At 43.9% G+C, this 59,708-nt stretch overlaps 1 protein-coding gene and 1 long non-coding RNA gene across 3 annotated transcripts in view; one reads left to right on the top strand and one right to left on the bottom strand.

Annotated features, from left to right (window-relative positions):
- Positions 1 to 9,024: 9,024 nt before the first annotated feature.
- LOC138149946 (uncharacterized) lies at positions 9,025 to 17,146 on the top strand. Of its 2 annotated transcripts, none has more exons than XR_011165473.1 (3): positions 9,025 to 9,233; positions 16,016 to 16,107; positions 16,653 to 17,146. It is a non-coding gene; the product is annotated as an uncharacterized lncRNA (long non-coding RNA). The 2 variants fall into 2 exon arrangements; XR_011165474.1 differs by lacking the exon at positions 9,025 to 9,233 and adding an exon at positions 15,495 to 15,624.
- Positions 17,147 to 56,006: 38,860 nt separating this feature from the next.
- OTOG (otogelin) overlaps positions 56,007 to 59,708 on the bottom strand; it is a 100,937-nt gene continuing 97,235 nt past the window's right edge. The window contains exons 53-55 of the mRNA XM_069073475.1: positions 59,131 to 59,176; positions 56,609 to 56,688; positions 56,007 to 56,429 (exon numbers count right to left, since the gene is read on the bottom strand). Of these exons, the coding sequence (XP_068929576.1) occupies positions 56,229 to 56,429; positions 56,609 to 56,688; positions 59,131 to 59,176 (327 nt within the window). The 3' untranslated portion in view covers positions 56,007 to 56,228. The remainder of the gene's footprint in view (positions 56,430 to 56,608; positions 56,689 to 59,130; positions 59,177 to 59,708) is intronic.

Raw genomic sequence — 59,708 nt, forward strand, 5'->3', positions numbered from 1 at the left:
TCTTTCTTTCTTTCTTTCTTTCTTTCTTTCTTTCTTTCTTTCTTTCTTTCTTTCTTTCTTTCTTTCTTTCTTTCTTTCTTTCTTTCTTTCTTTCTTTCTTTCTTTCTTCAATTCTGCTCTCTTCTTTGAGCTTCATTCCCACATCACAGACTTCTTACTGGATATCTTATGCTGGGTTTCCCAAAGACATCTCAAACTCAGGATGTTCAAAACAGAACTTAGCCCCAAACCCACCATTCTTCCACATTTCCCTATTACTGAAGGTATCATACTTTTTCTAGTCTCCTGAGTTTGTTATCCTCAACTCTTCTCTCTCCTTCACCCCTTGTGTCTAATAAGTTGCCAAATCTTGCCATTTCTGCATCTACAACCTCTCTCACACCTGACCCCCTTAGACTCCTTTAGTTAAAGTTTTCACTACCCCTTTTCTAGTCTATTGCACTGTCCTCCTAATTGATCTCTATCTCAAATCTCTTCTCAGTCTAGTCCATTTTTTTCCTTACATCTGACCAAGTGATTTTCCTTTAGCCCAGGTTTAACTAAGTCACTCCCCTACTCAATCAACTCTATTGCCTCCAAGGGAAAATATGAATTCCTTTGTTTGTCTTTTAAAACCCTTTACAATGTGGTCCAATCTATCTTTGCAGCCATAGCCCCCTCCTGTCACACTCTACCAGTCCAACCACATTGGACCTTTCTGCCCTGGCTTTTCTTGTGCCTAGAATTCACTCACTCCTTGCCTCTGTTTCACAGAATTCTTTTTCTTCAAGATGCAACTCAAGCACCATCTTCTACTGGACACCCTTCCTGATTTCCTTATCCCAACTCCCTCCATAACTCCCTTGTTAACATCTTTGTATGCATTCTGTATGTACTCATAAATGTAAACTATTTGAGACAGAGGTTATTTCATTCATTGTACTTGTATCCCTAGTGCGTAATCACTGCCCAGCAAGTAGCCGGCACTAATAATGCTTCTTTATTGATTCCTGACTCCAAGCCCAATGCTCTATCCACTTCACCATCAAAGACCTCTTCTATCCATAATGCAGTAGAGCAAACATGAAAATCAACTGAGGATCATGCAAATTAGTCAATTTGGAAAAGTTTATTTAATATGACATCTTTGCTTCCTGGAAAAATCTAGGTCTTCAGGGCCTTCAGATGTTAGACAGAATGGGGTAGATCTAGACAGCCCAGGGCTCTGGGATAGACTGAGGCTGAAGGACTTTTGTCTGAGAGCTGGGACAGCCTGGTAACCACTCAGGAGACCCACCCCAAGAGAGCAAGCACTGAATTCTTCTAGGAGCAGGGGACCATTTCCAAGCGGGGCATTTAAGTTTTTCCAAAATAATCAGAATAGATACTACGTCTATTCCCCATTCCCTTACCCAGTATCTCTCTCCACACTCACAGTCAAATACACATCAGGAGCCCTGAGAGGCTATTTTTAGAGAGAACATGGGGGTAAAATGCGGGGTTGCTGGGAGCTGGGATGCCTGAGTGGGGTCACAGGGAGTAAAGTTACACTAGGGTATTTTTACTTCCTCATGGTTAGGCATCTGACACTCCCCAAAGAGGGGGACGTTAGGTTCCTCCCCAGGAGGGCAGGGTGAGTGATTGGGCCCCACGGAGCAGTTAAGCTATCTCTGAGATCCAAGTATCTAAGAAAGAAGGTACCATACATATACTTTCTCAATCACACCCCATTTCTTTTGCTGGATTGGTCCAGGATATATAAATATGAGTTGGGAAGGGGAATAATAAGGAACTTTAAATGTTGACTAATGGGGGGATAGAATGAGAGAGAGAGACAAAGAGACAGAAAGCCAAAGAACAGAGAGAAAAAGAGCTAGAGAGAGAGATAGTGATAGAGATAGAAAGACACAGAGAAAGAAGAGAAAGAGGCAGAGAGAGAAAGTGTGTGTGTGTGTGTGTGAGTGAGTGAGAGAGAGAGAGAGAGAGAGAGAGAGTTAGCCAAGGCAGACTGTGAATCCTGGGGGGCAATAAAGATATGACTAATTCAGTAATCCCAAAGCCCAAGAGTATGCCAGGAGCCAATCTAACTAAGTCTTGACCCCTGTCTGTGCAGGAATCCTGTCCACATCACTCCTGGCAAAGGGGCTGCTCTAACAGTAAAATTGCTTCTGGAATGGTGCAGAGGCACTATTTTCAACCCTTTCCCATGTCTTATAGTTAAAAAGAGCCCTAGACTCGGAATAAAGACACCTGATCTCGTATTTCAGCTTGGCCACTAGCTATATGACCTTTCAAAGACTCAGTTTACCCAACTCAGTTTGTCCAATTAGGAGAATAATATGAACACCAACTATCTTGCTGGGCTGCTTTGAAGGAAGTGTTTTTCGATCCTTAAAATACTAAGTAAATGCAAGTTGTCGTTAGGGTATACAAAGGCCTTCAGTCTACCCTGCATTACCCCAACTCTGGTAGCACAGGTTTGTCTCCCTGGCCTCCAGCAGGGTCCCCTATCTTGTTGGCAGAATCAGGGGCTTTTCCAGGCAGGTGAAAGCTTTCCTTAGCCAAACAGACGCCCCACCCCTCACCACCCCCCAGCAGTGGCGCCAAGAGGGAATGCTGACTCGTTCGGAAAACAACCTTTTTTCCAAGGATGGCTTTGGGCCTATGTAATGGGAAATAGAGTCTGTTGCCCAGTGACTCCTGAACTTCTCCCATTTCCTGAAACCCAGTGATGATGCACAGTAATTGATTTGGTGCTTGGGCGCCCGCAGCCAGGCACCAAAACCATTTTGCTTTAATTGCTGGTGAAATCTGCCTGCTGTGAAATCCTCCCCACAGATCCTGCCAGCCCTGCCTGGAGGACCCCTTTCCCCAATCATAAGCTCTGGGACCCTGGAGGACATATTTTCCCATTCCTCATTTTACAGGAAGGAAAACTGGCTCCAAACAATCCTAGGATTACAGGGTAAGAGTTGGAAGTGACCTAAGAGGTTATTGGAATTAGAGTCAACTCTAATTCCACTCCCCTCATTTTACATATGGGGAAACTGAGGTTCAGAGAAATTATGTGACTTAACCAGGGTCTCACAGTGTCTGGTGCGGGACTTACACCCAATTTTTCCTGTCTAATGCTCTACTCATTACATTATGCCATTTCCCCCCCAAGAGAAATGACTTCTTCAATGTCATACAGCTAAGTCAAATCTTGCTTCCATCCCTTACTACCTTCATTTTACCCTTCTGAGGTTTCAATTTTATTATCTACAATAGAAAAAGGCTGGACTAGGTGACCCTTTAGGTCCTTTCCAGACCTAAGTGACAATCTTATTATCTATCTAACAAAACCTGAGGTATTGAACTGTTTCTCCAATTGACTACTAGATATTTCCATCTGGACTTTTTTTTTCTTTAAGAGGCATTGTGCTATAGTGGATAAAATATTGGACTTGGAATCAGGAGGACTTGAGTTCAAATCCTACTCCAGAGAGTTAGCAGTGTGCCTCAGGAAAAGTTATTTAAGTTCTGGAGCTTCTCTTTCCTCATCTGTAAAAGGTGGGAGTTGGACTGAATGACCTCTGATGTTCCTTTCAGCTCTAAAGCCGACCACCACAATAGCCTTTTAATAAATCTTAACATCTCTGCTCTCTCAGCCACCTTTTGGTCATGACAGGCTTCTCGTGCTTCTGGGTAGATTTGTCAGAACTCTCTTCTACTTGAATCCCTTAAGTTCATAGGAAGTAGAAAAGATCTTATCTAGCCATCCCCTCATTTTCTTGGTAAGGAAATAGAGGGGCACAAAATCGTCAAGTGATTTGCCCAAGGTCCAATCCAATCCAATTACCATTTATTAAACACCTACTATGCGCCAAGCACAGTGCCAAGCTCTGGGGATACAATTATTAAAAAGAAAGATTAAAATAAATAAAATTAAAAAAAAAAGGAAAGATAGTCCATGACCTTGAGGAGCTCGCAGTCTAATGGGGGAGACAACACACAGAAGGAGGCAGGACAGGATGGGGGAGGCTTCCCAGGGGGGGGGGCATCTTTTTCTGTGGAGTTGAAACGTGGTAGAGCAGCAGGTGAAGAGCGGAATGAACCCAGGTCATCACAGATCCCTATGCCTCTCTTCCCTCTACCTCTTTCCCTCCCAGAGAAATATTTCTTACAACAATGATTTTTTTAAAAAGGAAAGAAAACCAGTCTACAGGTAGACAGGAATGAGTCCAGGTCTGCTGCCTCCCCATACAGAGCTTGAGATTTGAACCCTGATCCTCTGACTATAAATATCCTATTATTGTTATGTTGCTGTTCAGTCATGTCCAATTATTTGTGACCCCATTTGGGATTTTCTCGGCAAAGATTCTGGAGTGGTTTGTCATTTCCTTCTCCAGCTCATTTTACAGATGAGGAAACTGAGGCAAACAGGGTTAAGTGACTTGCCCAGGGTCATGCAGCTAGTAAATGTCAGAGGTCGGATTTGAGCTCAGGAAGATGAGTCTTCCTAACTCCGGGCTCAGTGCTCTATGCACTATAGTGCCACCCAGCTGGCCATATGTATCCTACTGCCTCTCACTTGACAGGATCATAGACTGAGAGCTGGAAGCTCAGACACCATCTAGGTCAATCGCTTCATTTTAAAGATGATAAAACTAAGGTCCCCAAAAAACTATGTGATTTGCTCCACATCATACAGGTAGGCAATTGTCAAAGGTAGGATTTGAACCCACATCCCCTAACCCAAAATCCAATATTCTGTCCCCCACATCACAGTGTAGCTTCAATTTGATTTAATCCAATTCAAATTAATAAAACTCAACAAATATTTATTTGGGCAAGACTTTAAGACACCAACAGATCAAAGACTGTCCCTGTCCTCAATGATCTTCCAATCTACTATTATTTCCTATTACAAAATAAAATAAGATAAAAGTCAAATGCCTTAGCCCTGTATGAAAAGCCCTTCACGATCTAGAGCCATTCTTTCTTTCCAGCTTAATTTCTTCTTGGATACTGCCAGGCTTGGCTCTTCACCGTCTCCTAAATATCTCTCTTGCTGTCTTGCCCCAATATCTTTGTTCACAAGGTTTCCCTTACCTGGAAGCTGCCCTTGCAGCAATCCTCTTGGCTGATCCAAATCCTTCTCCCAAGGTCCAGCTCAAAATCTACCTTCTTCATGAAACTTTCCCTGACCACCCCAGGATGCCAGAGTTCTTCCTCTAGTTAGGGGTTCTGAACCAGGGCCCTGTGAACTTGGCTTCACTTTATTTACTTATCCATTCATTCATTCACTTATTCATTTGTTTATCCATTCACTTTTTCATTAATTCATTTATTTATTTGATTTTTATCATTTTAAAGTATTTTATATTAATATTTTAATAATGGTATTTCAAATATAACTGGTTTTATTTATTTACTTTTTATTCATTCTTGTATTTGATTTTTAATATTCAATTTTAATAATGGCATTTTAATATAATTGGTTTCCTTTGTAATTCTTTGTATTTTATTTGATGAATTTAAAAACACAATTCTGAGGAGGGACTAGTAGGTTCCACCAGACTGCCACAGGGGTCCACAACCCAATCTTTATCACCATTTGGCACTTATGAAAGAGCCTTGTGAAAGTTCATCTGTTGGTGCTTTTATTCAAATTCTTGATATAAGAAAGATAGCTAATGATTTTTTTTAATCATGAGAACCAAAATTAATATTATCTACAAAATCCGCCTTTCCTGACTTCTCCTTACATTACCCCAGCAAAAAAACAACAACTTTCTCTTTTGAACTCCTAAAGAATCTTGTATATCTCTTCTTGCATTTATCATAGTCTATCTAAAATTTTAGATATTTCCATCCCTCCCTTTGTTCCCTTTCTACACCGTAAGCACAGGAAAGTTAAAGCCTATGTGCATCGTATTCTTCATTGTGTCCCTTACCTGGTCCTTCAGATAGTAGGCACTTAGTTAATAATAGCTGAATGAATTAGTAGAAATCTGATATCATTGATAAAAAAAAAAATCACTGATATAAGTATTGGACAGAGCAGGACCAGGGATAGATCCCTGTGGCACTCCATTAGTGACACCCTTCCAAGCTGACACTGGTCCATCATCATGGAAATTTGAGTAAGAATGTTTAGCCAGTTCCATACCCATCTTTCTATACTCTAGGATCATAACTGTCCTAAAGTACAGGATTTTAATCTCATACTGTATAAATTGAGTATATAAATAAATACCCTATAAAGGCACAATTTTCACATTTTACAAAAAAGGAAACTGAGGCCCATGAAAGCTAAGTGGCATGACTAAAGTCAGTCAGAAAGGACTAAGGTCAAGAGGCAGGACTGGGACTCAATTCAAGTTCAGCATTCTTTCCACCGAACCACTGTATCATCCAACCCACATCTCTCCATCTGACCCAGAAGTAGCCTATCCCAGAAAAGCCTTTAAAAAACCCAGATATTCACCAGAGTCATCATCATCATCATCATCATTGTAATTATTAGTCTGACTTTTGTTGATTAGATAGTTTATCTTTTTTGAATTTTTTGAGTTATTATTTGTAATATAGTGTAAACCGGTGTTTCATCAAACTGATTTCTAGTTTCCAATAGTATTTATTTAGTGAAGAATCATTTTCCAAATAATTTCTTTTTCACTAATTTATTAAAACTAGATTATTTTGTTTAATTGCTTCAAGATATAGCTTATCTAGTCCATTCTATTAACCAAGTTTTGTGTTTAAAAATCCAGTGAAATATGGTTTTGATAATTTGTTCTTTGCAGCATAATTTGAGATCTGGTAGCGCTAGTCTTTTCTTTTTCTTTTCTTTTCTTTTTTTACATTTTCCCCATATACTCATTGATACATCTCATTTTCCATTTATTCACATAAATTTTAATATTCATGTAAAATTAGAAAACAAAGAATCCTAATTGAGACTTAAAAATAAAATAAAACCCAGATATTCATCCGTCCATCCATCTATTTATCCATCCATCATTATCCCCTCCCTGACCATGGGTGTACCTCAAGATTCTGTCATAGACACTCTTCTCTTTTCTATTTATACACTCTTTCTCTGTGCTGTTATCATCTTCCATCAGTTGAATTATCATTCAAATGCAAATGAGCCCCAGATCTATGTATCCATCCCTAAGGTTTCTCCAATCTGCCATTCTCATATTATCAATTGCCTGAGGAGTATTTCCAATATATGTCCTTTAGGCATCTCAAATCAAAATGCCCCAAACAGGAGAAAGGGTTGGAAGTCACAAGGAAACAGATTTTAGCTCAACCTGAAGGAAAACTTTTTACTAGTTAGAACTACATTAAGATGGAATGATTTAAACTTGACTCCAAAGAAGATCTATGAGAAGGCACTTCACTCCCTTTGGAGTGATGGATGTGAAGATGAAACACCACATAAATAATGTTAGATTTTTTGATAAGTTGGTCAGTTTTGCTGAACTAGTTTTCTCTCCTCTTTTAAAAAAATAATTGTTATAAGAGAAAGAAGGAGAGGGAAGAGATACATAGGGAAATGTGTGTGATATAAGAACAAGAGATAGCAATAAAAATTCATGTATCTTTTAAAAGATGGAACATTCTGTCTTGTGAGATAATGAGTTACCCTAGTTTAGAGCTGATAGAGACAGACTTTGGGTATCATTTAAACCAAACTCCTCATTGTATAGATCAAGAACTAGTTGACCCAAGGTTGCCCCTGTAATAGAGTCAGAATTTGAACCTGTGTCCAAAGATCATACATTTAGAGCTGTAGAGGATATTTGAGGTCATCTAATGAATCTTCTGATTTTATAGTTCAGGAAAGTGTGTGCTAGAAATGTCAACCAACTGGTGCTAGGTTACACAGAGCTTAGATGCAGATTCAAGTCCTCTGACTCCATATCTCAGACTTTTCTCTGCACCATGTCTCCCATTACTGAAGGTATGAAAGCAGAGCTAGGAAGGCTCAGGGTTGCTGTTGTTGAAAGATGGTTATATTGGGAGGTTTTCTAGATGCACTATAGGATCACTTCAGACTGGGATTCCATGTTTCTACAAGGAAAAATGGGAAGGCTCCTTTTCTCTTCTTTCTCTCCATCTCTCCCTTCATACTTCAAGGACTTAGCAGTTTGCCAGTGTGTCCAAAAAAGATGGTGGCTCCTTAATAGACATTTGTGAACTACTGTGGCCAAAAATATCTATCCCCTGTGGGTCACCTGACTCAGATAACAGATATAATTAATCATTAGGGCTGTCATTGAACTAATAAGAGCTCTAATAGTTGGAACTCCACCATGGAATTTTGCTCTCTCTTTCTTTCCTCCTACAAATGGGCTATCAGGGAACAACTCTCAAGGTAGTGTTTCTGCTTCTGAAGTCAGTTCTAATAATCTGTTTCTCAAGCACTCCTTTGGATTATTTAGAGTTCTGATTGCCTGCCGATCCCATCCATATGTGAATGACCCCATGCCAAGGTGAAGAACCACTGAAGGGCATGCAGGGTTATTAATGAATGAATGAATAAATGAATTTATTAATGAATTAATAAATGAATTAACATCAACCTTTCTTTAGGGGTTCTTAACCTTTTCGCTTTCATGGACCCCCATGGCAGTCTGGTGAAGATTATGGACCATTTCTCAATGCCTAAAATACATAAGACTACACAGAAAACTAGTTTTATTGAAACAAATAAAAAACCATGTATACAGAGTCCAAATTAAGAAGCCCTGTTTTGGGGATCCTCCCTGGGGATGTTTCTATCTGAAGAGAGCACTTAGAGAAAAAAAGATACTTGATGACTTTTAACCTGAAAAATCAAGACTTGTTCTGCTTGGCCCCAAAGGGTAGAACCAGGAGCAATGGTGTAATTGGAATCTGAAGATCTTCCCTGACCCTTGGCCCTTTGATGGGTTTAAGTAACCCTGAGAACCTTCCCTGATTTGAAAATATACTCTGCCCCCTAATAGGCTGAATGTGGTCACATGGAGCCTGTGGTGGGAGGCTTGTTTTTTAGGAATGCCCACCTCTTATTACTTTGTGATTGGGCAGTGAGACAAGAGAGTTGTGACATTCTCTGATCTGGGAGAAGGCTATATATACCCTGATGTGAGTTTTTGCTTTGGGACTCACTTGGTGAAGAGTTGTGTGATTTGCCCAGATGAGACCCTGGGCAGCTATTGAACCCCCCAGCTTTGAAAACCCAGATGTTGGTGCTTCCCTCTCTGGGAACTAACTAGGTATGGATGTAATGGCCAGACAGCTGGAAGCTCTGTCTGCTTAATTGTGCTGTTTTCTGTTGTAACTTCTGTTTGTATTCTCTGAAGTTCAGGGTGCTAACTTTTCCCCCTGAACTAGGTAAATGATATATGTTTGATTGATTAAAGTAAGATTGTTAACCCATTTTGAGTTGCTTTCCTTTAGAAAAGCAAATCTAAGAACCTGTGCTAGCAGCCATCCTGGGTATGCTAGGGTGCTTGCTGCTACAAATGTGTACAAAGAAAGGAGATTTTGATTTGAAGGACAAATTGCCTAACAATGCAGAGCTGTCCAAAAGTGGAATGGGTGACCTTGGGAGGAAATGTGTTCTCCTCAATATAAGTCTTCAAACAAAAAGATGGAGTCAGAGCACCTGTGTTCAAATCCTGCCTAAGTGTGTAACCTTGTACAAGTCACAGCCTTCCTGGGATTCAGCTACCCATCTGTAAAAAGAGCAGGCTGAAATGAGCTGCATGACCTCTGAGGTTCCTTCTTATTCTAGAAGTCTCCAAGTCAGCATCGGAGATGCAGTGTTTGAGTTTCTTTAGGGTGTGTGGATTTTTTTCTTTTGTAGGAAGTGTGTGTGTGTGTGTGTGTGTGTGTGTGTGTGTGTGTGTGTGTGTAGGGCTATCCTTTCTGGTATTATATTCATTCACATTTTTTGCAATAGAAATTTATCCTTCCAAATGGAGTTTATATTCTCTCCTAGGGTAGAGATGAATAAAGTATTTGCTCTCAGAAAACTTTCCCTAAACCATTACATTAATGACTTTTCACATCTCTGATGTCAAGTAAGGTGTATCTTCATAGGAAGGACTTCCCAGATTTATTACATTCTTAAGGTTTCTCTCCAGTGTGCATTTTGTGATTTCCCATAAGGTCTGAATTATAACCAAAGCATTTCCCACCATTCATTATACTTAGTAAATGTCATTACATTGATTCTATTACATTATATTAGGTCTGAATAGAACCAGGAACTCTAAGTGCATCACACTGACGGAGACTCACTCTGTTGTGGGGAAAGAAAAGGATTGACTGTACAATGGCACTTTGGCCATATTTATTATATCCATGGCCTCTCACTTCACTAGCAAGTGTCCTTTGGGTGATTTTTTACTTGCCTAGAATATTTCTCCTCATTATTCTGCTGCCTCTCTAATCACATTCTCAGACTTCCCTCCATTTGAAGACATCAGAACTAACTCTCTTGAGTCTTACTTGGGATATTTTCCCTGGGAATGCCCCCACTTTGGAATTGATTGGTTTGAATTCGTCTCTCATTTTGAAAGAAAGGAAAATTGCAACCATCGCCTGATTCTTCTACTGTATTTGCCTTTAATCTCTCTTATGAATTGCTTTGATAAGGTGGTGAATTCCCTGTCACTAGAGGCATTTTCTGGGATTCTTAAGGATACTGTAAAAGGCATTTCTGCTCAGTTATGGGTTGAGCTAGATGATCTCTGAGGTCTCTCCCAACTCTGAAATTCCATGAGTCTGTGTGATACTAGTCTACCAGTAGGCTACCAAGAATCTATAGACTAGAATTCTCAGTCTGAAGGCTGGATGGTCCTTCCCAGTGTCCTGCTCAGTGGGAAGGCCTTCCTGGACTCAATATCATGACCCCAGTGAATGACCCAGTGAGGGTATGATGAGCATGGCTTGCACAAGCATTACAAATGATCAGAAACATCAAACATCAGAACTAGGGAGGACATACAAGATCACTTGGTCCAACCTCTTCATTTTGCAGTTAGCAATAATGGCTCATGTCCATGCCTGGAATGGTCTTCCTTCCTCCCCCTGCCTCTTGATTTCCCTGGATTCCTTCAAGATTCAGCTCAAGTCCCGCCTTTTATTTCCCCACCCCCTAGTGCCTTTCCCTCCCATGTTACATTCTATCAATTCCATATATATCTTGCATGTAACCTAGTTATTTCCATATCATCTACCCAATTAGGACATGAGCTCCTTGATAGGAAATTGTCCAACCATTCTGGAGATCAATTTGGAACTATGTCCAAAAAGTTACTAAACTGTGCATGCCTTTTGACCCAGCAGTACTTTTACTAGGGCTATAAGCAAAGAGTTCAAAGAAAGAGGAAAAAGGATCTCTTCCTACTGACAGAGAACTAGAAACTGAGAGGGTGCCCCTAAACTGGAGAAGAGCTGACCAAATTATTGTGTATGGATATAACGGAATGCTGTTGTGACATCAGAAATGAAGAGAAGTTTCAGAGAAACTTGGGAAGACCTGTATGAACTGATGCAGAATGAAACAAGCAGAAGCAGGAGAACAGTTTATATAATGACAACAATATTGCAAAGAAAAACAAATTGAAAAGACTTAACTAAGCAATGCAGTGACCAACCATGATTCCAGATGACTTGATGATGGAGTGTGCCACCTACCTCCTAACAGAAATGGACTAAAGATGCAGAATGAGACCTACATTTGTAGGTGTGGTTAATGTGGAAAGGGATTTTGTTTTACTATATATATTTGTTAAAAGGGTTGTTTTTTTTTTAATTGGGTCTGAGAGGTTGGGTAGGAAGGAGAGAAATTTAGGCACTTAACTGAAAAAGTAGCATAAAGCAATTGTTCTTATGTACTTAAAAACGAGGGAAGAGAATTAGGAGGTAGAGTTTGTTTATTTGTTTTGTTTTATTTTTTTACATTCTCTACACAGTATAGTGACTGGCACATAATCTGTACTGAATAAATGCTTGTTGATTATCAGATTGATAATAGCTCACATTTATATAGAAGTTCAAAGTTTCCAAAGTGTTTTCTCTTAAATTCTGTCAGTACAATTACACCCATTTTATAGGTGAGGAAACTAAAGCTCATAGAAAGTAATTGACTTGCTCCAAGACCATACAGCTAATGAAAATGAAGCCCAGAGGAATGAAGGCCAGGCTTTGTTAAGAACATACAGTGAGCTGACAGGTTGGGTTTAGCAGCCAATTTTCTTAACTCTTAATCCAATGACCTCTTTACCATCCCATGATCTCTTTAGGTAGCACAAGGGATAAAGAGCATTGGGCTTGGAGTCAGGAAGACCTGGGTTCAAATCCAGTCTCAGGTACTTACTAGCTATGTGAGGTAGGTCACTTAAGTTGTGTCTGTCTCAGTTTCCTCAACTGTAATATGGGGATAATAATAGAACCTACCTCTTAGGGTTGTTGTGAGAATTAAATAAGGTAGTAATTGTGAAGCACATGGCATTTCATGAGTTCTTAATAAATGCTTGTTCCCTTCCTTCCTTCCTCTCTTACAAGTGGGATACTCTATAGCTTTTGGACGTCACCGTCAGCAGCCTGAATCTAGCTGAGGGTTTGACCGAAAGCTAAGCTGGCGCCATTGTTCATTGCTCTGTCTAGGTCTTGGCCCCCTCATTGCCTGGCTTGGGATGGGGGTTGGGGTGGCTAGAACTCCCCCAGGGGGAAGGATAGGCGCTAAAACGCCAGGTTGGGAGTACGTTCTGGGAAATCTGAGATGTGCCAAGAACAGCTGATTGATTGCTGGTCTTGGGGCGCCACGTTTTGAAGGCAGCCTACCCACCCCTCTCCCCCTGCCCAGCCTGTCCTCTGTGAGTCATGGATTTTAAGCCGAGCACTCTGGGAGATTAACCAGCTTTGCAACCAGCTGCTAGAGGCGGATACTTGGCCAAAAGAAGCAGGATAAAGTTACCAGCTCAGAAGTTTATAGGAAGGCCCATAAATGCTCCCACCAGCAGCAAGGCTAGCAAGGCAGGGATAAGAATTCAGGGCCCAGCTTGGGACTTGGAGAAAGGGGTAGGGGGAAGGGGAATGAGATAATTCAAGCACAGGACATGAATAGGCTCATTCATCCCCAGGTCTGGAAGGGGACACCCTTCCCCCCATCAGGGGGTGCCGGGCACCTGGTAGCAATTGGGAATACAAGTCACTTGTGGCCTTGAAGAGGTCATTGACTTCTAATGGAGACCATGGACAATTCCTGACCTTCTCCAGATACTGAGTTCTTTCTCTAGGGTGAGGCCTCAGGAATGGAGCCCAGTAAAGAAGCTGCCACAAGGAGGCCTAGGAATAGAGAGTGGGATGGGACCTAGATCCATGGGACAAGCGAGCAGTCATGATCTTTGGGTCACTCCTGTAGAATATTGGAACTAGGGCCAGGGGGTGAGGCATGAGTAGAGACCCAGAGCAGAAAGATACAGAGGCTTATGTCATGAAGTCCATGCTCTACAATTCATGTACTTGACTTACAGAATCATAAATTAGAACCAGGAGGGACATACATTATGGAGATGTTCCAGGATAGCATTGGGCATGGGGCCAACCCAACAGACAGCATCTCAGAGCTGTAGGGAGCCTAGCCCAGTAGGAAGAGCACTGGATTTGTATTCTGAAAACCTGAGTTGGAATCTCACATCTGTTCTTTCCTACTTTCATGACCTTGAGGGCAAACTGCTTCACCTCACTGGGCCTCTCTACAAAATGAGAGGTTTGGACTAGACATCCTCCAAGGCCACTTCTAGCTTAAAATCTGTGATTCCATGATCTCAGAGGTCAGTTTGTCCAGCTTTGACCAGACCACAAATCTCCCTTACAACCAGTCCAAAACATGACCATTCACTTTCTGTTTGAAAATCTCTGAGAATGGGAAACTTCCAACCATTAGAGAGAGCATGTGCAATGTTGAGATTGTTCTCTTTGTTAGGAAACTTTTTCTTTCACTGAGCTGAAATTTGCCTTTCTGAAATTTCTACTCACTACAGTTCTGCCCTGGGTTCAAGTTCCCCAAATATCATTCATCCTCGATAGGATAACTCTGCAGCAGATTTGAAGTCAATTATCATGCCCCACTCTCAAGTTTTCTCTCCTCCATGTGAAATATGTCCAGTTCTTTCAAATGATCTTCCTGTAACATGGTTTCTAGTCCTCAGACACTCCTGCTCACCTTCTTCTATATGAAATTCCGTCTGTCAGCCCAACACATAGGAGCATATGCCAATACACTGTGTGTGAGAGGTAAGCCATGCTACTGAACAGGTTTCCTCAGCCCTAAAATGTGCTTGGATTAAGGAAGACCCAAGAAAGCCTGTCTCTAGAAGGACCCTGTTCAAATGCTAAGCAATACAATCCAACAGACCAACCAACAAGCATTTATTAAGGGCTTTCTATGCCAGACACTGTGCTGGGAACTGATATGGAAAGGCCACTGGACCAAACTGGGACTTCAGGCCTTGATTCCAGGACTCACTAACTTATTATATGACCTTGGAAAACTCAGTTTCCCTTTCTGTACCTCTGTTTCATCATCTATACCATGATTCATGGTTTCTTAACGCGGAATCCATGGATAGATTTCAGTGTGTCAGTAAACTTGGATGGAGAAAAATTGCATCTTTCTTTTCATTAACCTCTAACTGAAAGTTAATGTTCTATTATGAATCTAAGCTATAAATTTTACTCTGAGAATGAAATGTTTTTGAGGTATTTCATTAATGAAAACCTATGAGAGTTCATAGATTTCATCAGACTGCCCAAGGGGCTCACGACACTAAGAAGGTTAAGGATCCTTAGACTAGATGTTTTCTCATGGACCTTCCAGCCTTGCCCGGAGATTGTGGGACTAAGCCTGGACATATGTAGTTTGAGAGGAAAGGGAAAAGAAGTTCCCAACATGGGAGGATCAGAGAGGAGTAGAGGCATTTCCTGAGGAAGAAAAGACCCAGGTAAGGAGCCAAGTTCAGAGTTCCGGGTCTCTAAAGGCAGTTGGAGGGGTTAGAAGCCTAGGTAGTACAATGGATAGATGGGACTTGAAGTCAGGAAGACTTGAGTTCAAATCCAGCTTCAGGTATGTACTAGCTGTATGACCCTGGGCAAGTCACTTACCTTCAGTTTCCTTATTTAAAAAAAAGAAGAGCTGAAGAAAAAAATGGCAAACTACTCCATTATCTTTGCCAAGAAAACGCCAAATGGGCTCACAGTCAGATAAAAGTGAAACAACTGGATGCCAACAACAGCGGAGGAAAAAAGTTGGGTAAGAAGCAGAGCTTTCTAAATCCTTTTCTCCAGGACTGATCTAGGCAGGAGAGTTGTGAGGCTCAAATGAGATAAGGGACACAAAAGACTGCAACCCTAAAATGCCATATAAATGCCAGTTGTTGTGGTTGTCGTTATTCTACAGTGCCCAGGCCTTGGGTCTAGCAATGACTTCATTCACTGAGCCTGCTGAGCTCAGTGTTCACAAAGCAAACAGGGGTGTGCTGGTAAATGTTTAACAACAAGGCAGGGAATATATGTGCAATAAACTTTTAAGCTTAAGCTACATTATTGACACTTTCTAAAGTCTAGTCCAGTCTAAAGACAACCACCAAAACAGTAAGTCAATGCCTGATTCGTAGCTGAAAATTTAACTATTACATCTTTTTTATTTATTTCAATTTTAATTTGTGGAATAAAGCAAGCATTTCCATAACATGGTATAATAAAAAAAGATGATTTCATATCAAACTGCAAATCAACTGTGTACAACTTTCTATTAAAATATATATATGTATATATATATGTGTGTATATATATATATAATAAAGTTATCATGTACACTTCTTTTTTTTTCCCTCCCCACCCAACCTAGAGATATCTACAACTATATCTCCAGAGCTGGTTAGAACTGGTTCCAGCATACCCTTGGTTCTGGAGGACAAATGTACAAGGTGGTATCATCCAGAGATGGGACTTCAACTTCTCTTCCATTTCTCTTCCATTTCAGGCTACACAGACCCTTGGGAGGAATCCTATGGAGTCTAGAGAAACCTTGAAATCTGGCTTCCCTCTTAGGGCATAAGACCCCACAAAAAGCAGGTAGGTCCCCATCTGAGTGGAAATTACCCCCAGGATGAATGACAACTTTTTCAGTAACCTAGGTTACTGAAGATCACAGGTCCTGGTCTGGGTCCTAGGCTCAAGATGAATTTGTACTTGGTGTGTGGAAGAAAAAAAAGATTTAGGAAAACAACTCTATTTATAGCCTAGGTAACCTAATAGCAAAGAAGGCTTCTGCTCTGATGGCTGGGTCCAATGCAGGGTCCTCCAGCTAAGGTTCTACTCCTTACATGAACAGTATCCTGAAAACTCATGGCTCAACAATTCAAGAAGCCAAGTCCTCTCCTGACACTGCCATCTCTATTCCTCTTTAAGACACCTGAGTTCACTTCATTCTATCCACAAACACCATTTGCAAACCTTTGCTACACTGCATTGTAGGGGAGATAGGGATGACTGAGAAATGGCCCACATAGTTTAAACAGATAGTCTTGTAGGAAGGATGAACCAGGGAGCCTCACAATATCAATGTGAGATGAGATCATAAAATTAGCACTATTTGGGATACTCTTTATCTCTTTCAGAACCTTAAAGACCAAGAGCTAGAAGGAACCTCAGAGCCATCTGATGCTAACCTTTTCTCTTTAAAAAATGAGGAAACGGAGGCCCAGAGAAATAGTAAGCATTAAAGGTGATATTTGAGTTGTGTTGTTGTAGTCACTGGGTATATTGTTCTCTTGGTTCTACTTCATTCTGCATCAGTTCATACAAATCTTCCCATGTTTCTCTGAATTCCTTATATTTGCTGCTTTTGCTGATTCAGAGTAAGGCACATACTAGCTCAGCAAAGGCAGTGGGGAGGCAGGGAGGACAGTGGAAAGGAAGGGGAGAGTTCTTCCAGGTGCAGGAATCACCGAAATCTTGGTGGATGAGCAACACCTGCTCTTGGCTTTGAAAGATGGTATAGTAATGGGGCAAGGAGGGTGAGAGGAAAGTAGGAGGTGGGAAAGCAAGGAGCTGGTTCAGGTAAGCAGTCAGTCAATAAGCACCTACTATGTTCCAGACATAGTGCTCAGTACTGGGTATAGAAGAAGAGGCAAAACATAGTCCCTACCCTCAAGGGGCTTACAATCTAATGTGGAGTATTGTTAGTAATTTGTACAAATATGTACAAACAAGGTTATATATTTATGTATGATATATGTTATATATACATGTGTGTACATATGATTTTTTGAAAAGAATTAACAGAGGGAAGGCACCAGAATTGAGCAACTGGGAAAGACTTCCTGTAGAAGAAAGAATTTAAGTATTTTAGTTGGGGCTTGAATGAAACCAGGGAAGCCAGGAGGTGGTGATTGGGAGGGAAGGTTTTCTACGTGTGGGGGTGTAGCAGCAAGGACCCCAGCATTCCCAGGGTGGCTGCTAGCAATACAGGTTCTTGGATCTGCTTTGTTAAAGGAAAGCAACTCAAAATGGGTTAACAAGCTTACTTTAATCAGTCAGACATATATCGTTTACCTTGTTCAGGGGAAAAAGGTCAGCACCCCGAACTTCAAAGTATACAGGCAGAATTATCAAGACAGAAACAGATCAAGCAGACAGCTTCCCAAACTGTCCAGCCATTACATCCATGCCCAATCAACATCTGGGTTTTTCAAAGCCAGGGGGGCCCTGGACAACGGCTTCCCAGAATACAGATCAAATCACAGAACACTTCTCAAAGTGAGCCCCCAAAACAAAGCCTCACATCAGGGCTTATATAGCCTTCTTCTGGCTCAGAGAATGTAACAACCTTATTGACCCACTGGCCAATCAAAAAGTATTTACTGAAAAACAAGCCTCCCACCCCAGGCTTCAGGTGCACTTTAGCCTAGGGGCAGGGAAGATCTTCCAAATTTGCATTCCCATTACAGGGGGACAGCCAGAGAAAATGCCCAGAGCCAAGAGATGGGGCTTCTTGTTCATGGAACAGCCAGAAGGCCAGTGTCACTGGATGAAAGAGTACATATGGCAGAGAGTAAGCTATAAGACTGGAAAGGTGGGAGGGGGATAGGATATGAAAGACTTTGAATGCCAAAGAAAGAATTTTGCTTTTGATTCTGGAAGCGACAGGGAGGCCCTGGAGTTTATTGAGTGTGTGTGTCGGGGTGGGGGCGGCATGTAATGTTGAGCTTTAGGAAGATCATTTGGGTGGTTTAAAACAGGAATATCCCTCTTTGCCTGGAGCATTGATGGCATCTATGATGCAGTGGAACAATGATATCATTAGTTACAATGGCTGATATTTCTATAATCCCATCAGTTTCCCAAGTTTTCCTGATGTATGATCAGGATTCAAGATTCACATCTAAATAAAGCTATCAGACTAGTCTGGATTCAGACTATGGAGGGTCAGGTATGGAGGACCATGAGGTCAGGGGTAAAGGAAAGCCATGGGAAAAGGGGAGTGAGGATGGGCAGATAGCTCAGCTTGTGGACAGCTAGATGGCAGGAGGAGGTAACAGGACACTCGTGACCATATTTCTCTCCCCTCTCCGTGTCCCAGAAATCTATTCATAGACATCTTTGCTGCATTTTTAAGAGGAAAAATAGTCACCTGGGTGATTATGATGATTTGTCTACTGTGAGGCAGGAGACTGGACCCGAGGACCTCCTGAGGGATCTTTAGGGTAGAGGACCCTGAGGTTCTGTGTGGTGCCTCCCCAAGACAAAACTGACCAGTCCTGAAGAAGGATCTGGGATTAATAAATCAGTAAACACTTATTAAGCATCTACTGTCTGTCAAGCATGGGAAATAAAAAGACAAAATTCAAACAGTCCCTGTTTGCCAGGAACCTAGATTCTACTGGGGGAATCCAGCACAAATCACAGGATAGTGACCAAGGAAAAGACCTTTGGTCTTAGCCATCTCAAGGATTCTAAGTAGAAGCATAGGGCCTTTCCAGAAGTAATGGGAATATTAATTTGATCATTGTTCCTCCAGAAAGAAGTTAAGAGTGGGGAGGAATAGGAGAGAGCACTGGCATAACAGCAAGACAAGGTCCCATGGTCCTGGTGGATGGGGAGATGGCTCAGTTACTGAATAAGTATTTATTAATTTACTACTATGTGTGAGACATTGTACTAAATACTAGGGATATAAAGACAGCCCCAAACAAATAAACAAACGAACAAACAATAAACGTGGTCCCTGCTCTCAAGGAGCTTTCAGTCTAGTGGTGGAGACAACATGCGGGTAAATGTGTACAAAGAAGAGAAATCGAGAATAAATTGGAAAGAATCTGCAGAAGGAAGGCACTGGAATGAAGGCGGATGGAAAAGGCTTCCTGTAGAAGATGGGATTTTAACTGGGCTTTGAGGAAGTCAGGAAGGCCAAGAGGCAGAGATGTGGAGGGAGAGTAGGCCAGGAAGGAGGGATAGTTCATGAAAATACCCAGAGCTGGGAGATGATATGTCTGGTTCTGTGAACATCAGGGAGACCAGTGTCACTGAATCTCAGAGTACCTGGGAGGAGCTGGGAGTTAGGGGAAGATGAAGGCATAAGTAGATGGGAAAGGAAGGAGGGGTCAGGTTATAAAGGACATTGAATCCTACACAGAAATATTTGATCCTGGAGATAATAGGGAACTACTGGAATTTATTCATAGTGTTTATTATGGTGAGGGGGCATGACTGGACAGCTGAGTATGAGATGGACTGGAGTAGGGAAAGACTTGAAACCTAAGACCAAGCAGAAGGGTTTTGCAATAGTCCACGAGTGAGATGATGAAAGCCTTCACCAGAATGGTGGCAGTGTCAGAGCAGAGAAAGGGGTACATTAGAGATTCAATAAAGGTAGAATCAATAGGATCTGGCAACAGATTGAATATGGGGGTGAAGGAGAGTGAGAGTGAGAAGTTGAGGATTACCCCTAGGTTGGGAGCCTGGGGCCCTGGTGTCTGTTACCCTCAATAGTAATAAGGAATCTAGGAAGAAGGAAGGGTTTGGGATGTGGAGGTAGAGGGAAGATAACTAGATCAGCCTTGGATACATTGAGTTTAAGATGTTTATAAGACATCTAGGTCAAGATGCCCAATAGACAGTTGGAAGTATAGTTAGGGCAATAAAAAGTAGAAGAGGGAATCATTAGAAAAGAGATGATAATTGAATCTTATCAGCAAGTGAAAAGTATGGAAGGGGAGAGAGGGCTCATAATAGAAAAAAAGAAGCCAATCCAGGACAGAACCTTGGCAGGCATCTACAGTTAGTGGGCATGAGCTAAAAATCCAATGAAAGAAACTCAGAAGGAGACAACCAAGGGAGAGTAGAGTCTCAGAAACCTAGAGAGAAGGAAAATTAAGAAGGGGATTGACAGAAAGTTCAAGAAGGTTAAGGACTGAGAAAAGGTCATTCGATTTGGTGATTAGGTGAATTATTTTTTCCATTTTAAAAATCCATTCATTCATTTGTGGCTGAGCCCTGGGGTCTTGGTGGATGGTGAGATGGGATGAAGCATGATCTGGAGCTGACTAGATAAAGCCAGACCTTGACTGAGAGGGTGAATGGCCTATGGAGCCCTTGGCTGGTCAGATTGGGAAGTTGGACACTGTGAGGTGGAGAGGCTTTTGTTTTAGGGGTAAGGCATGGGGAAGCAAAAGGTTCTTTCCCATACCATCAGCCCCCACAAGCCCTGCCAGAAGGATCCATATATCCATGATTGGGGTGAGGCAAATCCTGGAGTATGGACCCCAAAGACTTCCTACAGAGCCAGATACCTCCTGGCTCCTCTTGTCCTGAGGCTTCAGGCCTGAGCCCTTGGGGAGGAAGGTATCCTCTTTACTAGACTCCATCCCCTGCATCAGCCCTAGGATCTCCCTCCCACCCAGCTCCTAGTCACCAATGGGCAATGGAAGTAAGACAGAATGTATTGTTCTTCCTATCTGACCTAAAGGTGAAATGTCAGGTGCCATGCCCTGGCTTCCCAGGATTTTCCAGGGAGATACCTTCCTTCACAGACGCATCTACACTTGGCATTCTTAGCCAGGAACAGGGAAAATTCCACTTTAAGTCTAGCTCTGTTCCACAAGTGAGGCAATGTCATAGTGGATTGGTATTGGACTTGGAGTCAGGAAATCTGAATTTGAACTCACCTCAGACATACATTAGGTGTGTGTCAGTCAGTCAGTTGAAAGGCACTTGGTGTTCACTATTCGTGGGGCACCCTGGGAAGCACTGATGGTTGGTTGGGGTCGAGGTAAAGTGTGTCCCACTGTGGCTGATCCAACCAATACAAGCTCAGAAGTCTCTACCACAGGTCGGGCACAAATAGTCCATGTGAACATTTTGAGTGGAGATGTCTCTAAATTCGAGCATCTCAGGTTTCTTTTGAGCTATTGCAATTCTTCTTTGCTCATAGAACACAGCACCTCCTTTGATGTGGGCATGCCATGCTTGGCAGTCCTGTGCCAGAGCATCCCGTGTCTCACTACCAACTCCAAAGTTCTTCAGAGAGACCCTGAGAGTGTCTTTGTACTGCGTCTTCTGAACTCCATGTAAGCACTTGCCCTTTGTGAGTTCTTTGTGAAATAGTCTTTTAGCCAAATGCATGTTTGGCATCCGAACATTGGAGTTGCCCTTTCTGCGACAGAGTTTGAATGCCTGGCAGTTTACCTCAAGAAAGGACCTCAGTGTCTGGTACCTTAAGTTGCCGGGTGATCTTCAGAACCTTCCTTGGACAATTTAAATGGAATGGATTCCGTTTCCTGGCATGGCGCTGGTAGACGGTCCAGGTTTCAGGCACACACCAGTGAGGTCAGCACAACGGCTCTGTAGACCTTCAGTCTGGTAGGCAGCCTAATACCTCTTTTCCCCCACACTTTCTTTAGGAACATCCCAAACACTGAGCTAGCTCTGGCAACGTATATGTCAACCTCATCATCTGTGTATATGTCCCTGGAAGCAAGTGAACTCAAGGACTAGGGACGCAAGGAAAGCCAAGCACTCAAAGCCTCTGTTTCTTCATCTGTAAAATGGGAACACTATTAGCACCCCCCCACCCGCAAAGAGTTGTGAAAAACATGTTACTTATGTGAAATCTAAATGAGTTATTCTTATTTTTATTTGTCAAGATACCTGAGTTTCACCTCCGTCTTAGGGTTATCCAGTCTGTTTGAAAGCCCCCAAGGAAAGAGAACTCACCACCTCTTGGGGTCTCCCATTCCCCTTTTGGACAGCACTAATTAGTAGCAAGCTTTGCCTGACTTTACCTTCCACTCACAGCTTGTGGTTCTGCCCTTTGGGACCAAAAAGAACAAATGGAATCCTTCTTCCCTGTGAAATTTCTTCAGATACCTGAAGATAGTTATCGTGCAAACCCTGAGTCTTCTCTAGGCTGGCCATTCCTAACTCCTCCAAGCAATCCTCAGATAACACAGACTCATCTCTTTACCATCCCAACTCCCCTCCTTGGGATACTCTCCACTTTATCTATGTTCTTGGGCTACCTCCCTCAAGCTCAGTGCACAGAGTCAAGAAGACCCGAATTCAAATCCAACCTCAGATACTTACTAGATGTGTGACTCTGGGTACATCACTCAACTGCTCTCTCAATTTCCTCAAATGTAAAATAGGGCTAATAATAGCACCTGCCTCCCAGAGCTATTTGCAAAGCACCTACCACAATGCTTGGCAGACTATAGAAATGCTAGCTATTATGATGGAAGGAAAGAACTTTGTAAACCTTACATTACCATAGACGTGGGAGCTGTTGAAGTTCAAGTATCCTTGTACAAATCACTCTGAGCCTCAGTCTCCCCATCTGTAAAATAAGGACGTTGGGTTAACTGATCTCCAACAGCTCTTCCAGGTCCAAAAGTAAAGGAAATATTGATCAGAGGCTGAAGGAATTCAGAAGGGTCTACTGACTCCTTCCTTAGGCCCACCCCCACCTCAATCCCTACACCATCAGGTACACAGGCTGGCACCCAGACAGACACATGCACACTTCCTAATGGCATGCAAGCTTTCTGAGAGAGTGACTTCCCCTCCCCCCAAGCAAGATAGAGACACTTTGATGGGGAGGGGGAAGCAGAGGGACCCATCAAGAATAAGGTTCAGTGGGGTGGGTGCACAGAAAACAAGCTTCATTCTTTCTACTTGTGCCTCATCCCCATCAGCCCTCATAATGCCCCCCCTTCCCTCAGACAAGTGACTGTGTCCAATGCTGGCCTGAGGTTGCTGCGGTTGGTGGGGGTTGGGGGGAGAAGAGGGTAGGGGGGAATGCATGGTGACCATCCCCATCTCAGATTTCGCCTGCAGTTGCTCAGGCCTTGGCGTCTGCCTCCTGCACCTGCTGTGGGGGCCTCATGGAAAGCAGTGGGGGAGGGTGTAGGAGAGTGAGGGGGGAAGAACAGGACCAGGAGTTTGGGTAGATGGAGAGTACTTCTTGACCAAATTTAGTCTCCTGGGGGGGCCAGAGGCCAAGGGGCAGCTGGCCTGGGCTGGAGATGAGAAAGCCCATAGAACCTAGGGGCCTTCCTGGTGGCCAAAGGCAAGCGGAAGAAGCTAAGGGAATCATTGAGAGCCTTCTAAAGAAAATGACCTAAATGGTTAGGGGAGAGTGAGCCCCGATCCATGTCAGTGAGGGTGCATCCCATAGTCTGTCCCCTACCCCAACTTCACCTTTTGTGTGCCTTGGACCCCTTGGACTGGTAAAGCCTACGGTCCCCTTCTCAGACAAATGTATTTGAATTCATTAGACAAAATAACAGGATTACAGAAGAAAACAATTAAATTGAAATGTAATTATAAAAAAATTTTTTTAAGTTCACCAAACCACAAGTTAAAAGAGAGAGGTGCCTAGACTTTCTATAACTTTGTCTCCCAGACATAAGGGGGGCAGACCCAGCTCTAACCCAGGAACCCATCTGACCTGGGATCACCATTTCTTCCCAGCCCCCGACCCCATCATTTCCTGGATGGTAGAACAGGGAACTGGCCTGGGATGTCCTAGGTAAGAGACTGGGCCGAGTATGGGGACAATAGCCACTCCTTCTGGGCTATTGTTTAGGAAATGGGAGGGAGAAAGGGTATTTTCTGGACCAGAAAGTGCCAAGGGGCCCTTGGAGAGACTGGCCTCCTCATGCTTCTGCTATAGGGACTATGGGAAGTCTTGGTTGGCCCTGCTATAGAGCCCAAGGGAAAGCTCCCCACCTATTTTCAGGTCCTCGAGGCTGTGAAAGGGATGAGGGAAATCCTGCCCTCTAGAGCTTGGCACCCTAGGACATCCAGGCCAGGGAAGGTGGGTCCTCAGACATCTTTATGCCCCCTTTTCTGTGTGCTCACACACAGATGCCCACTCAGACACTTGCACTGACTCCCGCTCCCACTCGCTGGTACAAGCCCAGATAAGCACAGGGCTTCCATCACACACAGTCACAGACATGCTCCTGGGCACACACACGGCAGCCTCCCCCACCCACCCACCAGCACGTGGGGGGCTGGGATGACACGTGAGTGGCTGGCTAACAAGCCAAAGAAGCTCATTGTCTGACCCGGGGGCCAGTTGTCGGCCGCCGGGCTGCTGTGGTCACAGAGCATTAGCCCTGCAATGGGGCTGCTGCCTGCCTGCCAGGTGCGGCAGAAATTAATCTCCAGCTCCACCCCAGGGCTTAGTGGGGAGCCCTGAGCGACGCCACAGCTGAGGAGCTGAGGCCGGGGCTGGGCCTGAGGGGGCTCAAAGCCACGCGTTCTGGATGCTCCCTTCCTCCCCTGTCCCCCACAGCCCAGCCAGGCCTCCTCTGCCTCCCTGGTAGGGCAGGATTCGGCAGCATTTCTTGCAAAGATCTCCATGGCGGGCTTGGTGCCTAATGGGCCCTGGTCTCTCACTTCCTCCCCAAACCAAGAATGAGAGCTCTGGAATGCAGGGCCCACCTGAGCCTCTGAACAGGTACCCAGAAAAAATCCAGGAGAGGGAAAAGCTTGCATCTCCCTTTGCTGCCCTTTCCTCCACTTTATTCACACTAAGAATTCAGTGTTATTCCCCTTTTTAGAGTGTGTGCCTTTGTAAATGGGTAGAAGGGAAAGAACTGTGCTTAAGCCAAAGGAATGACTCTCTAATGGTAGAATTCCAGACATTAGTGGAGATGTTTTAGTTCAGGGGCTTTGGCTGAAAGTCCTGAAATTATATCTGGCAGTCTTCACAGCAGCTAAGGACACATAGGTGTTACGCATGGGATCAGAAGTGGGGTCAGACTCACCCAGTTCTCTTCCATAACCCTTCTGCTGCACCAGATCATGGAATCTGGGACCCAAAGCAAGGCTGTGGCTGGAAGTGGGCCCAGAGCTTCTAGAATCTCTCTCCCTCTAGTCTGAGCTGCTCCCCAGAGGCCTCCCTTTCAGCTGAGAGCTGGGGGTGGGCACCAAAGCTATGGCCAGAAGCAGCACTGACCCAGGAACACCTGAGCCACTGGGTCATGGGACAGTCCCAGCTATGCTGGAGGTCTCCAACCTTGTTTAATAAGAATGCCCCTGAGGGGGTCAAGGTTCACTAGGATAACCCAGCCACCATCCCTGCCAGCAGAAACACTGATGGACAGTCTAGGCAGATGGCAGTCATATGGGTCACCCCCAGGCAGGCCTGCCCACCTGTTGGGCTCTTGCTTGGGTGACTGACTGACTGACCCACTGACCAACTTCCTGACTTCTACATCTTACTTAGGACAGGATTCCCAAACTCCTGCCTGCCCAGAACTATCCCACCTTGGACTGGCCAGAGCTTCCCAGTAGCCTCAGCCTCTATTTCCTTCCCTCTACTTCTGTATGCCCAGCTGACAGACTAGACAGGAGGCACATATTACTCCTCCTTCTTCTCCCACCCCCCCAACACAGATGGCACACACACATGCACATTCATGCACATATTCTGGCATACCCATATACACAAATATACCTATATCAATACATACATAAGTATATGTATATATATATATATGTACATATACAAATCCTTATACTGGTATACACTCCAACACATGCATGCATATTCATACTCAGACACATTTTATGTATGCATACACACATGTATGTACATTCACATGTAATAATATGCATGTGCATACATAGAGTATGCATATCTGGAACCTGGCTTGTCCTAATGGGTGATGGGAAGTCCCTGATGGATTTTGAGCCAAGGAGAGGCAGGATCTTTGAGCTGACATTAATATTGGGATTGCACAGAGGACCATGAAAGGTGGTAGAAATATCATAGCTGCCATGACCATGAGCATCCCTTCAATGTGAACAGGGACTCTTCCCAGTATGTAGGCAACCTACTCTCCATTCTCCACATGGAGGCATCAAGGGCTAGAGAGGAAGGGTGCAGTACCTCAGATGGGGAGCAGAAAGTCAGACCCCAGTTAGACCTTGGTATCCCATTGGTATGTGTTCAAGAGAAGCTCATAAAAGCAGGCAAAGAGAAGACAATGTGACATTACTTTGGTACCATCTTAGTCCCATCTTGTGCATACAACCTTTCCCCCTCTCCTTCTGCTTGGGGAACCTGGGCCCCTGTGTGTCCCTTCTATCTTTCCTCTTTCTCTCTGTACCCTAAGTTCTATTCCCCATCCCAGTCCTAGACCTCTCCTTCTACTAAATAAAATGAAGACTTAAAAAATAAAGTCTTGTTGTAGGGAAGAGCAGGATCAAGAAAAGGATAGAACTCTTGCTCAAGGTGGACAGAAGATTGATAAAGAAAACAGAGAGAGAAGGTAGAACTACTCAATTTCCAAACTCTTTCTGTTTTTTTCTACCAAGGAATATGATTTTCAGACTGAAGAAAAAGGGGACAAACTGGTTAACAGAGGAACTGAGACCCAAGATAAGTGATTTGGTAAGAGAATACTTAGCTGCCCTTGACAAGCTGAACTTGCCAAGCTCTGATGACCTACAGTCAGAGTACTAAAAGAATTTGCTGATGTGATCACTGAATCACTGTCAGTGATCTTTGAAAGACTGTGAAGAATGGGGGGAGGGGAAGTACCACCAGATTAGAAATGGGCAAATGCTCTGGTTTTCCAAAAAGGAAAGGGAGTGGATTTTTCAAATCAAAGGCTGGTGAGTTTCAGTTCCTGGAAAAAAAAATTTGAAGGGATATCCATTAAAATGTGTGCTCTTTGAATGTAGAGACTGTTTTGTGTTTGTGTTTATGTGTGTGTGTGTCTTTCACATAGTAATTGCTTAGTAAATATGAAATGTTGAAATGAAAGAAAAGTCAGGAACATTTAGAAAGGGAAATGATGTAAGAGATGGCTTACTGGGTAGGAGAAGATTCAGAAACAAAGATGATAAGAAAACAAAAGATAGCCATAATAAAATGAAAATAAAAATAATAAATCTTGGAGCTATAGAAAAAAATAGAAAAGGAAGTGGTGATCACTTTTCAAGTCAATATGGGCTTGTCAAAAACAGGTCATGATAGACTGACATAATTTTTCATTTTTGACAAGGTTACCTGAATTATTTGACAAGGCAAATACAAAGATCAGTTGAAGGAACTAAAGATATTTAGTTTGGAAAAGAGAAGATTTGGGGCTATCTTCTGGAACAGGGGTTACATTTATTCTATTTGGCTCTAGAGCATAATGGGAAGGAAGTCACAAAGAGGACTGGAGGTAAGGAAAAGCTTCCTCACAATGAGAACTATACAGAAGCAGGAAGGGCTATCTTGGAAGACAATGGATTTTCCCTTCCTAGAGGTCTTCAAGAAAAGGTTGGATGACCTCTGGAGGATGTCGTATTCAGGAATGGGTTAGATTAGATGGTTTCAGAAGTGGCCTTAGAATTCTGAAAGTCTATAAAGAGGGATATAGTCCCAGAGGGCAGAACCAGTAGCAACAGATAGATGAATATAGCAGAGAGGTTGATTTAAGCTTCTCGGAAGAAAAAACAAATTCCTTACAATTAAAGTTGTCTCAAAGGGGTATGGGTCCATCATGAGAAAGAGTGAGTTCCATATCACTGTATCATATTTATTCATTTATTTGTTTTAGGTCTGGGATACCCTAACTTTCCCAGGCTGGATGCATGGTGGCCACTCATCAGTTGATCATTATTTATTGATCAACATAGACGTTTTAGCCAGCTCTCCCTTTCCTCCCAGACTGGTTCACTACTACATAGGCAGCCTGGTGGCCCCTTGCTCCTTGGAGCTTACCATAATTGGTAAGACTTAGTGTGGACACTCAATTGGCTTAGACCACAGCTTAGAACTCCTGAGTTCAAGAAATCCACCAGCCTCAGCCTCTCTTATAGCAGGAATTATAGGCATGCATTACCATGCTTGGCCCTTGGGATCATCTTTAGGAAAAGGTTGCACACTCACTTGTTGGAAAGGTTGTAGAGGGGATTCTTATTCAAGTATGGGTTGTGCTAAATGACCTATAAGATGACTTTCAAATATGACATATTATGCGAATTTCAGCAAGGAATTTGACTGTCACAATATTCTTGTGGACAAGATGAGACATATAAGTTGGATGAGAGTACGCTTTGGTGAATTGAGAACTAGTTCCTCAACTACGTCCAAAAGTGATATCCAAATAGCCAGGTATCAACCTGGAGAAAAGTGTCTAGGGGAATGACCTGTCCTTATATTCTCTCAGATACTTTACAATGACTAGGGATAAAGACATAGTTGACATTGTTATCAAATTTTGGAGTGACATGAAATTGAGGAGAGGTAGCTAGTACTGGAAAAGTGAATCATTTCTAAAAATTCTCAACCTAGAATCATGGGCTAAATCTAGTTGGATCAGGTTTAACAAGGATGTATCTATTATCCAGTCTTACATTTGAGTTCCAAAAATCCGCTGTACACGTGTAGAAGGGGGAACTGTGTCTAGATGAGTTTGTATGAAAGTTATCCAGGAGTTTTAGCAGACTACAAACTCAATGTAAATCAACAGTGTGATGTAACTGCTAACAAAGGTGAACATGATCTTAGGCTGCAATGAGAAGTGGATTTCTTGAACTCAGGAGTTCTAAGCTGTGGTCTAAGCCAATTGAGTGTCCACACTAAGTCTTACCAATATGGAAGATAATCATCCTGCTGTATTCTGCTGAGATCAGACTCTCTCTGGGGAATGGCATCAAGTTCTGGTGATGCCAGATAATAACAGCCTTCTCACCTGGAGAGGTAAGAGGGATGTGCAGATAGGGACAAGCAGAATGACTCTTAGTATTTAATCCCACATTTTAAGATGGACATTAATAATAAAAATTGGGTGGCACAGTGGATAGAACCCCGGGCTTAGAATCATTTTCCTGGTTTGAAATCCAGCCGCAGACTCTTGCTAGCTGTGTGACCCTGTTTGCTTCAGTTTCTTTGTCTGCAAAATGAGCTGGAGAAGGAAACAATAAAACACTCCAGTATCTGCCAAGAAAACCCCAAACAAAGAGTTGGGCACAATTGAAATGGCATGCCATCAACAACTAGGGAACATCCAGAGAAAGGTGACCAGGATGATAAGAGGAACTTAGACCACACCAGATGAAGACTGGCTGAAGGAACAGAGAATGATTATCTTAGAGAAGAAAAGATTTAGGGAGTACATGAGAGTTGACTTCAGTATTTGAAGGGATGTTATATGGAAAATGTTTCATTTTGGGGTTTTTGAGGCAATTGGGGTTAGGTGAATTCCCCAGGGTCACACAGCTAGTAAGTGTCTAAGACCAGATTTGAACTCAGGTCCGCCTGACTCTAGGACCAGTGCTCTATCCAGTTCACTACCTAGTTACCCCAGAAGATTTTAGGGTGGTTCTGCTCAACCTCAGAGGTCAGAACTAGGAAGAACAGATGAAACTTGTAGAGGAACGGATTTTGGCTGTTGGTAAGGAAAATGTCTTAACCATTATAGCTGTTCAAAAATGAGTTCCCTTTCATGGAAGGTCTTTGAACAGAAGTTGGTAGTAATACATGAGTTGTTTTTTTTCCCCTAAGGTGTGGGCTGGAATAAATAACTTCTGAATTTTCTTTGAATTCTGAATCTCCAGTTCTATTCTGCCCTCAATCCATTACTTGGATACTATCCTTCCTTCCCCAAACATGGCTGCCATGCTACAAAGTTTCCCCCACTGCCATGCCCTGGATGTCTTCTGTGTCTAAAGCTTGGTCCTTCCTCACCACCCCTTCCCCACTATTCTTTCTACACCTGGGTTCCATTCTACTATTCATCCATCCTTCCTTATTCCCCTTCTCCACCCCCAGACTCCGGCTCCTCTGCCCCCGCTTGAGTTCTGTGCCCCATGACTCATACAGGCATTGGGGGTGGGGGCATGCCTAGGATGCCGCTCAGCTGACGCTGGGGCCCTCTGTCCTTACGCATCCTCCTTAATTTACTGCCCATGGGGGCTCTAGAATGGGGATTAGCTCGTCTGTTCTGATCGGAGGGAACAGCTGCTGGGCAGGCTGCCGGAGCCAGTGAGGGGGAAGCCAGGAACACTCCTCCTCTCTGTTTTCGGACACCGCTGACTGGCCGGAAGAGAGCAGAGCTGCCTGCTCATCCCTGGTGTCACGGGTGCCATGGTGGGGAGAGATCCAGGGCCTAAATACAATAGGGTTGGTCTTTTCCAGGAGTCTCTCAAAAGTGTCTATTCATTTAAGCCTGGTAGGGCATCCCCAGATACAGGAGTCCTTAAACTTTAGAGAGCAGTATGAAGTGCTCCCATAGTTTCCTGCAGTGCTCTAGGAGGACCAGATAAAGGCCGGCCATCCATTATCCTTTTTAAAAAGATTGCACTGATATATTTTCTTTTCACATTGTCTTCTTTTTAAAATATATTCTTCCCACCATTCCCTCAGCTAGTCATCCTTTGTAATAAAAATAAGAAAGGAACAAAGCAGTTCAGCAAAATAACCAACATACCAACCAAGTCTAACAGTATATGTGATGTTCCACATCCACAGTACCCCACATCTTCAAAGAAAGGATGAAGGTGCATTTGACCATTTCTTCTTTGGGGCCATGCTTAGTCATTATGATGTCACAAAGTTCAATTTCACTTTTGTGGGTTTTCTTTTTACATTTTGTCATCATTACACATATTGTTTTCCTGGTTCTGCTTGCTTTGCTTTGCGTCAGTTCATAAAGTCCTTTCTGTGCTTCTCTAAATTCTTCAGTTCATCATTTCTTATGACATAGAAAGGAAGAAAACACACACTTATGAAGTGTCTACTATGTCCCAGGCACTGTTCTAGGCACTTTTTACAAAATTATCATATTGCATCCTCACAACAATGCTGCAAGGTAGGTGTTATTATTATCCCCATTTTATAGTTGAGAAAACTGAGGCAGACAGAGAGAGGCTCATTGACTTGCCTAGGGTCGCACACTGAGGTCAGATGTGAACTCAGTTCTTCCTGATTTCAGGCCCACAGTTCTATTCACCACACCACCTAGCTGCCTCTGTAGCAATATTTAACTGTGTGCATCTTCTTCAATGTTGTTAGCTATTCCCCAATTAATGAACATCTGCTTTGTTTCTAATCCTTTGCTACCACAAAATGTAGTGTTTTGAATATTTTGGCATATATGCAATGGGCACAGTGAGATCTCTGGGTCAAAGAATATGGACATTTTTAGCCTTTTTAAAAATAGCATCATTGGGGAGACTAGGTGATGCGGTGAATAGAGCACCGGACCTGGAGTCAGGAGGATTTGAGTTCAAATCCAGCTTCAGATACTTGACACAATTACTAGCCGTGTGACTTTGGGCAAGTCACTTAACCCCAACTGCCCTCCAAAAAGCAAAAAACAAAAATGAACAAAAAATAGCACCATTCCAAATTTGCTTTCTGTAATCACTGCTCAATTCACTTCATCAATCAGTATGAAAATCTTTCTGCAGCCCTTCCAACACTAGTCATTTCTTTTTTTACCTTACTATTGATGATTCCATCTTTTGTCATTTTTGTCTATTGTCCAATTGTATCTCCCTTTCCAAGCCCCTCTCCTTATGTGTTGTCTTCTGTCATTAGAATCTGAGGGCAGGGATTGCCTTACTTGCTTATAATTGTATCCCCAGCACTTAGCACACTGCTTGGTACAAAGTAAGTTCTTAGTACTTTGCTTTTCTTCCTCCCTTCCTCCCTCCCTCCCTTCCTTCCTTCCTTCCTTCCTTCTTTCCTTCCTTCCTTCCTTCCTTCCTTCCTTCCTTCCTTCCTTCCTTCCTTCCTTCCTTCCTTCCTTCCTTCCTTTCTTTTTCTTTCTTTCTCTGTCCCTTCCTTCCTTCTTCCCTCTCCCTCTCTGTCTATCCATCCATCTATCTTTCTACCTATTCTATGTACCTGTTTATCTTTTTCCTCTGACTACTACACATTTCAGTTGGAAGCTTAGACCAAACTTGGAGTTCTCAAGTCATTACTCTCTTTAATCTGTAGAAATAATCCCTTAGCATCCCACTACACCAAATCTTTAATTGACATTTATTAGATTCAGCAAACATTCATTAGGTGTATACTGTTTGCAAGGGCCTGTAGGGCCAGGCACTAGGGTGGGATGGGGTACAAAGATGAAAACCTACATAGCCTCCGCCCTCAGAGAGTTTATAATCTATCAGGGGGAATAGGACATGCACGCAATCAATTATGATACAAGAGGGAACATCATAACTTCAAAGAAGTAACTGGGGAAAAATATTATGAAAAAAATCTGAGAGGAAAATAATCCCTTTCAACTTGGGACATCAAGGACCACTTCACTGAGGAAACATATGACTGAGTTGGGCTCTTAAGGAAAGGAGAGACTTTAACAGACGGTGTCAGGGGTCAGGGTAGGAGCGGAGTCATTCTAGGAATGGAGTAAAGCCTGAGAAGAGGCAAGGGGATGTGATTAGATAGGATGAGGATGCGGCTTTACATACATGATCTCTTTTGGAGAGACTGTTTTATTATCAGCCCAGTCTTACCAATAATAAAATTGAGGTCAAGAGAGGTGATTTGGGTGGGAAGTGGGGATTGAATTAGAGCACATCTCATGGAACTGAGCAGATATACTTTTCCTCTATAGGGAAGAACATCTGTGTTCTGTTGTTATTCAGTCATTTCAGACTCTTCATGGCCCCATTTAGGATTTTCTTGATAGACAAACTGGAGTGGCTTGCCATTTCCTTCTCCAGCTATTTTACAGATGAGAAAACTGAGGCAGAGTAAAGTGACTTGCCCAGGGTCACACAGCTAGTAAGTATCTTGGGTCAGATTTGAACTCAGGAAGATGAGTCAGTCTTTCTGATTCCGGGCCCAGCCTTCTATCCACTGTGCTGTTGAGCTGCCCACCTGGCACATAGTAGGTCCTTAATAAATGCTTATTGACTGACTGATCTTTGAGGTCTTTTTCATTTCTAACCTTCCATCTTCCAATATCCCTTCTAATTCTGATAGTCTAGGTTTCATTTATTTGGAAAAATAATGCCTGAAAGGAAATACACTTCTTTTATGTGTCATTCATTGTATTATCATTATATTATATTATGTTACATAAAGTAAGTTGGGAAGCTAAAGAGGTATTTAGTAGAGAGAGATCCTTGGGAGACCAGCTTTAACGAATAGAAAAGAATGATTGCTAATTAATTTCCCAATTGTCTTCTAGGCCCTTTAAAATTACTTAGAATCAGTTTGCTTTCAGAAGGCATGCCTTTGACTTATTCCCAGCCAGTTCTAGGTCAGAGCTGTTAATGGGACAGTAAGTAGTTTAAATATGTCCTTTACATGTATAGGGGTTTATTTTCTATCTTTTGAGAGCACAGGAAGAATGGAATTGGGAGAGGTCAGTGGTGATGCTGAGACCATTCACTGACTCTAGACCAATGCCCCATATTCCTTCCCTCTAGCTGAGCCTAAATCCCCAGTCTACAACCTGCCCCTGCCCCTGCCCCACCCCCACTCTCCACTAGCCCCAATCCTCTCTCTGTCCTTCATCAATCTTGTCCTAGCTTCCAGCTGGAGCACATTAGCTCTGGTTTACAGCCCCCTCAGCTGGGGCTGAGGCTGAGGCTGGGGCACCATAAGCCGTCCCAGGTTGGATGGATCTGTCACTCGATTCCACTGTCTATTCTACAGCCAGCCCTATAATCTCTGGGCAATGTGATCTTGGGCAGTGGGAGCCCCCAGCCAGGAATAATGACTCCCAAGCCAAGCTCAGAAATTCCCCTGGCAGGCTGAGTGTCCGAGAGCTTCAGAGGGTGGCTGGGGGCTGGCCCACAGGCTTCTGATGTACTAATGGGGAGATACATGATCTCGAGGGGGGGAGAACTCCAAACATATCCAGGAGGCATACATTTCTATTTATTTTGAAGTTATGGATCAAGAACTTTTGGGGATAGGGTTAGGGAGGGGGTAGAGATTTGACAAGAAATTAAATATAGACAATTCTTTTCTTAAAAGCTTCCTTTCCAAATCTAAAGTTCTTTTGATGATTTAAGATCAAGGTTTGGATTCAGAAACTCAGGTTTAAGGGTGGTCAGAGCTAAAAGTGACCTAAAAGGTTATTTGGTCCAATCCTTTTATTTCACAAATCCTTTTGTTCACTAATGATCACATTTGGGCAGAGGGGAACCTCGGCTAAATTCATGGGGAAACACTTTTTTCATTATATTTTTTTTTTCTAGGAAGGACCAAAGCATTCTTAGAAAAGTGAGTTTTTGTTTTCTTTTTTTTTTAGTTTTTTTACCCCCCTTCCCCTCCAGGTCCCCACAAAATGACTTTAGAGGCCACTTCCAACTTTGAATCTATGATCTTATGACCTCCAACCCAGATCAACTCCCCATCTTTTCTTCTCCTAAATTGGACAAACTGAATGTCCAAAGTCAGAAGGAGTGGGACATATTATGGAAATATCCTCACACCCCCCCCCCCCCGACAAAGTCTGTCTTGGGTAAAAGCTGAAAGTTTTTCTTGTCTAGAGGAAGATGTTGTCATGAACTTTCATGAAGAAGCAGCTGGGGTCAGAGTGCCTCCCTTGAGCAACTGAGTCTGTGATGGGAGGGGTCAGAAGAGGCTGCCAGGGTCAGAGCTATGAGCAAATCTGATGGTACCATGCCTATTCTAACTCACTGAGCCTCCTTCTCTTGATCCCCTCATTTCAGTCAGCCTAGGACTGGAGCATGGGACTGACAAATTGGCCTGTCTGGAGGCTAGGGGTTGGAAGGCTTGGACCCCTGCTCTTTTAGTCATTTAGTTTTCAAAGAAACAAGACCAGATCCCAACTCTCTAACTTCTGCTCTCTCATATTGCCTAGAGTGAGACCCTCAGGCATTTCTTCCCCCCTTTCTCTGCTTATAACTGATGGATGTCTCCACTGGAATGTCAATATTTCTTACTAGGACAGGAGTTCTTCACCTTTTTTGTATCATGGACTCCTTGGACAATCTGGTGAAGTCTCTGGAGACCTTTGGCAAAACTGATGAACCCTTTCTCAGGACAATGAGCCTTAGTTTCCTTCTCTGTAAAGCGAGAGCAATATTACTTCCACTGCCTCCCTCTCAGGGTTGTTCTGATGATCAAATAAAAATGATGTGCAAATTTTTTGTAAGGATTCAAGAACTATTAGTTCTTAACTCATCTATGATGATTTGAAAAGAAAGTAATCATGTAGAAATACAGTGATCAAAATATAAAAAAAACAGTTTATGAACCCCAGTGTAAGAACTCCTATTTTAGGGACCCCATCACAGTGGAACTAATTCCCCTAGTGAGTGTTTCTTGGAAGGGGTTTCCCTCATCAAGGACTGTCTTTCAGTCAGGGTCTCTTACTAAGAGTGTTTCTCAATAGGGGATGCCATTTGATTGAGCCATCATACAATCTCAGACTTCAAAGGCCATCCCCAAACCTGGTAGAGGATTCTTTCTATCTCATCTCCAACTGTGATCAACTATGGTGCCTAGAACTGAATTCAGTGTGTTCCAGAGATGGTCTGATGCAGGCAAGACAGTGAGATTCATCTCCCAATTCCCTTATCTTACAGGGGAGGAGACCAAAGCAAAGAAGGGAAGGCACTTGCCCAGGTGACACAAGTGAGTGTCAGAGCCAGGACATGAACTCAGTTCTCCTAACACCCAGTAAAATGTTCTTATAAGGAGGCCATGACTTCTGACATGGCGGTGATTTCTACCTGGGCAATCTCTCCAGTGTCTGACTTCAGTTATATCCTAATAGAAAAAAGGAGGGGGTCAGGAAGAGGAGTAGAGTTAGCTAACTGTCTGGAAAAATTGATTTAAATGCTTTATGTGGAGTGGCCTGGGTGATGCGCCTCCTAATTTTCCTGAGGTGAGTCATGGAAACAACTGACCTCATGGCTAATCCATGAGAGGAAGGGCTCATAGCTATTACTCAGGAGAGGCAATGGCCCTTGAAGACCTGAGCTGCTGCGGCCCCTGGTGGACCAAGGCAGAACCCTGCCCTGAGAGGACTAAAGACACATCAGAGATCCTACATCCCCATGGGCCAACTTTCTTGTGATTGACCCAACATCAATCAGTCAACAAGCTTTTATTGAACACTGTACTAAGCACCTGAAACACGAAGAAAAGCAAAAACAGTGCCTGCCCTCAAGGGGATTATATCATTTTCTGATGCAACCCCTTGATTTTACAGTTGAGGAAACTGAGGCCCATCTTACAGAACAACAAAGACTCCATCCTTGATCTCAAGAAACTTCCAGGCCAGTCTGAATATGGTAAATGCAGAGAAGACAATAGATATTGAACCAGAGGTAGGTATTTCTCAATGATGATCCCATCTTTGTCCTCTGTGAATGGCAGATGTGGGTACCTGGAGCATCCCTTCTCTCACCCTACCCCTACTCCCACAAAACTGATTTCTTCAGGAAAAGCTACCAGTTAAAATTGTTTCTGTCCCATGGGCTCTGAATCTTATCAGCAAAAATGGCCCTAGCCAAAGGTGGAGTGGGATGTTGACTATACAGAATGATTAGAGCCAAGGGTTCATTCTGCCCACAAACATATCCCCAACCTAGCTTGAAATCCCTTCCATCCAAGTCCTGTGGGCTAACTCTCCTAGAGACCCCACTCAAAATGCAAAATGCAACTTCTCCCAGGGGAACTGGGAGAAGTTGGATCAGATGTCCCTCATTGGAAGTGTTCCTCAGTGGGGATGCCACTTCTGATATTTTCTCTTACCCAAAGATTTTGTGTTTTAAAACTTTTGAAGGGAATTTCTCTTACAATTAGCAATTCTTCCATGAAAAACCTTCCCTCCCCTTGCTTTTGGTATGGTGCCAATATCCCCCTAGTCACTCAGGCTTATAACTTCTTTTGGACTTTTGGACCTTTCCTCATCTTCACCCCATCTATCCAGTGAATCCCCAAATCCTCAAATCCCTTCTTCCACAGTGTATCTAGCTTTTGCCCTTTACTCAGCCACCGCCCAAGGGAAGGCTTTCATCTCTCTCACCTGCATAATTGTAATAGTCTCTGAAAGACTCTTCCTATATCTGGTCTCTCTCTTTCCAATGTATTCTTTACAAAAAACACTTTTTAAAAATATACTTTTATTTTCAGTTCCAAATTCTCTCCCTTCCTCCATCCCAACTTTTTCTTAAAAGAAGGATAGTTTTAACTTCCTTTCTACATTGAAGTCATTTCCAGATAGAATCTTTGTGTCTTACATATATAACAGCAAAAAACAGTTAAGCAAACCCAACTATCATAGAGAGTTACCACATCTGACGTTGTATGTGAAATTCTCTACCCATGGTCTCCCACCTTTCTACTGAAAGTAAGGAAGTGCAATTTCATCCTTTGTTTTCCAGGACTAATACTGATCATTGCAATTAGAATCATAGGTTTAGTACGAGAAGCGACAGAGACCATCAAGTCTAACTCCCTCATTATACAGATGAGGAAACTGAGGCCCAGGGAAGTAAAGTCATTTGTCAAAGGCCACATAGGATTAGAGGAGAGATATGAACCCAGGTTCTCTTTCCCCAGAGCCGGCATTCTTTCCATGACACCATGCTGCCTCCATTTACCATTTATTCAAAATTTGGCTTCCTTTTGGTGTTCCTGTCATTTATAATAATATAGTCACTGTGTACATTGAGCTGCAATAGCTAAAGAGTTAGGCCTGGATTCAGGAACAACTGAGTTCAGATCTAGCCTCATACACTCCTTGGCTGTGTTACCCAGGACAAGTTACTTAACCTCTGTCTGCCTCAGGCTCCTCAACTGTAAAATGAAGGTCATAATAGCACCTACTTCCCAGTGTTGTTGTGAGGATCAAATGAGATAACATTTGGAAAGCATTTAGTAAAGTGTTTGGCACATAGTAGGTGCTTAATAAATGCTTGCTTGCTTCCTTACTTTTCCTTCACTTTGCTTCAATGTATACTAATCTTCGTACATTTCTCCAAATTCTTCATATTTGTTGTTTCTTAAGGCACAGGAAATTCTATTATACATTCATGTACCAAAATTTGTTCAGACTTTCTCCAATCAATATGGCCTTTGCTTTATTTCCATTTTTTGCTACTACAAAAAGGGTAGCTGTGAATATTTTGATGTGTGTGGGGACTTTCTATCTTTCACCTCCTTGTAATATGTGCCTTGTAGTAGGATCAGGTCATTGTGTCAAAATATCTGAACATCCTAGTGACTTTTCTTCCATAATTCCAAACTATTTTACTGAATGGTTGGGTCAATTCACAGCTTCATCGATAGGGTAATTTTTGTGCCTCTCCCATGTTGACTCTTTCCATTTTTCATTACCTGCTAGGTGTGAAGATAAAACCTTGGGATCTGCTTAATTTTCATTGTTCCTAGTATTAGTAATTTGGAGCAATCTTTCATGTGATTATGCCATTTCTCCTACTGAAAATGGTTGGTTTCCACTGGCCACTTCTCTATTTCTGGGCCTTTGGGTATCCGAGTTGTCTTCCCAATGCACTGCTCCCATCATGTCATTTTTTAAATCAAAAACATTCAGTGTCTCCCTGTTGCCTACTAAAGTGTAAACTCTGGATCACACAAGGCTTTCCTGATGTCATGGTCCTTTTCAAGAATGAAGGACAAACAGCAGCTTCTGTCATTAGAAAGGGAACTGCTGGCTAGGGACCAAACTTCCAGTGGAGCAACACGGCTTCCTTCCTTCCTTCCTTCCTTCCTTCCTTCCTTCCTTCCTTCCTTCCTTCCTTCCTTCCTTCCTTCCTTCCATCCTTCTTCCCTCACCCCTTCTCTCTCCTAGCCTTGGCATCATCCTTGACTCCAAGACCCACCCACACTCTCTCTTTTCTCCCTCTGTCAGCAGATCTTTAAGACCTTGTGCATCTTTATCAAAAGGGGAAAAAAAGAATAGACAAGAATGTCAAGAAAAAAGAATATGAGTGGTCAGAAGAAAATTTTCCAACCTCAGCTCCATGATCTGTTCCATCTAGTTAGCAGTTTCTAAGTTAAGTTCCTGACCTCTGCCAGACCCCAGACCCCAAGCTTGGGAATCCTGCTCCTTTCCCAAGTAAGAATGGCCTGCCTGAAAGTAAACTATGCAGCCAGATAGTGTAGCAGATGGATACTGGGTCAAAATCAGCCTTAAACATTTACTAACTTTATCTGCCTCAGTTTCCTCTTCTGTAAAATGGAGATGATAATAGTACCTACTTCACAGGGTTGTTGTGAGGTTCAAATAAGATAATATTTTGGAAATTATTTTCAAATCTTATAGTGTTCAAAAATGTTAGTTGTTACCATTATGCATTAAAAATCCACCAGGCAGGTGAATCCCACTTTCCCAAGAAAGTAATGACCTGGTTCTTTTCTCCTACCCTTCTCACAGTCAATTTTCCTTCCCTTTAGTGGGATTCAAATGACTCCTGCAAGATCTTCCAAATCCCTAGAATGAATCAATCCATCCCCTAGGAAAAGGTATCACATCCACCAGGAACAAAACTGTAAACAGGAAGTTTTCCTCCTGAGGCAAAAGCAATTGAGGGGATGGCATGGGAGGCTTAAAGGACATGCGTGCTGATAAACCAGCAAAGGAGGCAGTCCAGCCAGGGGCAGGAGACCTGGGTGGTTATGCCCTGTGAGGGCTCAGGTCATTAAGGTGAGGCACAGACCAGCAGTTGCTTCTGGGAGGAAGTAGAGGAGTACATCTATTTCCACCTTACTGTGGAAAGGGAGAAAGCCCCCTGGATGTTGCACCTTGGAGCAAAATCCTGTTCACTCCATACTAGTTGTGACTCTGACTGGGAGTCTGTGGTTCAGAGTCCCACAAATACCTCCTAGAGAACACAAAGGTCCCTGTTTCTGCAATAAAGAGGCTGGGCAGTGTCATTACTGAGGGTAGGATGCTTGTCCCCAGCCTGGCAGTTGGGGGCTCTGTGGGCAGCACCCCTGAGCTGCCTGCCCCTCTCTGGAGATCCCAAGCAAGGGCAGAATGAGGAGGAGGTAGCAGGGCAAGCTGCTGGCCATCAGGAGCTGTCAACAGGCCCTGCAAATCTCCCCCACCATCTGGGCCTTATCAAACAAACAGCATTTTTTCCTGCATTAATCTCTGCTGGTCGAGCCCAGCTTTCATTTCAAAAGGCCCCGCATTTTATCCATCCCTCCAGTCCCCACGTCCCCCCAGTACTCCCTCCTAAAAGAAAAAGGATAAGTATTGCTCCTTTCCTCCAGGGCTCAGCCCGAAAGCTGCAGCTGGTGCAGGAGGCAGCTTTGAAATTAGAGCATGGCCCCAGACGCTGACATGCTTGCTGGGGGTAGCTGGCAGTGAGAGGGCAGTGCTAATTAATGGTTTGGTTTTTGAGGTGATGGGATGGGTGAGGAATGACACACTTCTTCTTCACCTTCAGGGAGCCCATAAGGATAGGATCTTCTCAATATTGCCCATCACTGACACCCCAGGTTCTTTCCTCACTGATAATCACTGGTTGCCCTGAGATCCCTTCACTAGCCATCAGCTACTGTATGACTGTATTGTACTGTACTCCTCAACTCACCACCTCTCACCTGATGGGCATCAGATCAGATGGAGGAGTGTTACTGACAATTACAGACTTTCCCAGGGCATCCTTATAGACCATCAGTGGTCAATTTAGTGTCTACTCCCTGACCATCCTGGAATCAGTGGGGTCTGCTGGGATCTACTCACTGGAAGTCACTGACCTACCCTGGCTCCTCTAACTTTTGATAGCAGACAATCTTGGGGTATCATCACTGATCATCTATAGACCATCTTGTGATATACACATTTACTGACCATCACTGACTGCTGGTCATATATTGGAAGAATTGACAGATATGATTGCTGAACTACTGTCAATGATCTTAGAAAGATCATAGAGAAAGGGTGACATGCTACAGAACTGGAAAAGAGAAATCTCCCTAATTTTTTTGAAAGGGAAGAGAGTGGAATGTTCAAATTATAGATCCATGAACTTGACTTGGAGTTTTGGCAAAGTTCTAAAATGTATTATTGAAGGGGATGGTTGATGAAGCTCTAGAAAAGGAAAAACCTAAGGCAGAAAGATGATAAGTTTAGATTGTCAGGAGAAGTATGTACATCTTCCTCCATACACCAAGTATCAGCAATCCCCTGACCAGTTGTTCCTTCTTGCACAAAGAATTCAAATCAGTTCCCTCTAAATTTTAGGTCAAACACCTTATTACCCCATCTTGGTTTTTATTTTGAATAGATAAGTTAAAGGGAATGCTACAAATATGGTTAGTGTGTCTAGATTTCAGCAAATGTTTAACAGATTCTCTCATGCTGTCCTTGAGAAAAAGAGGGGGAGATGGGCTGAGTGATAACATAGTTAAGCAGATTCAGAACTGGTTGAATGATCAGACCCAAAGAGTAGTCTTTAATATATAGATTCCAATAAGAAGGGTGGTCTTCATAGAATGTCCCAGGTATCTGTTCTTCTGTGGTCCTGAGTTGTTCAATCTTTTTTGTCAATGAATTGGATGAAAGAATGTTTATTAAATGTGCATATGACCCCAAACTGGGAGGCAGAGCAGATGCTTTGGATGATAAAATTAGGATAGAAATGGACCTTGATAGGTGAGAATATCAGGCTACATCTAATGAAATATAATCTAATAGGGATAAATGTAAAGTAGATTAATTGAATAGGTTAAAAAATAACACAAGTACAGAATGGAAGAGGCATGGCTAGACAACAGTTCATCGGGAATTTTAGTGGACGGCCAACTCAATCATAGGCAGAAGGATGGGAGAACAAACATAAAATCTTATACAATCTTTGCCTCATTAAACAAAAGGTATAATGTTCAGAATAATTGAAATAATAATCCTTCTGCCCTTTGCTTTGCTGAACTGCCAATCCAAATCCAATTCCTGGTCCGTAGTCCCCTTAATCTATCTGCCATATTGTACTTGGCTGACCACTCTTTCCTCCTGAATATTCTCTTATGAGCTTTGTGATGCTGCTATCTCTTGGTTCTTCTCGCTGTTTGGTTGCACCTTTTCAGTCTCCCTTGCTGGATCACCATATATGTCCTGGAGTGTACTCCAAGGACTATCATGGGCCCTCTTCTCACTCTCCACCTTCTTTCTTGTGATCAATGGATTCAACTATCACTTCTATGAAAGTTTCTCCTGGATCTATGTATCCAGCCCTAGTCTCTTGGGAGTTGCCAATAGGCACCACTTCCTATTGGACATTTCAAACTCCATGTCCCAGAGGCATCTCAAATTCAACATTTCCAACCTATCCCTCTTCTGAATGCTTCTATTTCTGTGAAGGGCTTTTCCAGTCAACAAAATCCACAACCTTAGAGTTATAGTTTATTCTTCCTTTCTCTTCACTCTCTGTATTTAATCGGTTGCAAAATATTCTCACTTCTATTTCCATATTATCCCTCCCCCTCTCACAAGAAAGTCAAGAGATGGTCTTGATTATAGAATCCCAGCATCTAGGAATCCGAGAGGTCCTCTGGAGATTGTCCAGTTGTCCATCTCTCCATGTTTGGCTGAACAAAGGACTGGCTACCCATGTCAAAAGTGACATAAAGGCCAGTCATAGTATCATAGATATGGAAATGGAGGATCCCTCAGAGGCCATCAAACACAACACCTTAATTTTAGAGATAAGGGAAATGGGTCACAGACAAGTCAAACATTTTAGGTTCAGAGAATCACAGATTTAGAGTCAGAAGGGACCAATGAGTCCAATCTCATCATTTTTCAGATGAGGAAACTAAGGCACAGAAAAGTCGTGTGATAGGCAATAAGCATCACAGGTGAGATTTGAAACCAGATTTTCTGATTTCAGATTGCTTTCCACTGTTTTGTGCTGGTATCTTAATAGTTTAGTTCAATGTTTCTAGTACAGTGTTTCCCATTACAACCTTGGAAAGTTTTCTTTTTATTAATTTCTAACACTCATACAGCTTTAACTACCAAAGATTCTTCTGAAAATAAATCTAAATGCTACAACCCTTTCCCTTTCTTCCCAAATTCTGCTCTTTCCTCTTTGGCTCCCATTCTCTCCTTGGCTTGCCATTCCCATAACTGGGTAGCTGCAGAAAGACATTAGATACTTTACCATACCCAATATAATTAAAGTTGGCACATTCTGATCTATTCCTGCACCCTCGTTTAAGAGATATCTTTGCAGAGTGGAAGAGCACCACACCAAGGCTCAAAGGTGCAAGGTTTGCGACCTGGCACCATCACTTTCTAGGCGGGCAATACTGAGCAACTCACGCTATCTCTCTGGGTCTCAGTTTCTGCATCTGCCAAATGGGAATAATAATTTTTGCCCTATCTCCCTCAAGGGTTGTTGTGAGATTCTAGTGGGATAATGGATATGAAAGCACTTTACAAACTATAAAGCACTATATAAATGTGCCAATAATTAGTGTCATTGATATTACTAGACTGTCAGGCACTGTACAAATGCAAAAAATTAACATTGTCTCCAGAAAAGGATCCTGCACATAATAAGTCCTTGATAGACACTGAATTGATGAATGAGGAAGGTAAGACTGAAAGGGGTTAAAATTCAATTCAATTTCACTACATTCAACAATCATTTATTAAGCTTTAAAGAGGTACCAACAGGAAGACCTTGTGGTGTAGCGGATTGAGATCTGGTTTAGGAGCTAGGAAGATTTGGGTTCAAGTCCTTTCTCTGGTACATACTAGCTGTGTGACCCTGGGTAAGTCACTTAACCTCTAATTGTCTCGGATGACTTTCTACAAACCTATTAAATAGCAGAGAAGGTATCGATCTGACTTGGTAGAGGGTCTTCCTTACCAGGAGGAGATCTGGTTTAAAAAAATAAGTGTTTGGTACAGGAAATATAAGGACAAAAGGGATAGTCTTTGCCCTCAAGGTGCCTACATTTTATGTGCTCCTTGAGGGAAAGGTCTGGTTTATACATCCTAGAAATCCTACAGAGCCTAGCACAAAATGGCTACCCAGCTGGAAGGGACCTCAAAGACCACCTCATCTAACTCCTTCATTTTATATATTTTACTCATTTTACTAAGACCCCAAAAGGCTATGTAATTGCCAAAGCTCACACAGCTGGTAAATGACAGATTTGAGATCTTAACCCAGAGCCTTTGGTTCCAAATTCACTGTTGTTTTTGTGGCCCCATGATGATCAAATAGTTCACATTAGCTCAAGGAATTACTGATCTTGGAGAGTAAAACACTCTATCAATGGGCAGCCCTTGGCTCAGACCACCCAATATTGAGTGATATAGCATATATTTATATCAGTCAGTCAATAAACATTTATTAAGTGCCTACTGTGTGCCAAGTTGGGGATATAGATGCAATGAATGAAATAACCTCTATTTACAAAGAGCTTACATTTCTAATGTGGGAGTTAACAAGAACATATATAAGCTTATAGAGAATAAATTCAAATAATGGCAGTTAAATGCAAGGGAGTCAGGGAGGGAGGGAACACAGGTAATATTTTACAGTTATCCATAAAGTCTTTTCTTCACAGCAATCTTGTGGGATCTTCACCTTGCCCTAAACAAAACTGTGAAATGGGTATTTTGGTCTTCACTCTTTCATTTTCCTTATCAGGTCCCCTTTTCTTCCTCCTGGCAATGACTCCTTTATCTATCCCCTTTCTTCTGGAACCTCAGCCAAGAGGAATCATTTAATGAATGAATGAATCAGGTTTCTCACTTGTAAAATGAGAGGTGGCCAAAAAGGGAAAGAGCGAGATTTGAAAATCTCTCTCTGTTACTAGCTCTGGGAACCCTGGTCAATACACAGTTTCTCAGGACTTCAATTTCCTTATCTATATAATAGGAGTGGATTAAATAAAGAAGTGGGGCAAGTAGGTAGTTCAGTGGTTAGAGTTCCAGGCCTGGAATCAAGAAGACTCATCTTCCTGAGTTTAAATCTGGCCTCAGACACTTACTAGCTGTGTGACCTTGGAAAAGTCACTTAGCCCTTTTAAACCTCCATTTCTTCATCAGTAAAATGAGTTGGAGAAGGAAATGACAAACTACCCTAGTATCTCTGCCAAGAAAACCTCAAGTAGGGTCCCAAAGAGTCAGACATGGCTTAAAACTACTCAACAACAGCAAATAATGAAATGGTAGCTTCAGCTCTATCGTCCAAAAGAGTTGGGGTCAGAAAAACTAAATAAGGGAATGAAGAACAGGAACACTGACCAACAGAGACTCTGAGAAGGTCTCCAGGTGCCATCTTAAAAGCTGAGCCCTCAGTGTGCCCCAAAACCCACTTTTCAGGAGGGCAGGGAATGATTTTCCCCATTTTAACTGCTCAGAACAAGCCACTGCATTTTTTTACTCCAATGCTCTCTTGGAAGCCCAGGGAAGAAAGGGGCGATAGTGTGTAGGGAAGTTGAAAAAGATTCCTGGCTTGCTCACCATTTATTTTTAGAAAAGGTGACCTTTGAAGTCTGCAGTACCAAAGTCTGCCATGAGAGAGCGGGGATGTGCTGCTAGGAAAGCATAGGGGCAGAATTAAGTTTGTATCAAACTGTTTCAGGGACATCCAGAAAAGAATGAATGAATGGGCTAAGGGGAAAAGCAGGATAATCTTCCTGTATGTTTTATGGCAAATGAGCAGATAGTAAAATGGAAAGTCAGGGGCAAAAGAAAGGATGCTTGTCCTGGATGCCTGAGACTATGTTGAGAAACATAGACTGATGCAGTGGTGTGCGATAAATGTTTAACAACCAGCTCTCTCCATAGGGGAAAAAACAAATACACGTCTAAGTTTAATTTGCATTATTAACATTTTCTCTATCAATTCCTTAAATCTAGACAATTAATTAAGCAATAAATCAACCCGCAATTTGTAGTTTACTGATTTCCAAGATGTAAATGCTTCCTCTGAAAATGTAACAATTGACTCTTGGGAGGTGGTTTGAGGTGACTCCAGGATTCCCCTGGTGTGCATTCTTATTGGAAATAATACTGGATTCCCCTCACCCTCTTGGGATGAAAGGTGGGGCTGTAAGGAATGCTGTGGGTAAAAGGGAGGATGTATCACAAAGGCTGGAACCCAGAGCTAGGTCTTTTAAAGAGCTGGTCCCTCTCTGAATGGGGTTCAGAGAGAGGGAGCAGCCTGGAGTTTGGACCCTTTGGATGTTCAGAAACAAGTTAGCAAGACCGGGGTTTGGTGCTGTGTTGTCTTTATCTTATTCAGTGCTAGCCCCCAACTTGCCATAGAATTTTTGAAAGCTCACCAATACCTGCTCTCAAAACAGTGATTTCCAATATAAATGATGTGTAGGGCTAAACAATCACACCACCAACTCAGTCTAGAGATGGTGTTGGTAAAGGGTAAATTTAGTAAGCTAAGTAAGCCACAGGCATGGAAGCCATAACCAACAATAGGTGAGACCCATGTGATGGTCTGCCCTGAAAAGCCTGAGTAGGTACCCTCCTGAGGCTGGAGTGATGAACAAAACCACCCCACTCTCCCTCCCTTCCTTAGGGCACTGAGTGCTTTTAGCTGTAGCTATATAGTTTGAAGTCAGTTAGGTGGCAAGATGAATAGAGCACTGGATTTGGAATTAGGAAGACTCATCTTTATGACCTCAGATACTTCCTAACTGCGTGACCCTGGACAAGTCATTTAACCATGTTTATCTCAATATCTCATCTATAAAATAAGCTGGAGAAAGAAATGGCAAATCATTCCAGTATCTTTGTGAAAACCCCAAAATGGGATCAGGAAGAGTTGGAAATGATTAAAATGACAACACCACCAACACATCACTACAGCTTAAATCTGTGATTCCCTTCCTCAAGCGTTCACTCAATTCCATGCTTATCTGATCAAAGGAATAAAATTCTGGATAATGGACCATCCAGCAGCCCATGAGCCTCCAGGTCCTGGATTTGTGGTCCCTAATCTACCATCAAGGGCAAATCAGCTCTGTTTTCTTCTTTGATATGTCTGGAGTTGAACACTGCAAGACCTTCCCTTGGTCTCTCCAACGTTTGAGGCTCCCATTGCCAACCATGAGCTGTGCCGACAAAGCTCTTCCTTGTGTCTGACCACAATCTGTTCTGCTTTAAGAAAATCTCCTCTTTACTCTTCCATGGATGGGAAGAACAACTCATTTCTCCTATTCATATCAATCCTTATTGTGCTTGAAGATAACTGTTCCTTGTTCATTCATTCAACAAATATTCACAGGGTTTTGGAGTCAGAAGGACCTATCATTGATTAGTTCTGTGTCACTTGCTAGCTGTGTGACTCGAGGCAGATAGTATGGCTTCTCAGCCTCAGTTTCCTCCTCTGTAAAATAGGGATGGTAATACTTTAGAGGGTTGTTAATTTCGTACTTTATATATCTTAAGTACCATGGAAATGTTACTATTGGCTATTATAAAAACTTCCATTTATATTTCTCTTTCAGGTTTGCAAAGTGCTTTGCACAACGACCCTCTCTAAGTCACACCTTAACTAAGATGAGGCCAATGTCATAGTTTTTTTTGGGAGGGGGGCTTTTTGGAGAGGGAAGGCAGGGCAGTTGGGGTTAAGTGACTTGCCCAAGGTTACATGGCTAGTTTTGTGTTAAGTGTCTGAGGCCGCTTTTGAACTCAGGTCCTCCTTACTCCAGGGCCGGTGCTGTATTCACTGCACCACCTAGCCATCCCCAATGTCACAGAGTTTATTATGCCCATTTTACAGATAAGGAAATTGAGGCTCCAGAGGCAAGGTTCTAATCCAGAGCTCTCCTGACTAAAGTTGCATCATTCTTTCCTTCACACCAAGTTGAATGGATCCCTAGAAGGGCACCCAGCCCTGTGTAGTGAGCACAAAAGACAGGTCTGAATATTATGGTCCCTGTTCTTTGGAAGCTTTCAGTCTAGTTGGGATGGGTAATGGCAGAGGGGAAAAAAAGACACCATGCAATGAGGTTTAGGAAAAGATCTGAAGGCCCTTCCTGGACCCTCTTAGGCGGCAGGGCAGCAGCTTCCAGTAACTGTCGACACCATTCTCTCTGGCCACCTTTGGCCAGCTGCTCCAGGATGATGAGCTGAAGGCTGGGCTACCTCAGTGCCAGGCAGGCGGGCACAGGGCCAGGTAGCCTTTCCCGCCTCGTCGGCCTGGCAGGATGGGCGCTGGCCGCCGTGGGGAAGGACAGCTGGCCGTAACTGATCCACATCAGCTGAGGGGGGCTGCAGAGGGAAGCGGGGAGGAGAAAGCCCACCCCAGCCCGCCAGCCCGCCTTCTCCCTTCAGCTGCTACATTGTTAACCCTTTTTAGGCTTCATTGAAATTTGGGGATGTAGATGTTGCACAAAGGAGGGATACTTTCTTACTGAGTCACTTAATTCATTTCTCCTCCAGGGATTGTAGCACAAACCAGTATGGATTTCCTGAAGTCCCCCCCCCTCCCCACACACACACCCTTGTGCTTAGCACTATTCAGCAGTTAGGAAATAACAGGAGTCAAAGGATCTGAGTTCAAATTCTGTCTCTCGGTGCTTGTCTGTGTGACTTTGGATAAGTCACTAAGCCCCACCGGACCAGCAAATTTAAAAGTTTGGACTAATAGTTTTCTGAGATAACTGCCAGTTGTAAATCTTCGATGTCATTACTGCAGCTCTGGCCAGGAAGACAAGACCACATGCAGAACGATAGCTAGAACAGCCAGGAAATTCGGGCTAAGACTCAGATGGGGCTGTGACTTTGTCAGCTACGGGGATTCAAGGGCGGGGGAGAGCCCTGAGGGCAGGGTGAGCAGGGAAGACTTCCTGGAGGAGGTAACACTGAACTGGACTTTTAGGAGTGAGCTAGATATGTAGTAGTAAAAGAAAGGGGGGTGGGGGTGGATGTCGGCATCAGCCAAGTCAGGAATGAGAGTTCTATATAGATAGGATGAAAAAAAAAAGGTCTGCTTGGGGGAGAGATCCAGAGCTGGGACAGGGAGAAATTGAGGAACAGAGGTGGAGAAGGGAGAGGCTATCAGTACTGTGAGCAGCCACCTACATTGTCGGGGATGGAAGGGACCTCAGAAGCCCATCTGGTCCAACTCTCATTTTATAGGTGAAGAAACTGAGACTCGGGGAAGGAAAAGGGATTGCCCCAAGTTATACAGCTGTTGAGGAGCAGAACCAGGATTCAGAACTCAAGCCTGCTGATGCTTCCGTCCAGGGTACTTTCCACCACTCCCTGAATTTTGGCAGATTTGAAGTCCCTGACCTGCTCCCTCCCCATACTCCCCAGGTGATCTCTGTTGGTTAAGCTTGGAAGGAAGGAGGTCTGGAGAATTCCGGCCCTATGGGCCCCATTCTTCCCTCATCCCCATCAGGTTCCTGAGACAGCTGTGCAGTGGCAGGCACGCTCTCCCCTTGGTGGGGATTAACTGCCATAGGCTAGAGTGGCTGGGGGTGGGGGAGTACTGCCTGCCCTATCACCAGCTGGTAACCCCTCCCTGTCTGGAGCCCTCGAAGGAAGGACTCAAAAGGCTAGATCTGTGAGAGGTGGTCAGGGTGGGAGATATGCCCTAAAATGACATTAACCTTATGTGGTTTAGATCCTATACCAGAGTCAGTCACCTACCTTCATGCAGGGCAGAAAAGTGGTGAAGCTGAGGAATGCTCCACCACCCTTTCCAAATAGCAGTGCCCCAGCTCATCATCACTCCTGGCCCCCACTCCCTATCCAGATTTATCCTTAGTTTCCCCTTTACGGAGGTTGCCTATCAAACCCATCCCATTAATTGGTCAACTGCTAAGGGTCTCTCCTCCTGCTAGATGAATGCACTAAAGCTTTGATGACCCCAAATAATGCATGCCACCTAGGTGGTCTGGTGGATAGAATGTTGTACCTGGAATGAATATAACCTCAGACACTTAACTGTGACACTGAGCAAGCCACTTAACCCTTTCTCAGCCTCAGTTTCCTCTTCAATGAAATGGGAGCTAGAATTATTGTGTGTAGACATTGATAATATATAAATACTTTGCCAGTCTTAAAAAAAAGTGCTGTGCAAATTATCATGAATCTCCTTGAAAAGATTAAATAGAATTGATTGGCTGCAGGGGAGATACTGGGGAGTGCCGGTTATGTGTGTGGGGGGGGGGGGGGGGGGAGAAACATACCTTTCCAGTTCTCCTCATATCTCAGGAGAGGGGACTGGAACTACAGGGCTCCCTCCCAAGGCATCCTCACCCTCTCCTCCTTCCTACCCCTTCATATCATTAGCCTTTGCTGAGGCCACAAGGACAAGGCTGAGGGAAAGCAAGAGTTAACACCTTCCTTGGCTTTTACACATTTTTCAGGGGATCCTCTTTCAAGGAGGGGGAGGCAGTGGGTTGGGGGATGGAAAGTCAGTATGTCGCCTCTGATTTGCTCTGGTTTGACCTTGAACGTGAATCATTCTATCACAATGTCGTTACTGATTTCCACAGGAAGAGGATTAAGCCCAGAAAATCAGGGTGGGAACCTGAAACGGGACTGAGGAGAATGGGATTGTTCTGCAAGCTAAAGGTCCCTAGTGTTTGTAAAACATGTCACGGGAGGTTTCACCCTTTTCCAGAAGGGAATTTCAGTGCCTGGAGATGGAAAGCCAGGGTCCTCGACATAACTCAGCTTATCATTTATGGTTGCCTTGGAGAAGCACGTCCCCTGACCAATCACAGATTCTCAGCATCTCAGAGGGCCCTTAGAGACTGAACATCTACCCCCCCCATTCTACAGATGGGGAAACTGAGGCTGAGAGATGGGATGTAGCATGTTGAAAAAACATACAGCAAATCATTGGTAAAATCAGACCATAAATATCCTGATTTTAAACAAGTTAATCTTGTTTAGGCTATCAAGTTTTCTCCAACCCCAGGACCCCAGGTTTTCTCCAACATAATAAGGATGAGTCTAATGACCTCTGGGACCCTTCCAGTTTGGACATTAGGGATCAGGACAGCAGCAAGATTAGAGGACAGGGTAGGAGGCTGAGGTAGCAATGCAAGAGCATTGTGCCTGAGGGAAGGCTCCATCAATCTGTCTACAGTGGCCTCCGATACTCACCACATTCCCTTAAACCTCTCATCACACTCCTAAGCAGTTCCTATTTACACATTCATTCAGGAGACACTGAAAGGACCTTAGCTTTAGAGTTTGAAAGAGCCAACTCCACTGTTTTGCAGATGAGAAAACTGAGGCTCAGAGTGAAGTGGCTTCTGCAGGTCACACAGGAGTTGTGTAGCAAGCCCTTTCCCTTCTAATCTGTTACTCTTTACCACTACCATGCTAGGTAAAAGGACACTGTTTATATAGGGCAGTCCCCTAAGGAAACATCATAATCAAGAATGTTGGACTTGGAGGCAGGAAGACCTGAGTTCAAATCCAGCCTCAGATACATACTAGCTATGTAACCCTGGGCAAATTACTTGACCCCTGTTTACCTCAGTTTTCTTATCTGTAAAATGGAGATAATAATAGCACCTACCTGCCAGGACTGTTGTGTACATCAAATGAGATAATAATCATAAAGCATTTAGCGCAATGGCTGTAAGTACTATAGAAATATTACCTATCATCATCATCATTATTATAGCACTGGACCTGGAAGACTTGAGTTCAATTTTTTTGAGCTCAAAAATTGAGTCAAAAATTTTTTGTCGTATAGTTGTTCAGTCGTGTCCAACTCTTCATGACTCCATTTGGGGTTTTCTTGGTAGAGATACTGGAGTGGTTTGCCATTTTCTGTTCCAACTCATTTTACAGATGAGGAAACTGAGGCAAACAGGGTGAAGTGACTTGCCCAGGGTCACACAGCTAGTATCTGAGGCCACATTTGAACACAGATCTTCCTGACTCCAGGGCTGGCATTCTATCCACTTCACCACCTAGCTTCCAACAACAACAACAAGGGCGCTCCAAGACACCTTACCAAATGGGCTCAAAATGGTCAAAGAGCTGTTGTAAATTGATGCTCTGTGGGAGCAAAGCAGGGAGTGGAAGGTATTGCAATAAGTTGCCACCTTCACACACAATGAATTTCCTACTTCCTGGTTCTGATTCATCAAGTTAGGGGATCTCTCAGTGGGTCACCCCTGATTAACTCTCCCAGTCCAGATTCCTAAGATTATCACAGTCAGAGGCAACCATGTAGCTTTAAGGCTAATGAGTATCAAAATCCCACGGGATACCCTTCCATCCTCATGTGTAGAATTCATTTTTCAGACCCCGGTGAGTGGAGACTAAGATTTTTGAAAGCTTGGCACAACCTGTGTTAGCAACAGTATCAACATTCATTACAAAAATAAATGTGAGAGCAAATGGATAAACAGATGCCTGAGATCCCAGGGGATCCCTTTATTTTTTAATCTTTTGTCATTCACTTAACCAATGCTAGCAACACTGCTCTCTATACTTTTCATCCTAACCAGATTGGGTTTTGCTACATGGTTCTCATAGAAACAAGACTAAGAATCCATGGTGCCTTTGACTACTATGAAATAAAAATATATGCATATATAATACATTAAAGACATTTTTCACCCTTAGCAAGGTCCACAAACTGTTGCACTTATAGATCAGCAGGTCTCAGAGCACAGGAGAGAATTTAATTATAATTGACTACCTTTCTGTTAGAGAAAGAGGAGTCAACAGATGAGGAAAACAGAAGCATCAATTGAGTCATGAGATGGAAGACAAGAGGAAGGGGGGAGGAAGAAGTGGAAAAGGCCTTTGGTAAGTAGTTTATTCTGAGTTTAAATTAGGCCTCAGATATTTTCTAGCTAGGTAGGAAAGGGCCACTAGGTGGGACAGTACATAGAACACTAGGCTTGGAATCAGGAAGACTCAACTTCCTGAGTTCAAATCTAACACTTACTAGGATTGTGAGTGACCCTGGCCAAGTCACCTAACCCTGTTTGCCTCAGTTTCCTCATCTATAAAATTAGTTGGAGAAGGAAATGGCAAGCTAGTGTCTTTGCCAAGAAAATTCACAACATTTACTAGCTTTTGGACAAATCACTTTACCTCTCTGCCTTGGTTTCCTTAACTGTAAAATGAAAATAATAATTTAAAAAATGAGACAATAACTGTAAAGTGTTTTGCATACCTTAGAGTGCTATATAAATGCCAGCTATTTTTATTACTGAAGTTATCTGCTGGACATAAGTATTTGTCCACCCAGTCATAATACATTGAGGATGAGTAATTCAGTCTCAGTATTTGGGAATGATTTGATTGGTTCAGACCATGGTGGATGGATGCCACCCGTTGTGCTGGGTCCATAAAAGGGAGCAAGATTTGGAGAGTTCACTTGCCCCTCCCTATCCTGGGATCTAAGAATGGCAGCCTTAGAGATGGAGCCCAGGGCAAAATCATGGTCCACCATGTGGTTGAAGAACTGACCACGCTAGATGAAGCCTAACCCCAACCTCCCCAGGAGAGAAAAAGAGATTTCCTAGACAATGCCAGGTTGTTGAGGAGTTTCAGGACCCCCTCTTCTTGAGGGAAAATAGTGAGTCCCTGGATAGCACCAGCAGAAAATTAAGCACATGACCCCAGAGCCGGAGGAGCAACAAGGAACAAAGTCAAAATACCAAGGAACAAAATCCTGGATGTTGCCCATGAGTTATTCAGACTATGCAAATCTGATTGGGAAAGGGTTTACCTTCCAAGCAACCCCAAGTTTATGTCTCTTTCCAGGAAAATCCAGGTTCTCATTGGTAGGACTGTCAGGCTAAAGGCTTGGAATAGGTCCCTGGAGTGGGAGTGGTACCCACCTGAGAATGAAGGGTTGCTGCTTTTAGCATTTTCTTTCCAGGAGAGTCCTATTCCTTGGGGTCATGTTATAGGCATGGAAACACAATTCACCGACCAGTCTCTCATCCTGAGCCCCAGAGACAGTGGCAATGGGCAGTATATGTCCCAAAGATGGAATGTGCCTTTCGGTAGGCTAGTCAGAGAGGGGATGCCTTTCTCCTCAGCTAGAGAGTATCTCCTCAGCCCACCCCAATACTAACCCTATAACAAGCTGGTTATGGCCAAGGTGGCCCCAACCTCCAATACAGTGCTGTAATTGAGCTGTGCCGCATTCCAAAACTAAAATCAAACCAACGAGAATTTGACACTTAGAATATGCTTCTCAGCTTTCTTCTTGGCATTTATTGAATGCAGAAGAATGACAAAGATGTAAAAATCTGCAAGTGGCAAAAATGCCTGCATTCCTTTTATCCTTATGCAGTCCCTTGCTCAATAGTAGGCATCTCCAGGGCTCTAGGAAGGGACTCCAGGGAAACTTGAAAGGGTAAGGCAAGGCCTCAGCTTTAAGGACTGGCAAGTAGGTTTGCCCTCCCTAGGCTGAACAAGGAGCTGGGTGGGCATGGGAGGAGGAGCAGAAGCCTGAGTCCCTCTAGCTCAGTGTTGTTTGCCAGGCCAATTCTAGGCAGGGCATCCCCAGGCTCAGCAGTGGAATTTGGGCCAAATACTCATGCAACAAGTATGCTGGAAGCATTACCATCTTCCATCTTGAAGGCTGTTTCACTGGGAAAATAAACCCTAAGGCCTTCAGAGCTAGGGTTCTGTAAATGGGGGAGATTAGGAAGCCTGTCTCCCCCTGTGCCGGATTTCTCTGCAAAACATTTCTGGAGTCTTACATCAGAAAGTATTACAGGGACTGGAAGGTTCGTTTGAAGGCCAAGATCAAAGGTGACCAGTCAGCAAAACCCCTGGGAGCATTCAGAAGCATCATGAGGGAGAAAAATTGCCTCTGAGAAAGGTGAGCTGCTTTGGAATTAGATAACTTCAGTCTAGCCTGGAGTCCCCTAAAGAATGAATCTTTTATTTCTCTCTTTAAACTACCCATTAAGCCATGAAGAAGGCCACAGGCTCCTACCAGGCTACTTCCTATAATGCATCAGGGAGGGGCTTGATATTATGAATAATATGTACATGCCTAGATCTTTAAATGCTTCCCTAGATAAAAATGCCCATCACTGAGAATCAGGCAGTATTTCTTTGAGGTGAGAGGAGTTCTCTATACCATTAAGTCAATTCCCTTACCCCTCAGAAGAACCAGAGATAGCCAGCAGGGACCCTGTCCTCATAGGATTCCTCCAAGGAGAGAAATTCCCTCTCCCAACCCCCTTCAGCCTCCTTGGGCCATCTGCTGCAGTAAATCTACTCCTTCTCACAACCAGGATGTTAACAGCTTAACTAAAGCCTTCAGGCACCAATGGGAGCCTATCATTCATGTCCCTCTCTGTCTAAAAGGACAAAGTGACCAGAGGTGGCCAATTTCCCAGCTTCTATATTATGTCTTCCTCCATCCATCCCCATCGAGTGGATTGAGGGGCTCAGCCAGTCTCCTGCTGCTCCTAAAGAAGAATTCCATCCTTCCCGCCTCTGCCCTAATCTGTAATCCAACTGTACGAGACAATGTGTCTGTACAAGACACAGAAAGGAGAGGCCTTTTTGTGATGAGCTCTGTTCACCATCTGGGACTGGCTTTCCTGACCCCTGTAGCAATCTGCTGCCAAGCTGCCCATGGCCAGGGGTCCTTGTGAATCTGAGGGATGTGGGGATGAAATTTCTCCCAACCCCTGATCCTGCAAGGGTGCAAGAAAGGGGCAGGATCCAGGGGAATATCCCCATGACCACTGGAGGACTGGGTAAGTTGGAGGAGGGGGGAGGAGAAAGGCCACTAGCCAGCTCTTCCTTGGAATAAAGGTCTCAGAACCACTGACAAGCACAGTCTGTAGGCTCCTGGATGGTGTAAGGCACCCACGAGGCATTTCCCGTGCAGAAGAGCTGCACCGAGCGCCTCTGCAGGCCGATCTCCCGGCAGCACTTGCAGAAACGAGCATACGTATTGATGTTGTAGTTGTAAATGCTTGCAGAGGGACACTTGCCATCACAGCTCACGATGTTCACCTGAGGCAGACAGTGGGATGGGAGACCTGGGGAAGCTGCTCACTTTCCCCCAGAACAACCCAACCCAAACCATCCTGATACTCTCCTCCTCCAGGCCTGATCTCTTAGTCCCCAACCAAGCCCAGCGGGGAGCCTGCTCCTGGCACCCCAGTCTCTGTCCCCAGCGCCCTACAACTCACCGGTGTGTTACTTCGGCAGTCACTCTTCCGGATGGTCATTCGGACAGTCACCTTCTTACAGGACCGTCCATCCTCCTTACCTGGTGAAAGGCAAAGCAAGTTGAATGAGGCTGACCCAACCACCCAGATCTCTTGCCCCCTGGGGCAGGAGAGGGGTAAGGAAGGGGAAGATGGTGGTTCCCAGGCACTTAGCTGTCATGCACTGAGTCTTTTGAGCTACTCTCAACTCATGCACTACTATCTCCTACCCCTCACAGCTCCCAGGGCCTGACTCTGCAGGAGGAAGAGAATCTCCATCTGAAGGAAAAGACTAGCAGGCCATATATCTGGGGCTTGGAGGTAAGGAAGCAACCCAGAGGGCCTGAGTCCTGGAACCCTCAACACTGGGCACAGTGTGTAAGGGAGGCAGAGAAATGGGAACAGGAACGGAGGAGGACTGCCCAGCAATGGGACATCCACTGGGACTTGGGGCGAAGAACACTGAACTTGAAGTCAAGAAACCAGGACACACTTGGCACTCAGCCAGAGGAGACTTGGCCAGGTCACTCAGGCTCTAGGTCATAGGGCAGCTCAGATGGAAGTGAGTGGATGTCCTAACGGTCCTTAACCTGAGTGGCCCTGGGCCTGGAGGATGCAGCCACATCCTGGAGGTGTTCAGCAAGAAGCAGGAGCGAAGCAGCATTTCATCTCTGTGTGGACAGTGGGAAGCGAACACTATGGGGGTGCACACATGCATGCTTTGGGGGCCAGCTCACTGCCCACATATGGAGACCAGGCGCTGCCAGGGGGATGATCTGGGAAGGGCCTTGGTAGCAGGAACCGAAAGCCATACATTTTCCCTCCCCTCCCCAGCCCTCCCTCCTGCCCCTTCGCTGGGGAGCTGAGGGCCAAGAGCCCCACAAGCCGCGGACCATTTTCAGAATCACCAATGGAAGGCCACGTCACTTTCGCTCCCACTGACCTGGGTGACAGCGGGCACTAACCCTTGGAGAAGAGGCAGGGCTAACTGGGAGCAGAAACAGGGCCCCCGGGGAACCTGGGGAGAGCGGGACAGGGCCGCAGGTCATACTCAGAGGGTGAGGAAAGTGGGTCATGAGGGAAGAGGAGGGTGATCCAATTAGGGGACTGGAGAGGGGGTCCAATGAGGGAGAGTGTAGGGAGGGGGACAGGTGACAGAAGGGAAATAGGGTAAGGGGCCACCTGCATCCCCCAATGTAAGCTGCCCCTAAGGGGATCTGGCGGCCCACCCACAGAAATGGTCTGTCTGGGGCAGTAACCTTTTTTTGGGTCATGCACCCTTCTGGGAGTCTGCTGAAGCCTATGGACTCCTCAGAATCATGTCTTTTAAATGCATAAAATAAGATACATAGGATTACAACTGTACTGAAATAAAGATGTCACTCTTTTCCCTTCCAAGTTTATGGGCCTTAGAAATCTATTCACAGACCTCTTGGGAGTCCACCTCATCTACAAGGTAAAGCTGCTCAGGGAGGTTCCATGTGGCCAGGTAGCCAGCAGCCAGAATGTGTGGCTGGAGGAAGCCCAGGGCAGTTCTCCTTAATCCCTCCCCTGGGGAAAGTGGGGAAGGGGGCATGGCCCTAGGGTGCCCTGAGCCCCTCAAAGGGCTCTTCTGGGAGGAGAAGGAAACATAGATACCAGCCTGTGAGTCCCAGGATCACAGACCTGAGCAAGAGGGGCCCATGAAGTCCAACTCCTTCATCTTGTAGATGAAAACTGAGGCTCAGGGAGGTTCAGTGATTTTCCTAAGATCCCAGGGGCAGTTAGAGCAGAGGTGGGATGTAAACCTGCATCCTCCGACTCCAGAGCTAGTATTCTGCCCCTTCCTTTGTATCGGAATATAAATACTCTTCCAGGTGACAGCTCCTGGGGACCAGGGCTCTCCTTTCTCAGCCTCATTGGACATTACTCCCCTTCCTATATTCTCTGATCCAACCAAACTGGCCCCTCTGTCTCTCACTCACACTCCATCTACAGCCTATGTGCTTTTGTTCTGGTCACCACCACCGCACCTCACCCCACCACTTCATAGAATTACTCTTCCTCTTTGAGAGCCAAGTCAGGCACCATCTTTTGCGTGAAGTCTTTCCAGATTTCCCACAGCACTCCTCCCTCTCCCTCTAATTCCCTCCCCAATGACCTTGGATTTAACTACCTTGTTTTTATTCCTATATGCATTCTCATCTCCTCTGTTAGAACCTAAGTTCAATGAGAGTCTGAATTGTTTCTCTGTTGTGTCTTTGAGTCTCTGGTGCCTAGAACGGTGCCTGGCACACAGGAGACGTGTAATGGGGCTCACTTGCTTGATTTTCTAACCAGATGCTCAAGGCTGTGAGTGCCCAAGAGGAGAGTCACCTCGAATAGGAGCTGTGTGGTGCACAGAGCCATCACACCCAGTCACAACTGAGGCCCTACAGGCAGGAACAACATGGGAAACTCCCCCCAGCCTTTGCTACCCAGTCCCAGAGTCCCTTGGGAGTCATGCCGGGGGCTGGGACACTCACACGTCTTGCAGCATCCTTCCAGAGAAGGTACCACGGAGCCTCCCACCTAAATGAAGAGAAGGATGATGGGATAGAGGCAGGACGTCAACTCTGATAGTATCTGATGCCTCTAATTCATACTACTCACAAGTATGCCCCCCCCCCAAACTTAACAAGGCGTTATCCAGGAAAGTATCTTTGTGCTTAGGTCTGAGGCCAGAACACAGTTAAAGGGGTGGAGAGTATCCTGATAATTCAGGTCAAATATCTGCCCCACTGTCTACCCTAGGACACTCTGAGCCCACCCTAGGGTCAGAACCCTCTCCTCTTCCTGGCTTCTGCAGCCAGGGATGACCAGAGAATAGGTGTCCTTGGTCCTCCTCTGAAAGTCCTGATGAGTTTTCCTGCCTACCTAGTATGAATCCACATGGGCCTCGGGACAGCTGGGTCTGGGTTTGGGTGTAGGGAGAGGTCAAGATCCTGTGGATGATCATATGACCTTGCCCTGGTGATTACCTGCTTCTGTCCAAGTTTTTCCCTTCCTCCCCACTCCCAGGCCCCTCCTCTGGTCATCCAAAACCACTACTCTTCTTCAACAC

This window comes from Petaurus breviceps, unplaced genomic scaffold (genome assembly GCF_028583685.1).
Source record: "Petaurus breviceps papuanus isolate PSGF00001 unplaced genomic scaffold, PetGlider_PUasm1.0 140, whole genome shotgun sequence".
Taxonomy (NCBI): domain Eukaryota; kingdom Metazoa; phylum Chordata; class Mammalia; order Diprotodontia; family Petauridae; genus Petaurus; species Petaurus breviceps.